At 46.8% G+C, this 72,089-nt stretch overlaps 2 protein-coding genes and 2 pseudogenes across 3 annotated transcripts; 1 reads left to right on the top strand and 3 right to left on the bottom strand.

The window, feature by feature from the left end:
* Window positions 1-31,500: 31,500 nt before the first annotated feature.
* LOC125510493 (histidine--tRNA ligase, chloroplastic/mitochondrial pseudogene) lies at window positions 31,501-33,158 on the bottom strand (annotated as a pseudogene).
* Window positions 33,121-37,422, top strand: LOC125510494 (5'-nucleotidase / magnesium ion binding protein). Its single transcript, XM_048675694.2, has 9 exons — window positions 33,121-33,477; window positions 33,560-33,620; window positions 33,721-33,853; window positions 34,426-34,549; window positions 35,342-35,398; window positions 35,473-35,569; window positions 35,965-36,172; window positions 37,028-37,088; window positions 37,197-37,422. Exons 1-9 carry the CDS (start codon window positions 33,121-33,123, stop codon window positions 37,248-37,250), a joined length of 1,152 nt encoding a protein of 383 aa, XP_048531651.1. The 3' UTR covers window positions 37,251-37,422.
* Window positions 37,423-38,239: 817 nt separating this feature from the next.
* LOC125510492 (uncharacterized) lies at window positions 38,240-41,797 on the bottom strand. Its single transcript, XM_048675691.2, has 4 exons — window positions 41,123-41,797; window positions 40,485-40,637; window positions 39,733-40,374; window positions 38,240-39,589 (listed from the first exon to the last, which is right to left on the bottom strand). Exons 1-4 carry the CDS (start codon window positions 41,465-41,467, stop codon window positions 38,504-38,506), a joined length of 2,226 nt encoding a protein of 741 aa, XP_048531648.1. The 5' UTR covers window positions 41,468-41,797; the 3' UTR covers window positions 38,240-38,503.
* A 9,496-nt stretch (window positions 41,798-51,293) lies between these two features.
* LOC125507329 (uncharacterized) lies at window positions 51,294-63,000 on the bottom strand (annotated as a pseudogene). Its single transcript, XR_015603565.1, has 3 exons — window positions 62,518-63,000; window positions 51,875-52,224; window positions 51,294-51,797 (listed from the first exon to the last, which is right to left on the bottom strand). The product of XR_015603565.1 is annotated as an uncharacterized LOC125507329 (transcript).
* Between the last annotated feature and the right edge of the window lie 9,089 nt (window positions 63,001-72,089).

The following is a 72,089-nucleotide window of genomic DNA, read 5'->3' as shown; positions in this document are numbered from 1 at the left end:
CAACAAATATAGCATCATTGCCACGCTTGGACTTTGGAAACCCAGTCACGAAGTCCATCTCAATGTGGTCAAACTTCCATTCTGGAATGGCAAGAGGTTGGAGGAGACCAGCTGGCCTTTGGTGTTCTGCCTTCACTCTTCTGCAGACATCACATTCATTCACGAATTGAGCGATCTCGCGCTTCATTCGAGTCCACCAATAAGCTTGCTTAAGGTCCTGATACATCTTCGTGCTCCCAGGGTGGATGGAGAGGAGAGAATTGTGAGCCTCGTTCATGATCACTTTACGAAGGTCACCTTTGGGCACAACAATACGATCCTCGAAGAAAAGAGTGTCCTTGTCATCAAGGCGGTAGCACTTGTACTTGGACTGGCTCTTGGCAATCCCAATCTTCACCTTTTTCTCCATAGCATCAAGAAGCTGGGCTTGGCGAATCTGGTCTTCTAAGGTAGGAGAGACTTGAAGGTTGGCAAGGAAACCTTGAGGAACAACTTGCAGATTAAGTTTGTGGAAAGCTTCACAAAGCTCAGGTTGATAAGGCTTGAGAATCAGACTGTTGCAGTAAGCTTTCCTGCTCAATGCGTCAGCAATCACATTCGCCTTGCCTGGAGTATACTCGATACTCGGATTATACTCTTGAATCATTTCGACCCATCGAGTTTGCCTGAGGTTGAGATTAGGCTGAGTGAAGATGTACTTGAGATTTTTGTGATCAGTGAAAATGTCCACTTTTCTTCCCAATAGAAGATGTCTCCAAGTCAAAAGAGCATGCACAACTGCCGCCAACTCGAGATCATGAGTGGGGTAGTTCTTCTCATTCGGCTTTAACTGGCGAGATGTATAAGCAACAACTTTCTTCTCTTGCATCAAAACTGCGCCAAGACCTTGGAGAGAGGCATCACAAAAGACCTCGTACAGTTTGGATTCATCAGGCGGAGTCAGAACTGGAGCAGTGATCAATTTCTCTTTCAAAGTGTTGAAAGCAATATCACACTCCGGAGACCAAACGTACTTGACGTGCTTCTGGAGAAGATTTGAGAGAGGCTTCGCGATCTTAGAAAAGTTTTCAACGAATCTTTGGCAATAGCTTGCGAGACCGAGAAAACTGCGGAGTTGCTTCACGTTCTGAGGAGGTTCCCAATTCACAATTGCAGACACCTTCTCAGAATTCACAGCAATGCCCTTGGCAGAGATGATATGACCAAGATAAAGAACCTCATCAAGCCAAAATTCACACTTGGAGAACTTGGCGTAGAACTTGTGTTCTCTGATCTTCCTTGTTCTTCGAGAAAACCAGAATGTCGTCGAGATAGACCAAAACGAAGTCGTTGGTGTAGGCGTTGAAGATGAAGTTCATCATTCGAGAGAACGTCGGAGGAGCGTTGGCGAGGCCAAAAGACATGACAGTGTATTCATATGAACCAAAGCTTGTCCTGAAAGCCGTCTTGGGAATATCTTCTTCACGAATGTGAATCTGGTGATAACCCATACGGAGATCAAGCTTGGAGAATACTTGGGCACCTTTGAGTTGTTCGAACAGCTCATTGATGTTGGGAAGTGGGTATTTGTTCTTGATGGTCTTCTTGTTCACTGGACGGTAATCAACACAAAGTCGGTCCGTTCCATCCTTCTTCTTCACAAAAAGAACACCACAACCCCACGGAGAAGAACTAGGCCGGATGAGACCCATTTTCTCTTGAATATCGAGTTGCTTCTTCAGCTCCTTCAACTCTTCAGGTCCGAGCTTGTAAGGACGTTTGCACACAGGTTCCGTGCCGGGCTCAAGATCAATAACGAATTCAACTGGCCGGTGCGGAGGCATTCCTGGGAGCTCTTCTGGAAAGACGTCTTGATATTCGCAAACGACTGGAATTTGAGAGATGGCATCCAATTCACCCTTCTCATTGAGAGAGAACAGACGGATAGTATCATCACGAGCAGCAAAGACAATTACATCCTCAGACGAATGAGTCAATTGAATCTGCCTGGCTGCACAATCAAGATGTGCCTTGTGCTTAGAAAGCCAATCCATTTCGAGAATAAGATCAATATCCGAGTTGCCAAGAACCACCGGAGAAGAGAGAAACTTGTAATCGCCCAACGTGATAGAGACATCCGGGACGCAATTGTTAGAAGTCATTTGCTTGCCCAGAGACACAATCTTCAATGGAACAGGAATCCTTTCGGTCACAAAATCATGCTTGGCCACAAATGGAGTTGAAATAAAATAAAGCGATGCACCAGTGTCAAAAAGAACTTTTGCAGGAACATCGTTAACAGGAAGGTTACCCATGATCACATCTGGTGAGTCCTCTGCCTGAGCTACATTCCGCAAATTGACCTTGGCGTGCTTGGGGTTATGTTTGACCACAGCTGTACTTGCCGATCTGACAGGAGGAGGAGGAAGACGCCTCTGATTGAAACACTTGTTGGCATAGTGACCCTTCTGTTGGCACTTGTTGCACGTGACCTCTGAAAGCGGACGGTGGTACGGAGCACTCGATCTTGGAGCTTGAGACGAAGTCTTGTTCTGAAAGCCAGGGTTGGGTGGGTGGGAAGAACCGATGCCACCTTTGCACTTGTTCTTTATATCTTTATCTAAAGCTTTGATGTATGTTGCCATCAATTACCAAAAAGGGGGAGATTGAAAGCACAAGTGCTCCCTAGGTGGTTTTGATAACTGATGACAACATATCTCTTGTTGGACTAACATTTCTATCTAGCATGTTTCAGATAAGTTCAACAATGGAGTGGCATGGACTAAAGGTTGTGGGAACTCCTTCAAGATGCTAAGGACAAAGGATTGGCTAAAGCTTAAAGCTCAAGACTCTTCATTTTACATTTTAGTGATCCAAGATCACATTGAGTCCATAGGAAAAGCCAATACTATCAAGGAGGGATGAGGTGTTGCTTAATGAGCCTCTTGCTTCATGTGCTTAATGATATGCTCCAAAATCCTCAGCTACTTTCCCACTTCCACATATGACCTAAACCCTAAGCCAAACTCGGTCCTACCGATTCTTCCTATCCGGCACCATCGAGTTTCACTTGTCATAAGCCACTGCCAAACCCTAATCAGTTCGGTCTCACCGATGGGATCTCGGTCTCACCGAGATGGGCTTGCAAACTCTCTGTTACCCATTGCAATATTCTCGGTCCCATCGAGAAAAGCAATCGGTCCCACCGAGTTTGCTTGGCCAAATCTCAGTTTCACTTATTACCCAAATCGGTCCCACCGAGTTTGAGTAATCCGTCAAACCGAGTTTTGGATTTACCCTAACCCTAGCACATCGGTCCCACCGAGTTGATCCAGTCGGTCCCACCAAAATCTCTAATGGTCACTAGGTTTACCTTTTCGGTCTGACCGAGTTTGTTGATTCGGTCCCACCGAGATTGGAAAACTGTGTGTAACGGTTGGATTTTGTGTGGAGGCTATATATACCCCTCCACCTCCTCTTCATTCGTGGAGAGAGCCATCAGAACACATACACAATTCCTACTCATATGTTCTGAGAGAGAACCACCTACTCATGTGTTGAGACCAAGATATTCCATTCCTACCATATGAATCTTGATCTCTAGCCTTCCCAAGTTGCTTTCCACTCAAATCTTCTTTCCACCAAATCCAAATCCTATGAGAGAGAGTTGAGTGTTGGGGAGACTATCATTTGAAGCATAAGAGCAAGGAGTTCATTACCTACACACCATTTGTTACTTCTTGGAGAGTGGTGTCTCCTAGATTGGCTAGGTGTCACTTGGGAGCCTCCGACAAAATTGTGGAGTTGAACCAAGGAGTTTGTAAGGGCAAGGAGATCGCCTACTTCGTGAAGATCTACCGCTAGTGAGGCAAGTCCTGTGTGGGCGATGGCCATGGTGGGATAGACAAGGTTGCTTCTTCGTGGACCCTTTGTGGGTGGTTGCTTCTTCGTGGACCCTTTGTGGGTGGAGCCCTTTGTGGACTCGCGCAACCGTCATCCTTTGTGGGTGGAGCCCTTTGTGGACTCACGCAACCGTTACCCTTTGTGGGTTGAAGTCTCCATCAACATGGATGTAGGATAGCACCACCTATCCGAACCATGGGAAAAACATCCGTTTCTCCAATTGCGTTTGAATTCTCCAAACCCTTCCCTTTACATTATTGCAAGTTGCATGCTCTACATTCCGCTGCTCATATACTCTTTGCATGCTTGCTCAATATGTATTGTGTATGTTGAAATTGTGCCTAAACTCCACTTAAACCGAAAAAGCTTAAAAATTGCAACTTTAGCATTAAGTGTCTAATCCCCCCCTCTAGACACATCTACTTCTAGATCCCACAAGTGGTATCAGAGCCTTGGTCTCCATTGCCTTGGTTTAATCACCATTGGAGGAAGATGGATGTGTCTACCTTAGGGAGTCTTAGACATAGAGTGCCTATTCTTGATGGAGAGTATTTTCATGAGTGGAAAAATGAGATGCTTGTAATCTTCAATCAATATCATTTGAACAAGTATATTTCTAGCCCTTGTGCACCTCATATTGATCCTTTGCATCCTACCCTAGATGAAGATATTGACATGATTCGCAATCTTAGAACTATTGAGCTCATCATTAGAGGATTGCCCAAAAATTTGATTGCTAGTTTGCCTACTCTAAATTGTGACTATACTATATGGAAATTTCTTGAGGAACGATTTCCCGATCATTCCTTGAAAACTTTGGATGAAATTCTCCATAAATCTATTGCCTTGAGTAAGATGAACTCTAGTGATCCTAGTTTTGGTAATTGTCTATTTGAACTTACCAATCTTAAGCATGCTAAAGGAGATGTTGGAATCATTAATGATATCATACTCAAAGCTATAAGAATTCATAAAAATGACCACTTTGATGATCATTTATCGAATGAATTACCCTCTCTAGGAAATGATGAGTCACAAGATCATGATGAACATGGATACTATGATGATGATGATGATGATAGTGACTTCGATCTTGATGATGCAATGAGACATTTTGGTCTTATGGCAAATCTTCGGGGATATGAATCAGGAGGAAAGGAATGGGTTCTTGATAGTGGATGTACCGATCATATGACCGGAGATGAAGAGATGTTTCGTGAGCTTGCTGAAAATGACAGCCCTCGAAAATATGTCACCTTTGGTGATAATTCAAAGGGTAAAGTGGTTGGCCTTGGTAAGGTGGCCATCTCACATGATAGTTCCATTCAAAATGTCATGCTCGTTGAATCTCTTGGCTACAACTTACTTTCAGTATCTAGACTTGCTAATTTCGGTTTGAATGTCCTATTTACTGAGGTAGATTGCCAAGTATTTCGTCGAGACAATCATAAAATGGTATTTACGGGTATGCGTAGAGGTGATCTTTACATTGTCGATTTCTCTAAAAAGGCACAACCTAAAACTTGCTTTGTTGCTAAATCCTCAAAAGGTTGGTTGTGGCATAGACGACTAGGTCACGTTGGCATGAGAAACCTTGACAAGCTTATTAAAGGAAATCATATCCTTGGAGTTAACGATGTCATATTTGATAAGGATAGACTTTTCAGTGCTTGTCAAGCAGGTAAACAGGTTGGAGGAAGACATCCCGTGAAGAACATCATGACCACAAGGAGGCCACTCGAGCTACTTCACATGGATCTTTTTGGTCCCAACGCCTACAAGAGTCTCGGTGGAAATTCTTTTGGTCTAGTTATAGTTGATGATTTTTCAAGATTTACGTGGGTGTTCTTTCTTAATGACAAGTCGCAGGTCCAGAAGATCTTCAGAAACTTCGCTAGGAAGGCCCAGAATCAGTTTGATGTGAAGATCAAGAAGGTTCGGAGTGACAACGGAACGGAGTTCAAGAACGCAAATGTGGACACCTTTCATGATGAAGAAGGGATTTCACACGAGTTCTCGGCTACGTACACACCTCAACAAAATGGAGTTGTTGAGAGGAAGAACCGGACGCTGATCGAAATGGCAAGAACGATGCTTGATGAATACAAGACGCCAAAGCACTTTTGGGCAGAAGCAGTTGAGACAGCTTGTCACGCAACAAATCGCTTATATCTTCACAAGCTACTCGGCAAGACGGCATACGAGCTTCTCACCGGTAACAAACCCCAAGTTGGATACTTTCGAGTATTCGGATCAAAGTGCTACATTCTTGATAAGCATCGTCGTTCAAAGTTTGCTCCTAAATCTCATGAAGGTTTTCTACTTGGTTATGGCTCAAACTCTCACACTTACCGTGTCTACAACAATTTCACCCGAAAGGTTGAAGAGACGGTAGATGTGAAGTTTGATGAATCTAATGGCTCGCAAGTAGAGCAATTGCCAATTGATGTAGGAGACAAAGACCCTTCAGAAGCAATCCAAGACTTGTCCATTGGCAAAGTTCGTCCAACGGAGGTGAAGGAGAGTACTTCATCCGTCCAAGTGGAAGCTTCTACTTCACGACAAGGTGAACCAAGAATCGACACGGAAGCATCCACAAGTGGGACACACCAAGATGAAGAAAACGAGGAAATACATCAAGACGAACATCAACAACCTCCTTCTCCACCACGACAGGAGAATGACAACGTCAACAATGAAGAAGGCCAAGAAGAAGAACAAGATGAAGAAGATGTTCAACGAAGACCCAAGAAAAAGCTCTCACGAGTTCGAGCAAGAATTGCCAAAGATCATCCCGTCGAGCAAATCCTCAATGATATACAAACCGGGAGAATCACTCGCTCAAAAACTCGTTTAGCTAACTTTTGTGAAAACTATTCATTCATCTCTAGCATTGAACCTATGAAGGTTGAAGAAGCATTGGAAGATCCGGATTGGATAAACGCTATGCATGAAGAGCTACACAATTTTGAGAGAAACCAAGTTTGGACATTGGTTGAGAAGCCCGACAACAACCACAACATCATTGGTACCAAATGGGTGTTTCGCAACAAGCAAGATGAAGATGGACAAGTGGTTCGCAACAAAGCACGTCTCGTCGCCCAAGGGTACACACAAGTCGAAGGTATGGACTATGGTGAGACATATGCTCCCGTTGCTAGACTTGAGTCCATTCGCATCTTACTTGCCTATGCTAATCACCATAATATCACCTTGTACCAAATGGACATTAAAAGTGCTTTTCTAAATGGTGAAATAGAGGAGGAAGTTTATGTCAAACAACCTCCCGGCTTTATCAATCCTAAGAAACCAAATCATGTTTACAAACTTCACAAAGCTCTCTATGGTCTTAAACAAGCTCCTAGAGCATGGTATAAATGCTTGACCAAGTTCCTTACTACAAGTGGTTTTGAAATTGGTAAAATTGATTCTACTCTTTTTACTAAAAGGGTTAATGGAGAACTATTTGTATGCCAAATTTATGTTGATGATATCATATTTGGTTCAACTAACCCTCTCTTTAGTGAAAAGTTTGGAAAGCTAATGTCAGAGAAGTTTGAGATGTCTATGATGAGTGAACTCAAATTCTTTCTCGGGTTGCAAATCAAGCAAACTAAGGAAGGTACATTTGTCTCTCAAACAAAGTACACCAAGGACTTATTCAAGAAGTTCAATATGCAAGAGCAAAGGTATGTCTACACCCATGCCTACTAGTGGACATAATGATTTAACCAAAGATGGTGAACCGGTTGATCAAAAGGTTTATCGCTCTATGATTGGTTCATTGTTATACCTATGTGCTTCACGTCCCGATATTATGCTAAGTGTGTGCATGTGTGCACGATATCAAGCTGCTCCTAAAGATTGTCATCTTAAGGCTGTGAAAAGGATAGTGAGATATTTAATCCATACACCAAAGTTTGGCATTTGGTATCCTAAGAGGTCTTCTTTTGATCTTGTTGGCTATTCCGACTCGGATTATGCCGGAGATAAGGTTGATAGAAAGTCCACTTCGGGTACTTGTCAATTTCTTGGTAGATCTCTTGTGTCTTGGTCTTCCAAGAAACAAAACTCGGTATCCTTATCCACCGCCGAAGCGGAATACATTGCCGCTGGTTCATGTTGTGCTCAATTACTTTGGATGACCCAAACTCTTAAAGATTATGGGATTTATGTGAAACATGTTCCACTGCTTTGTGACAATGAAAGTGCTATCAAAATTGGTCATAATCCTGTACAACATTCTCGAACTAAGCATATTGAAGTTCGTCATCATTTCATTCGAGATCATGTTGCTAAGGGTGACATCAATCTTAAGCATGTTCGCACCGATAAGCAATTAGCGGATATATTCACTAAACCACTTGATGAGAAAGTGTTTTGCAGGTTGAGAGGAGAATTGAACATCATTGATGCTTCGAACTTGGAGTAGAAACTCCATTAGACACATGCAAGACATGAGCTTATGACTAATCCATGATATATCTCTTATGATAACTATCTTATGTCTTGGATATATTTGCACCTTGCATGTTGTCTAACCCATGTGGTGCTTGGTTGAATCTAATTCCATGAGATTGCGACTCACTCACATCTTGAGCAATCTCTACATCACCAAGACTCTACACAATAGTGGTTGAAGACAAGGAAGCACAAAACTATTCAAACATATCCTTTGACAAATTCTATGTTAAGCTTCATGATTGTCATTTTTGGATACACAAGTGCTCTTCCTTGCAAGAACTAACCCATGTAGGTAGGTGAACTCAAACTCCAAGTGGTGCTCCCAACTCTTGATGAGCTACATCAACCTTGAGCACCCACACAAGTTCAACTACATGAGCAAGAACCACACCACCACCCAAGGTATGTTATTCCATCTTAGAAAAGCTTTACTCCAAGACATGAGTCAAAGCAACTCAACAAGATGTGAATAAATCAAGATGCTTAAACGAAAAACGGTAACCCCATTTTGAGCTTAAACGATGAGTATGACCTATGATCAAGTGTTCTCACTTGACTCCTAAGTCAATATACTCTAACATAGGTGACTATGTCACCGCCCAACTCTAGATGAAGCTCTCTTGTGTTCTTTCTTTGTGTTTTTGCAGTTGTATCATGCATGCTTATTTTCTCTCTCCTTTTTTTTCAAAAACAAAAAAAACTTCATCTAGATCTTTCAGTTTCTTCTCTTGTCTCTTTGTTTTTGTTCTGCATTTTCTGCACTTAATTCCTTGCAAATCCTTCAGGAAATTCATTGCAAATCTTTGTGAGATCCTACATGTCTAGTGAGCTGAGGTGATAAGTGTTTTTCTCTGTGTAAACTCGGTTTCACCGACTTGCAATTTTCGGTCCAACCGAATCTTTTCGGTACCACCAAAATGTGCCACTCGGTGCCACCGACTTTGCAATCAGAAAAACAGTTTGCCACTTGTTCTACATTTCTTCTGATCCAGCTCCACTCAATAAATCTTGTCCTCTACAAGCATCACAATTTTATCCTCTGCTTTGTGCTGAATCTCAAGGACCAAACCTATTCGACGGATTCCAGGAAAAACCTTCTTGGAAATTGATGTCAAAGGGGGAGAAAGAGATCACATCAAAGCTCAAGGGGGAGAGAAAATACTCAAGGATCCCAGATGCTTGATGTTCAAGAGGAGAGATGTCACATGTCTTTTTGGGGGAAAGACATGTATTTGCATTAAGTTCTATCCATTTGTATCTTTCAGCTCTGATTTTCTGTTCCCTATCTTCTCCCAATATCCCATGTAAGATTCAGGGGGAGCAAGACACCTAAGGGAAAGAAATCAGTCAAATTCATTGCATATCTTTATTCTTGGGGACATGTTGAATTCAATGTGGTACCTTGTACTCACTCTCTACATGTCATCCCAGTCTTGGTATTCTTGTGGTTTCTTTTGTTTGCTCTGGCTTGTGGATGTACCTGTGTTATCTAACCTTGTTTGTGCAGGTTCATTCCATCCTAAGCCAACTCAAGACCACAAGGTAAGTATATGCATCAAAATCATGAGTATGAGGAGTTCTTGCTTATGTACATACTGTTTGCAAGAAGGACTCATGAGTATGAAGGTATTTTCCTTGATAATCTTTTGCTCTGATGCATATGGCCAATATGCATGTAACACATTGCCTACTCTGTCATGGTTATGCTCTCACATGTCTCTATATTTCATATTTACATGAGTGCATACATGTAGGGGGAGCCTATGCTTGTTACATGTCCTTCCAAAGCTTTACTTGCTGTTCTTTATATCTTTATCTAAAGCTTTGATGTATGTTGCCATCAATTACCAAAAAGGGGGAGATTGAAAGCACAAGTGCTCCCTAGGTGGTTTTGATAACTGATGACAACATATCTCTTGTTAGACTAACATTTCTATCTAGCATGTTTCAGATAAGTTCAACAATGGAGTGGCATGGACTAAAGGTTGTGGGAACTCCTTCAAGATGCTAAGGACAAAGGATTGGCTAAAGCTTAAAGCTCAAGACTCTTCATTTTACATTTTAGTGATCCAAGATCACATTGAGTCCATAGGAAAAGCCAATACTATCAAGGAGGGATGAGGTGTTGCTTAATGAGCCTCTTGCTTCATGTGCTTAATGATATGCTCCAAAATCCTCAAATACTTTCCCACTTCCACATATGACCTAAACCCTAAGCCAAACTCGGTCCTACCGATTCTTCCTATCCGGCACCACCGAGTTTCACTTGTCATAAGCCACTGCCAAACCCTAATCAGTTCGGTCTCACCGATGGGATCTCGGTCTCACCGAGATGGGCTTGCAAACTCTCTGTTACCCATTGCAATATTCTCGGTCCCACCGAGATAAGCAATCGGTCCCACCGAGTTTGCTTGGCCAAATCTCAGTTTCACTTATTACCCAAATCGGTCCCACCGAGTCTGAGTAATCCGTCAAACCGAGTTTTGGATTTACCCTAACCCTAGCACATCGGTCCCACCGAGTTGATCCAGTCGGTCCCACCGAAATCTCTAACGGTCACTAGGTTTACCTTTTCGGTCTGACCGAGTTTGTTGATTCGGTCCCACCGAGATTGGAAAACTGTGTGTAACGGTTGGATTTTGTGTGGAGGCTATATATACCCCTCCACCTCCTCTTCATTCGTGGAGAGAGCCATCAGAACACATACACAATTCCTACTCACATGTTCTGAGAGAGAACCACCTACTCATGTGTTGAGACCAAGATATTCCATTCCTACCATATGAATCTTGATCTCTAGCCTTCCCAAGTTGCTTTCCACTCAAATCTTCTTTCCACCAAATCCAAATCCTATGAGAGAGAGTTGAGTGTTGGGGAGACTATCATTTGAAGCACAAGAGCAAGGAGTTCATTACCTACACACCATTTGTTACTTCTTGGAGAGTGGTGTCTCCTAGATTGGCTAGGTGTCACTTGGGAGCCTCCGACAAAATTGTGGAGTTGAACCAAGGAGTTTGTAAGGGCAAGGAGATCGCCTACTTCGTGAAGATCTACCGCTAGTGAGGCAAGTCCTGTGTGGGCGATGGCCATGGTGGGATAGACAAGGTTGCTTCTTCGTGGACCCTTTGTGGGTGGTTGCTTCTTTGTGGACCCTTTGTGGGTGGAGCCCTTTGTGGACTCGCGCAACCGTCATCCTTTGTGGGTGGAGCCCTTTGTGGACTCGCGCAACCGTTACCCTTTGTGGGTTGAAGTCTCCATCAACGTGGATGTAGGATAGCACCACCTATCCGAACCACGGGAAAAACATCCGTGTCTCCAATTGCGTTTGAATTCTTCAAACCCTTCCCTTTACATTCTTGCAAGTTGCATGCTCTACATTCCGCTGCTCATATACTCTTTGCATGCTTGCTCGATATGTATTGTGTATGTTGAAATTGTGCCTAAACTCCACTTAAACCGAAAAAGCTTAAAAATTGCAACTTTAGCATTAAGTGTCTAATCCCCCCCTCTAGACACATCTACTTCTAGATCCCACACTCTTGCTTCAGTGCCATGTTGTAGAACTCATCGTACCTCAAGGGCTCAAAGAGGACAAGAGCTAGCTGAATCTCTTCTGTGAGACCACCCCTGAACTGATATATCATGCTCTTCTCATCAGGGACGTCCTGCTTGGCAAAGCGGGCAAGTTTCTGAAACAACTTGTTGTAGTCATAGACAGACAAAGAGCCTTGCTTCAGATTGTGGAATTCCTCACGCTTGCTTTCAACCACGCTCTGGGGAATATGATGAGCCCTGAAATCTCGATGAAAATCATCCCAAGTGATAACACGTCCACCTCTGGAATCCTTGTACTGCTGGAACCATTCTGCAGCTTGATCTTTGAGTTGGAAGGAAGCGAACTTAACAAAGTCCTCAGGCCTGACGTTACTGCACTCGAAATGCTTACACAGATCCACAAGCCAATCGTCAGCATCGGTTGCCTCAACACAATTGCTGAAAGTCTTTGGCCCGTTAGTAAGGAACCGGTTGAGTGTAGCAAAGTGACTCTGATTGCTGCCTTGATTCCCTTGACGGCCTTGATTGCGCTCTTGAAGAATTTGCATGATCAACTGTGTGTTTGCATTGGTTGCGGCCATCATAGCTTGCCATGCCTCCGGAGGAGGTGGAGGTGGTGGCGGATCAGGATTCGGAGTCGTGCGCGTTGGAGGAGCCATCCTGAAGAGGTTGACCACCATTAGCACATAGACAGATAAATATTGAAGCTGAATCCAACGGAATGAAAATTGCAACATATAGTCTTCACATCCGAACAAAATGAACGAATGCATTCCTCTTGAAATGGTCACATATCCATAAGTTGAGAAGCCACGTAGAATTAAGGTAGAGAAATAAATCAACAAGGTACGGATCAAGAACGAATAATCGGTAAGAAATCCCAATCTCAAACTAATATCCGTGGAAGAAGAACTAGAGCTACTAGAATTCCCACCTATGAAACTTCCGAACCTTTCCGGTTATGCAATCAGGTGTTGGGGATACTGGGGAAGCATAATATCTCACCCAAACTAGCAATTCCTACATCCAGCTGTATCCATCCTTCAACACATAACCAAGAAACCTTCGGAAACCATCTACCTCAACCTTCGAAAAGCATCCGTTATACAAGTTATGGTGATACTCCCGAACTCCCGCCCCAGTACTGGGTGGCGTCGAGGTTATCTCACCAACGAACTGCATAAAAGAGATTTTCGATGTCGGCGTACTAAAGTCAGGTATTCCAGAACTGCAACGATAAAATTATGATGACAACACCTCAGAGCTCAACTCCCCGGGACACTTCCACTAAACCCCTGACAGGAGGCACCAAGACAATGTTCTCATCATAAAACCATCGGAACGATTCCAAGATACCCGCGTGATCCTAAAAAATTTTTAGTGAAATTTGAGAAGAGAAGAGTCAAAACTCTACGTCAGGATGCCTTACCAGAGCGATGAGGAGACTGGGAAGTAAAAAGAATTCCTAAACTCTCCGATATATAATTCCTAAAAGACTCAAAACATTTTTCTAGACACAACTCGGCCACTAATAACGATTAAGCAATGGGGCTCCTAAGGTCGGGGAAGGCTCTGATTACCAACTTATTACACCCTCGATGCGACTATAGCTCCCACGTGTCGAGGCACGACTTAGAGACATAATCGCATTGAAGGCATATGTCGCAATTTAGGCAATCTTCACAACACCCCATGTAATATGAATAATAAAGGGGAGATAACAATAGTTGGCTTACACTCGCCACGTCAATCAAGTACATAAATAACATTACATCATCCAAAAACTCATGGCCCGACTATGGCGCCAAAATAAAAGATAACCCAACATGCGACACGGTCCCAATAACCCCAACTGGGTACCACTACTGATCATCGGGAAAGGAAACATAGTAACGTTGAGAGTCTTCGTCGAACTCCCACTTGAGCTCATACACGTCACCTGGAGCGGAATCATCAGGCCCTGCATCTGGTGTAATAGTAATCTGTGAGCCACAGGGACTCAGCAATCTCGCACCCTCGCGATCAAGACTATTTAAGCTTATAGGTAAGGCAAGGTAAAATATGAGTGGAGCTGCAGCAAGCGACTAGCAAGTATGGTGGCTAACTTATTCGCAAAGGAGAGCGAGAAGAGGAGGCAAGCGCGAGCGAGAAACTAGAGAGCAACCTGCGCAAACATTACTCCAACACCGTGTCCACTTCCCGGACTCCGCCGAGAAGAGGCCATCACGGTAACACACTCGGTTGATTCATTTTAATTAAGTTAAGGTTCAAGTTATCTACAACCGGACATTAACAAATTCCCATCTGCCCATAACCGCGGGCACGGCTTTCGAAAGTTCAAATCCCTGCAGGGGAGTCCCAACTTAGCCCATGACAAGCTCTCACGGTCAACGAAGGAATAGACCTCCTCCCAAGACGTTCTGAACAGACTCGGTATCTCGGTTACTCAAGACACTTCGACAGGTTAAAACAAATCCAGCAACAACGCCCAAATGTGCCGACAAATCCCGATAGGAGCTGCACATATCTCTTTCTCAGGGCACACTCAGATGAACACTACGTACAACTAAAACCAACCCTCAAGTTGCCCCGAGCTGGCGCTGCAAGTGGCTCTATTTGGACCAACACTCAGAGGAGCACTGGCCCGGGGGGGTTTAAAATAAGATGACCCTCGGGCTCTGGAAACCCAAGGGAAAAAGAGGGTAGGTGGCAAATGGTAAGACCAATGTTGGGCATTGCTGGAAAAGCTTTAATCAAGGCGAAATATCAAGGGGTTCCCATTATAACCCAACCGCGTAAGGAACGCAAAATCCGGGAACATAACACCGATATGACGGAAACTAGGGCGGCAAGAGTGGAACAAAACACTAGGCGAGAGGCCGAGCCTTCCACCCTTTACCAAGTATATAGATGCATTAAGATAACATGGCAATATAATGATATCCCAACAAGTAAATAAATGATGTTCCAACAAGGAATGACCTCCAATCTTCACCTGCAACTAGCAACGCTATAAGAGGGGCTGAGCAAAGCAGTAACATCGCCAATCAACGGTTTGCTAGGACAATGGTGGGTTAGAGGTTTGACATGGCAATTTGGGAGGCTTGAAAGCAAGTGGTAGGCATCGTAGCAATGGCAGAGCAAAAGAGCGAGCAAACTAGCATAGCAAAGATAGTAGTGATTTCGAGGGTATGATCATCTTGCCTGCACAGTTGTCAGAGTTGACTGGATCCTCGAAAGCAAACTCAACGGGCTCCTCGTTAGCGAACTCGTCTCCCGGATCTACCCAAACAAGACAAACAAGCAACAAGGATACAATCAACCACGTGCAAACTCAAACAACACGATGCAAAGATGATATGCTACGCGGGATGCGATGCGGGATGCAAAATGCAAGATATGACAGGAAATGCATGAACCTGGCCTCAACTTGGAAAACCAAGTGTGCCACTGGAAAGATGAGATGAAATCGCTTGAAAACGATATAAAGAACGCCGGAATCGGAGTTATGGTTTGGAAATGGCAAGCGATTCAAAAATGACACCCGTCTGCGATATACAGCAAGTAGGCATCTAAATGCAATGAAATGAACATGCTACAACACCCAAACATGACAACAAAATACATGGCAGGGATGCACACAAGATGCTTAACAAAATTCTAGCACCGAGCTATGGCCAATTCATCCATTAACAGGTTCAAACAAGCATGGCAAAAATGCTTAAGACAAACAGATCTCAGACTTAGTGAAATTAACACTTGTCTGGAATTTCAGATCAGGTAGCCCTCTTCGGAGCAACAAAACTACATGCTACAGGGCCTGAACATGGCAAAGTAAAGCATGGCATGGAGCTACTCAAAGTGCTTAACAAAAGTCCCTTAATGAACTTGAGCCAAAAGGGATCAAAAAATACAATTGCAAGCATGTGAACATAGCAAAAACATAATCAGTTACAGACTTAGTGAAAAACTAACACATGCTGAAATATAACTCAAGTAGGCATGTTTACGAGCTCGATGCATTCACTACGGTGCAAGTCATGGCAAGACAAACATACACCCATAAAGAAGGCACAAAATGCAAGCTAGACATGGCAAGAACAATAGCATAGCATGCACGGATCAACTACAACATCACCGGCAAAATTGCAAACAAGTTGACAATCTGCCCAGATTCACAAAGTAGCAAAAGTAGAGCTCGATTGACTCAAGCTAGGGTACTCCATATTTGCAAACAAAGACATGTATGGATAGATCACTACAAGATTAACAAAACTCCCTTACTTATCATCCTCAAAAGAGGCACGGATCACTAGGAAACAACAATAACATATGGCATCATGAGATAAACAGCTCCAGGACTTAGTGAAATTACTAAGTCCCTGAAAACAGAATTAGCAAGTGCACCACTTTGCAAGATTGCACAAGTCACCACACACATCCTAAAAATACATGGGTTGCACCTATGGAAAGATGAAAAAACCCTTAACAAAACACATGTAGAACTCACGGGCATATCATGCACACAATAATCATGGAAAAAATGACAAAAGTGCTAAACGGAGTAGCAGATCTAACAATTATCTCAAGTAGCCCTCTTCTAACAGCATTTCGGGCATCAAGATGAACCCAAATGAAAATGATGCAATGTAATGAAATAATGTACTCTCTGCGATGAACATTTTGATATGCTATATGCATGAATCGGAGCTACGGATGCAAAGTTATGGAGCCGCGAACATGGCAACTTGGATCTGGAATTCTGGGACTTAGACGAAATTTTTACCCCTAGGGTTTACTGTTCATCCGCAATCCAGATCTGGGCACGGAATTCGAGGAACGTCGGGGCTGCACTGTTCACCGGAGTAGGGGGCCGCGGTGGCCGGAGGAAGGCGGAGGCCGGCCCGGGTGGTCGCCGGCGCGGGCTACGGGCGCGGCGGGGCGGCGTGGCCGGTGGCGGAGTCGGGCGGCGTGGGCGAGCTCGGCCGGCGAGGAGGCGGTGGCCGGCGCGGGCTCCGGCTCGCCGACGAGGAGGAGCAAGGCGGCGGGGTCGGGCTTCCGGGGCGGCGGGGCGGAGGCGATGTCCCGGGCAGCGGCGGTGGAGGACTGGGCCTCGGGGGCCGGCCTTGGGCCTCCCGGGCCCGGCGCGGGAGTGGCGGCGGCGGGCGAAGTGGGCGCCCGGGCGGACGAATCCCGGGGCGCCACGTGGCGGCGGACGGCGGTAACGGACACGTCCGTCGGTGGCAAGTCTTGTCCGGCGGGCGCGAGGACGATTTCTAGGGTTTCGGAGGTAGGAGGAGATCCGAAAATCGGGGGGGCCTTTAAATAGGCATAGAGGGAGCTAGGAGAGTCCAAATGAGGTGTGGTTTTCGGCCACGCGATCGTGATCGAACGCTCTAGATGACGGAGCAGAGTTTGGTGGGTTTTGGGCCAAATTGGAGGGGTGTTGGGCTGCAACACACACGAGGCCTTTTCGGTCCCTCGGTTAACCGTTGGAGTATCAAACGAAGTCCAAATGGTACGAAACTTGACAGGCGGTCTACCGGTAGTAAACCAAGGCCGCTTGGCAAGTCTCGGTCCTATCCGGAAATGTTTAATCCCCACACACGAAAGAAAGCTGGAAATGACCACCGGAGGAGAACGGGGAGCCGGAATGCAAAATGGACAACGGGGAAAATGCTCGAATGCATGAGACGAACACGTATGCAAATGCAATGCACATGATGACATGATATGAGATGCATGACAACGACAACAACACACGGAGACAAAAACCCGAACCTGAGAAAATAAATATAACTTAACGCCGGAAACGGCAAGAGTTGGAGTGCAAATAGGGAAAGTTATATCCGGGGTGTTACACCGGCGTCCCCAGCAGGGAGTTAAAATGATAATAGATCAGTGCTTCCTTATCCTCCTGAGATGTGGTCACACCTGTAGGTCCATGTAGGGTGTGGATGAACTTCTTCCTATTTCTAGAGTTGATCTTTGCCTGAAAGAAGGCGGCCGGGGCATCTCTGACGCGCAGCCATGTAACTCGGGAGGCTTGTCGTTTTCTAGCCCTCTCGATTGCGGCTAGCCCTAGAATGCGCAGCTTGAGGGATTTGCGAAGGTGGAATTCCATATCTGAGAGCGCCCTTTTTTCTTGTGCTACATCAAGGCGCAGTACGATTTCGGTGGCGAGGTGTAGTTGCATCTTGGCATCGCTGAAAAGTGATTTACTCCAGATCTTTAAGTCTTTGGCCACCCGAGCCATCTTGATGTTCAGCCTGGCGAAAGCGCAGCGCGCCGGTGTGGGGCGATTCCATGCCCACTCTAGGTTTCATGGAAATGTGGATGCTTGGGCCAGGACACTTCAAATCTGAACCGGGCTGGCTGTCGAGGGGATGCAGTTGGTGCCAGGAGTAGGGGGCAATGATCGGAGCAAGATGTGGAGGCTGCGTGGAGGAGGTAGATCGGGAACAGGCTCTCCCGGGCGATGGTGCAGTAGAATTTATCTATGCTAACTAGTGTCGGGACTCGTCGCTCGTTACTCCAAGTGAAATGACGATTTTTGCATTTGATTTCACGCAAACCAGCTGCATCTATGGCTGCTCTGAACTTTCCCATGATCCGACGATTTATGTTACTGTTGCTTTTATCCCTAGCCTCGTAGATGATATTGAAATCGCCATTGATCAACCACGCTTCGCCAGGTGGGGGCGCAACGCTTGCAAGCTCGGCGAGGAAGTCATCCTTCCGTACTTCATCAGCAGGCCCATAGACCGTGGTCAGCCAGTAGGAAGTCACGGAATTTGCAAGCGTTACTCTGGCGGTGATTGAGAATTGCCCTATAGCTTAAGATTGGACGGAGACAAGAGTGGAGTTCCAGAAGATTGCAATCCCTCCACGCGTCCCCATCGCTGGGAGGATGACACAATCGTCAAGCCTTGCACCTCCTACCTCTCTAGCTAGGGCCGCCGACCAACAATCTATCTTAGTCTCCTGAAGGCACATGATTGCAAGCTTGTGTGTGTTGGCAGTGTCGCAAATGACTGCACGGCGCGCCGGTGTGTTTAGGCCTCGGACATTCCAGCTCATGACGGGGCAGTTAGTGTCAATCATGGGTAAACCAATAGACACTCATCATGCTAACTACAGAGAGGCGGAACTGGCCATTTTGTCGACGACTGTCACTTGTTGAAAGGAAATACAGGTACACATCTGGACTGTCCTGGGGTTGCCGGCGGCCACCAATAGGCCCAAAACCCCGCCGGCAAACAACTATCCTCCTACCCACTCTACGGTTACAGCAATCTTGACACATGAAGGAACCTACGCTACTCCAGCACCATGCTGGTCGTCGTCGACGGGGAGAGCTGCGGGAGGCAACTAACATGGGGTAACAGAGGGCCCCGGGGCCTCATCTACGTGGTCGTTGACGCCGGCGATTGCCTTGAGCGCTCTGGGGTCGAGGCAGGTGAGCTTCGCTATGGCAGCAATGTCGGAGTCCGTCAGTGGTTCGTCGAAGCGGTGAATGAGGGCCTCCGCTGCCTGGGCCGTCATCTTCTCCTTTGGGCCAAGGATCCCAAGCCCGTGCACCTGACGCAGCGTCGCCCTCTGGGAGACTGGCACTGGTGATGGATTGCTGGCTTGCCTGAGGCTCTGTCGAGTTGGCTTGGGCACTACCCTGGTCTTGAGGGGTGTCTTGTCTCTGACCGGCTGCCAGCCGATCACTGTTTGGGGCAAGGGCGCGAAGAGGGGCGGCTCTGCGTCTGCGGCATCGCCCTGGAGCTGCATCTCTATGACCTTCTGGGTGACTTTCTCCTAACTGCATCGCATGCGTGGCCGCCGCCTGGGGGTGTGGCATGCTAGGGAGAGAGCAGGCCCCAGGTCCAGGGAGCCGTTGCTGTCCCCCCTTCATCAGCGTCGAAGGCGAGCGGCTTGGCCAGCTTGGCGGCTATCATCTGGTCGATCACCGGAGCCTGGGCGTCGGCGTGGGGAGAAGGGGGAGGCAGGGTGTCTTGGGCGCCCTCGAAGAACTCGGCCACCGGGTCTGCGTCAGGGGCCGGTGCAGTGCGCTTGGCGAGCTGGCGAGGCGGGGCGAGGAGGGAGACGCCGCTGCTCGTGCCTTCACCGTCGTGGAGTCGCCTGCTCGGCGCGGTCTCCTTTCCCTTTGGCTTTGATGGGCGCGTCAAAGCCGCGCGCATTGCCGGTTCCTTGCTCTTGCCGGGGACGTGGGGCAGAGTCTTGTCGCTGCACATGTGTCTTCCGCGTGACGCACCTTGCTGATGGCGGGAGATCGGGGTCCAGCTGCGCTGCCGTTCCTTGGCCGGGGGGAGCAGTTGCCCGTCCCAGGCCGAGGAGGGTGTCCTTCCAGGTGCGTCGCTGGTATCTTTGGTCGTCGCCGTCGCGGTCGCGCCCCCCACCGCCCGAGGGCATGCCCCGGCAGCCCGTGGAGGCCACGCAGGGCCGCGGGCGCATGGTAGGCGCAGGCGCCATCGCCGGCCTGCCGTCCTCCACCCGCACAGTCCACACGCCCGGCTCGGTGCGGGGGTAGGGGCGCTCGTCGGGCTCGTCATCTTCCGAGGGGATGCCACTCTACGGGGAGCACGAGGATCGCGGCGAGAGCGGTGTCCAGTCCTCGACACGGTCCAGATGAAGGAGCAAGTCGAACTGCAGCAGCTCAGGCGGAGGAGCCACCGCGCGGCTCGGAGGGGAGTGGCCCATCATCTCGTCGATGCGGCCCGCCCCCTGGCGTGCTTCCAAATGGTGCGTCTAGTGGGGATATGGGCAGTGTCCCAGCACCAGACCCAACATGCGAAGAGCTTGGTGTCGACGCGTTCGTGCGTCCGGCTGTCCAAGCGATCGACGATCACCTTGTCACCAATGGCTTCCCCCGCCCCCTCGAGCGTCCAGAGGTTCATGGGGAGCTTCTCGATAACCACACGCACATGCAGCATCCACTTGAGGCGGACAGCATGTGCGTCCTCTCGCCAGGGCTCAAGCAGGAAGGGCACGCCATCCACCGACAGCGAGCCCTGCCGCATAGCGAGATCCTTGTGCGCCGGCATGGTGAAGAAGACGAAGAAGTCCTCGGGGTCTTGGTTGGTGACGCGTAGAAGGTGCGGTGGGATCTTGAACTCCTTCTCAAGCGCGCGGCCGATGGACAGCGGACTGGCGGCATGCGCCATGGTGCCCACCGCTGTGAGGACCACGGCATGCTGGAGGAGCAGGAACGTCTGGTGCTCGATGGCTGGCGAGGACGCGATGACCTTGTGGCTGTTGCGGGGGCGACGGTTGTGGTCGATGAGGGGTGCAGGCTCCATGGCGAGGCGCTCGTCGACCGGACAGGCCGGGCGTAGGGTCGGGGACGGCGGGAAGATCAGGCGCTCGCGGACCGGCCGGTGCTGGGTGCACGGACGCACGCCCTGCTTGCACGCAGCCTTGTTGCGGGGATTTTCAGGGCAGTCACTGTTGGGTTTCGTAGTAATTTCAAAAAAATTCCTACGCTCACGCAAGATCATGGTGATGCATAGTAACGAGAGGGGAGAGTATGATCTACGTACCCTTGTAGATCGACAATGGAAGCGTTTGGTTGATGTAGTCGTACGTCTCCACGGCCCGACCGATCAAGCACCGAAACTACGGCACCTCCGAGTTCTAGCACACGTTCAGCTCGATGACGATCCCCGGACTCTGATCCAGCAAAGTGTCGGGGAAGAGTTCCGTCAGCACGACAGCGTGGTGACGATCTTGATGTACTACCGTCGTAGGGCTTTGCCTAAGCACCGCTACAATATTATCGAGGACTATGGTGGAAGGGGGCACCGCACACGGCTAAGAATATGATCACGTGGATCAACTTGTGTCTCTAGGGGTGCCCCTTGCCTCCGTATATAAACGTTCAAGGGAGGGGGGCCGGCCGGCCAAGGTGTGGCGCGCCAGGAGGAGTCCTACTCCTTCTGGGAGTAGGACTCCCCCCCTTTCCTAGTTGGAATAGGATTCGTGGAGGGGGGAAAAGAGGAGAGAGAGGAGGAAGGGGGGCCGGCCCCCTCTCCTTGTCCAATTCGGACCAAGGGGGGGAGGGGCGCGCGGCCCATCTCTGGCCACCTCTCCTCTCTTCCACTAAGGCCCACTAAGGCCCATATACCTCCCGGGGGGTTCCGGTAACCTCCCGGTACTCCGGTAAAATCCCAATTTCACCAGGAACACTTCTGATATCCAAACATAGGCTTCCAATATATCAATCTTTATGTCTCGACCATTTCGAGACTCCTCGTCATGTCCGTGATCACATCCGGGACTCCGAACAACCTTCGGTACATCAAAATGCATAAACTCATAATATAACTGTCATCGTAACCTTAAGCGTGCGGACCCTACGGGTTCGAGAACAATGTAGACATGACCGAGACACGTCTCCGGTCAATAACCAATAGCGGAACCTGGATGCTCATATTGGCTCCTACATATTCTACGAAGATCTTTTATCGGTCAGACCGCATGACAACATACGTTGTTCCCTTTGTCATCGGTATGTTACTTGCCCGACATTCGATCGTCGGTATCCTATACCTAGTTCAATCTCGTTACCGGCAAGTCTCTTTACTCGTTCTGTAATACATCATCCCGCAACTAACTCATTAGTTGCAATGCTTGCAAGGCTTAAGTGATGTGCATTACCGAGAGGGACCAGAGATACCTCTCCGACAATCGGAGTGACAAATCCTAATCTCGAAATACGCCAACCCAACATGTACCTTTGGAGACACCTGTAGAGCTCCTTTATAATCACCCAGTTACGTTGTGACGTTTGGTAGCACACAAAGTGTTCCTCTGGCAAACGGGAGTTGCATAATCTCATAGTCATAGGAACATGTATAAGTCATGAAGAAAGCAATAGCAACATACTAAACGATCGAGTGCTAAGCTAATGGAATGGGTCATGTCAATCAGATCATTCAACTAATGATGTGATCCCGTTAATCAAATAACAACTCTTTGTCCATGGTTAGGAAACATAACCATCTTTGATTAACAAGCTAGTCAAGTAGAGGCATACTAGTGACACTCTTTTTGTCTATGTATTCACACATGTATTATGTTTCCGGTTAATACAATTCTAGCATGAATAATAAACTTTTATCATGATATAAGGAAATAAATAATAACTTTATTATTGCCTCTAGGGCATATTTCCTTCAGTCTCCCACTTGCACTAGAGTCAATAATCTAGATTACACAGTAATGATTCTAACACCCATGGAGCCTTGGTGCTGATCATGTTTTGCTCGTGGAAGAGGCTTAGTCAACGGGTCTGCAACATTCAGATCCGTATGTATCTTGCAAATCTCTATGTCTCCCACCTGGACTAGATCCCGGATGGAATTGAAGCGTCTCTTGATGTGCTTGGTTCTCTTGTGAAATCTGGATTCCTTCGCCAAGGCAATTGCACCAGTATTGTCACAAAAGATTTTCATTGGACCCGATGCACTAGGTATGACACCTAGATCGGATATGAACTCCTTCATCCAGACTCCTTCATTCGCTGCTTCCGAAGCAGCTATGTATTCCGCTTCACACGTAGATCCCGCCACAACGCTCTGTTTAGAACTGCACCAACTGACAGCTCCACCGTTTAATGTAAACACGTATCCGGTTTGCGATTTAGAATCATACGGATCAGTGTCAAAGCTTGCATCAACGTAACCGTTTACGATGAGCTCTTTGTCACCTCCATATACGAGAAACATATCCTTAGTCCTTTTCAGGTACTTCAGGATGTTCTTGACCGCTGTCCAGTGATCCACTCCTGGATTACTTTGGTACCTCCCTGCTAGACTTATAGCAAGGCACACATCAGGTCTGGTACACAGCATTGCATACATGATAGAGCCTATGGCTGAAGCATAGGGAACATCTTTCATCTTCTCTCTATCTTCTGCAGTGGTCGGGCATTGAGTCCGACTCAACTTCACACCTTGTAACACAGGCAAGAACCCTTTCTTTGCTTGATCCATTTTGAACTTCTTCAAAATCTTGTCAAGGAATGTGCTTTGTGAAAGTCCAATTAAACGTCTTGATCTATCTCTATAGATCTTTATGCCTAATATGTAAGCAGCTTCACCGAGGTCTTTCATTGAAAAACTCTTATTCAAGTATCCCTTTATGCTATCCAGAAATTCTATATCATTTCCAATCAGTAATATGTCATCCACATATAATATCAGAAATGCTACAGAGCTCCCACTCACTTTCTTGTAAATACAGGCTTCTCCAAAAGTCTGTATAAAACCAAATGCTTTGATCACACTATCAAAGCGTTTATTCCAACTCCGAGAGGCTTGCACCAGTCCATAAATGGATCGCTGGAGCTTGCACACTTTGTTAGCTCCCTTTGGATCGACAAATCCTTCCGGTTGCATCATATACAACTTTTCTTCCAGAAATCCATTCAGGAATGCAGTTTTGACATCCATCTGCCAAATTTCATAATCATAAAATGCGGCAATTGCTAACATGATTCGGACAGACTTAAGCATCGCTACAGGTGAGAAGGTCTCATCGTAGTCAATCCCTTTAACTTGCCGAAACCCTTTTGCGACAAGTCGAGCTTTGTAGACAGTAATATTACCGTCGGCGTCAGTCTTCTTCTTGAAGATCCATTTATTCTCAATTGCTTGCCGATCATTGGGCAAGTCAACCAAAGTCCATACTTTGTTCTCATACATGGATCCCATCTCAGATTTCATGGCTTCAAGCCATTTTGCGGAATCTGGGCTCACCATCGCTTCTTCATAGTTCGTAGGTTCATCATGATCTAGTAGCATGACTTCCAGAACAGGATTACCGTACCACTCTGGTGCGGATCTCACTCTGGTTGATCTACGAGGTTCAGTAGTATCTTGTTCTGAAGTTTCATGATCATTATCATTAGCTTCCTCACTAATTGGTGTAGGTGTCACAGAAACAGTTTTCTGTGATGCACTACTTTCCAATAAGGGAGCAGGTACAGTTACCTCGTCAAGTTCTACTTTCCTCCCACTCACTTCTTTCGAGAGAAACTCCTTCTCCAGAAAGTTTCCGAACTTAGCAACAAAAGTCTTGCCTTCGGATCTGTGATAGAAGGTGTATCCAATAGTCTCCTTTGGATATCCTATGAAGACACATTTCTCCGATTTGGGTTCGAGCTTATCAGATTGAAGCTTTTTCACATAAGCATCGCAGCCCCAAACTTTCAGAAACGACAACTTTGGTTTCTTGCCAAACCATAGTTCATAAGGCGTCGTCTCAACGGATTTTGATGGTGCCCTATTTAACGTGAATGCGGCCGTCTCCAAAGCATAACCCCAAAATGATAGCGGTAAATCAGTAAGAGACATCATAGATCGCACCATATCTAGTAAAGTACGATTACGACGTTCGGACACACCATTACGCTGTGGTGTTCCGGGTGGCGTGAGTTGCGAAACTATTCCGCATTGTTTCAAATGTACACCAAACTCGTAACTCAAATATTCTCCTCCACGATCAGATCGTAGAAACTTTATTTTCTTGTTACGATGATTTTCAACTTCACTCTGGAATTCTTTGAACTTTTCAAACATTTCAGACTTATGTTTCATTAAGTAGATATACCCATATCTGCTTAAATCATCTGTGAAGGTGAGAAAATAACGATATCCGCCACGAGCCTCAATATTCATCGGACCACATACATCTGTATGTATGATTTCCAACAAATCTATTGCTCTCTCCATAGTACCGGAGAACGGCGTTTTAGTCATCTTGCCCATGAGGCACGGTTCGCAAGTACCAAGTGATTCATAATCAAGTGGTTCCAAAAGTCCATCAGTGTGGAGTTTCTTCATGCGCTTTACACTGATATGACCTAAACGGCAGTGCCACAAATAAGTTGCACTATCATTATCAACTCTGCATCTTTTGGTTTCAACATTATGAATATGTGTGTTACTACTATCGAGATACAATAAGAATAGACCACTCTTCAAGGGTGCATGACCATAAAAGATATTACTCTTATAAATAGAACAACCATTATTCTCTGATTTAAATGAATAACCGTCTCGCATCAAACAAGATCCAGATATAATGTTCATGCTTAACGCTGGCACCAAATAACAATTATTTAGGTCTAATATTAATCCCGAAGGTATATGTAGAGGTAGCGTGCCGACCGCGATCACATCGACTTTGGAACCGTTTCCCACGCGCATCATCACCTCGTCCTTAGCCAATCTTCGCTTAATCCGTAGTCCCTGTTTCGAGTTGCAAATATTAGCAACAGAACCAGTATCAAATACCCAGGTGCTACTGCGAGCATTAGTAAGGTACACATCAATAACATGTATATCACATATACCTTTGTTCACCTTGTCATCCTTCTTATCCGCCAAATACTTGGGGCAGTTCCGCTTCCAGTGACCAGTCTGCTTGCAGTAGAAGCACTCAGTTTCAGGCTTAGGTCCAGACTTGGGTTTCTTCTCTTGAGCAGCAACTTGCTTGCTGTTCTTCTTAAAGTTCCCCTTCTTCTTCCCTTTGCCCTTTTTCTTGAAACTAGTGGTCTTGTTGACCATCAACACTTGATGCTCCTTTCTGATTTCTACCTCCGCAGCTTTCAGCATTGCGAAGAGCTCGGGAATAGTCTTATTCATCCCTTGCATATTATAGTTCATCACGAAGCTCTTGTAGCTTGGTGGCAGTGATTGGAGAATTCTGTCAATGACGCAATCATCTGGAAGATTAACTCCCATTTGAATCAAGTGATTATTATACCCAGACATTTTGAGTATATGCTCATTGACAGAACTGTTCTCCTCCATCTTGCAGCTATAGAACTTATTGGAGACTTCATATCTCTCAATCCGGGCATTTGCTTGAAATATTAACTTCAACTCCTGGAACATCTCATATGCTCCATGACGTTCAAAACGTCGTTGAAGTCCCGGTTCTAAGCCGTAAAGCATGGCACACTGAACTATCGAGTAGTCATCAGCTTTGCTCTGCCAGACGTTCACAACATCTGGTGTTGCTCCAGCAGCAGGCCTGGCACCCAGCGGTGCTTCCAGGACGTAATTCTTCTGTGCAGCAATGAGGATAATCCTCAAGTTACGGACCCAGTCCGTGTAATTGCTACCATCATCTTTCAACTTTGCTTTCTCAAGGAACGCATTAAAATTCAACGGAACAACAGCACGGGCCATTTATCTACAATCATACATAAACAAGCAAGATAGTATCAGGTACTAAGTTCACGATAAATTTAGGTTCAGTTAATCATATTACTTAAAGAACTCCCACTTAGATAGACATCCCTCTAATCATCTAAGTCATTACGTGATCCAAATCAACTAAACCATGTCCGATCATCACGTGAGATGGAGTAGTTTCATTGGTGAACATCACTATGTTGATCATATCTACTATATGATTCACGCTCGACCTTTCGGTCTCCGTGTTCCGAGGCCATATCTGTATGTGCTTGGCTCGTCAAGTATAACCTGAGTATTCCGCGTGTGCAACTGTTTTGCACCCATTGTATTTGAACGTAGAGCCTATCACACCCGATCATCACGTGGTGTCTCAGCACGAAGAACTTTCGCAACGGTGCATACTCAGGGAGAACACTTCTTGATAATTTAGTGAGAGATCATCTTATAATGCTACCATCAATCAAAGCAAGACAAGATGCATAAAAGATAAACATCACATGCAATCAATATAAGTGATATGATATGGCCATCATCATCTTGTGCTTGTGATCTCCATCTCCGAAGCACCATCATGATCACCATCGTCACCGGCGCGACACCTTGATCTCCATCGTAGCATCGTTGTCGTCTCGCCAATCTTATGCTTCCACGACTATCGCTACCGCTTAGTGATAAAGTAAAGCATTACAGCGCGATTGCATTGCATACAATAAAGCGACAACCATATGACTCCTGCCAGTTGCCGATAACTCGGTTACAAAACATGATCATCTCATACAATAAAATTTAGCATCATGTCTTGACCATATCACATCACAACATGCCCTGCAAAAACAAGTTAGACGTCCTCTACTTTGTTGTTGCATGTTTTACGTGGCTGCTACGGGCTTAAGCAAGAACCAATCTTACCTACGCATCAAAACCACAACGATAGTTTGTCAAGTTGGTGCTGTTTTAACCTTCGCAAGGACCGGGCGTAGCCACACTCGGTTCAACTAAAGTTGGAGAAACTGTCACCCGCAAGCCACCTATGTGCAAAGCACGTCGGGAGAACCGGTCTCGCGTAAGCGTACGCGTAATGTCGGTCCGGGCCGCTTCGTCCAACAATACCGCCGAACCAAAGTATGACATGCTGGTAAGCAGTATGACTTATATCGCCCACAACTCACTTGTGTTCTACTCGTGCATATAACATCAACATATAAAAACTAGGCTCTGATGCCACTGTTGGGTTTCGTAGTAATTTCAAAAAAATTCGTACGCTCACGCAAGATCATGGTGATGCATAGCAACGAGAGGGGAGAGTATGATCTACGTACCCTTGTAGATCGACAACGGAAGCGTTTGGTTGATGTAGTCGTACGTCTCCACGGCCCGACCGATCAAGCACCGAAACTACGGCACCTCCGAGTTCTAGCACACGTTCAGCTCGATGACGATCCCCGGACTCTGATCCAGCAAAGTGTCGGGGAAGAGTTCCGTCAGCACGACAGCGTGGTGACGATCTTGATGTACTACCGTCGTAGGGCTTTGCCTAAGCACCGCTACAATATTATCGAGGACTATGGTGGAAGGGGGCACCGCACACGGCTAAGAATATGATCACGTGGATCAACTTGTGTCTCTAGGGGTGCCCCTTGCCTCCGTATATAAACGTTCAAGGGAGGGGGGCCGGCCGGCCAAGGTGTGGCGCGCCAGGAGGAGTCCTACTCCTTCTGGGAGTAGGACTCCCCCCCTTTCCTAGTTGGAATAGGATTCGTGGAGGGGGGAAAAGAGGAGAGAGAGGAGGAAGGGGGGCCGGCCCCCTCTCCTTGTCCAATTCGGACCAAGGGGGGGAGGGGCGCGCGGCCCATCTCTGGCCACCTCTCCTCTCTTCCACTAAGGCCCACTAAGGCCCATATACCTCCCGGGGGGTTCCGGTAACCTCCCGGTACTCCGGTAAAATCCCAATTTCACCAGGAACACTTCTGATATCCAAACATAGGCTTCCAATATATCAATCTTTATGTCTCGACCATTTCGAGACTCCTCGTCATGTCCGTGATCACATCCGGGACTCCGAACAACCTTCGGTACATCAAAATGCATAAACTCATAATATAACTGTCATCGTAACCTTAAGCGTGCGGACCCTACGGGTTCGAGAACAATGTAGACATGACCGAGACACGTCTCCGGTCAATAACCAATAGCGGAACCTGGATGCTCATATTGGCTCCTACATATTCTACGAAGATCTTTTATCGGTCAGACCGCATGACAACATACGTTGTTCCCTTTGTCATCGGTATGTTACTTGCCCGAGATTCGATCGTCGGTATCCTATACCTAGTTCAATCTCGTTACCGGCAAGTCTCTTTACTCGTTCTGTAATACATCATCCCGCAACTAACTCATTAGTTGCAATGCTTGCAAGGCTTAAGTGATGTGCATTACCGAGAGGGCCCAGAGATACCTCTCCGACAATCGGAGTGACAAATCCTAATCTCGAAATATGCCAACCCAACATGTACCTTTGGAGACACCTGTAGAGCTCCTTTATAATCACCCAGTTACGTTGTGACGTTTGGTAGCACACAAAGTGTTCCTCTGGCAAACAGGAGTTGCATAATCTCATAGTCATAGGAACATGTATAAGTCATGAAGAAAGCAATAGCAACATACTAAACGATCGGGTGCTAAGCTAATGGAATGGGTCATGTCAATCAAATCATTCAACTAATGATGTGACCCCGTTAATCAAATAACAACTCTTTGTCCATGGTTAGGAAACATAACCATCTTTGATTAACGAGCTAGTCAAGTAGAGGCATACTAGTGACACTCTGTTTGTCTATGTATTCACACATGTATTATGTTTTCGGTTAATACAATTCTAGCATGAATAATAAACTTTTATCATGATATAAGGAAATAAATAATAACTTTATTATTGCCTCTAGGGCATATTTCCTTCAGTCACGGCCGTAGTGGCCTTGGAGTTTGCAGATAATGTAGCGCAGTGGGTCGCGGCAGTCGATTCTACGATGTTCAGAACTAAGGCAGCGGAAGCAGAGGCCTTTGAATCTACTAAAGAAGGCCTCCCTGCCCTTTGAGGAGAGCCGACCGGGGATGGAGCGTCAGCGTCGGTGGCTCTGGAGCTGGCTGGAGCCCATCAGATCTCTACTGGCCCTCCTGTTTTTGCGGGATTGATGGAGCGTCCAGCCCTCTTCAATATCGTCGCTGGCCGGAAATGGCAAGGAGGAATCACGTACCACAATGGACTTGAGACGGGGGCGCTCGGGCGGGGGTGGCGCGTCCTCGTCCTCCGGTCCGAAGCCAGCCTCGGGGTCGCAGGCGCAAGATCCGTGAGGGGAGCGGGGAGGGCTCCTCGGACCGCGCGGCGAAGGGGGGGACGGGGTCGCCGGCACCTGGGACGGACCGCTGGTCGGGGAATGGATCTCCCCCTTTTCTGGAGAGCTCCATTCAAAGCTTCCCACAGGCGAAGCTGGATCCCGCACCGGGGTGGAGCAGCGCGGCATGGCCTCCGCGGAGACCCGGGTGGGCAGCAAGCGCAGTAATGGCGCCTCGGATTTTCTATTTGGGTCATGTGATCAAGGTTGCGAGTTCCAGAGTATAGACATTATAAACAGGGTAATAACTTGAGTACTGGTTGTTAGATCTGAAGTCCTTTTTTTTGTTCCAGTGATGGTGCTTGCACATTGGTCATTCTTTAGAGCTTGCTTTCTTGTGACGGACATAGTTCATCAGGCATATTAGTCTTGTATTAGTAAGCTTATTTTGTATTGCTAACTGCTAGTAGTTAGCAGAAGCCAATTCATGTGCCATCAATTTTACAAACAATTATCTAAAAATGCACAATAGTTAATAAATGTTTATATTTACATATCCAAAACATGATAAATGGGATAATAACTTGGATACATGATTGATTAGTTCTGAAGTTTCTTTTGTGAGGTGATGGTGAATGTACGTTGGTCGTCCTTTAGAGCCTACCTTTCTTATGACCCACATAGTTCGTCAGGCATATTAGCTCACTGTATCAGTGTTCTGAATTATTTTGTATTCTGCTACTCCCTCCGTTCCGAATTACTTGTCGCATGTATGGATGTATCTAGATGTATTTTAGTTCTAAATACATCCATTTCTGCGACGAGTAATTTGGAATGGAGGGAGTACTTACTACTACTCCCTCCGTACCAAAATATATGACGTTAAAATATATATTTTGGTACGGAGGGAGTAGTAGTTAGCAGAAGGCAGTTCAATCAATTTCACAAATAATTCTCTGAATTCATGTGTTTATATTTATATATACAAAACTGTTCACAACTGACAAAAAAATGTTTATCATGGTAGTATTCTTGATGCACTCGTGATGTTTCCATGCCATTGATCAGTTGTCCGGTATACAATTCAACTTACGAATATAATATTCATCTCAATTAGATTACAATTTCTTGGAGTTGCGCTTATCTTAACATAAGCCTCAACTATAATGGTTCCATGATATTTACTCTATAATATGGCATTGAAGGCACAGCTTAAAATGTTGCAAAGGGAGGACTAACAGAGGTAGACAACAAAAACGAAGAAAATATGGGCAAGGTTTGGAAGGAAAACCTCCAGATTGGCTAGCAATTACTGTAATTCGCCTGCCTTGACCTCAAATTCCTCTTTGGTAGACAGAATCTTCACACGAACCATGCCTCGCTCCCACTCAGATTTCCCCACCAAAACCAGCCTGCTGGCATTTAACCTCTCTGCATGTTTGAACACCCATTTCAGACGCTTATCTTGCACAAGGTCTACAGATCTGCCATTCTTGCGCAGAGAGGATGCAACACAGGATGCAGGTCCCTGAAGCTCATCATCCAACGGGAAGACAATGTCGTCTATCTGGCGCGACAGATGAGGCAGAAGGCCCTTCTCCTTCAGCAGCTCGACGATAACAGCATCCCCAAACCCAAACCCACAGGCCGGCACATCTTCGCTACCAAATGTTGAAAGCAGCCTATCATACCTCCCGCCACCGCAGATCGCCCTCAGCTCCCCTTGCCTATCAAAAGCCTCGAAAACAATCCCCGTGTAGTATGCAAGACCTCGAACAACCGATGCATCGAAACATAGCCAATCGGCATAGCCATACTGCTCGGCGAAGGAGAAGAGCTTCTTCAGGTCAGCAACAGCCTCAGCACCACCAGAGCCCAGCACCTCTTCGAGCTCAGGCAGTGACTTCAGAGAAAGCACATCGATGATGCCCTGCACAGCTTCAGATGGCAGTCCAGTGGAGATCAATTCCTTCTCAATCTCCTCTCTGCTCATCTTCCCCAGCTTGTCAACAATCACACAGACCGGAGTGAACAGGTGCTGCGGCACGGAGTACATGTCGAGCACCACCTGGAGAACCTTCCGGCTGGACAGCCGGATCCCCACGTCGGAGGACACGACCCCGAGACGCTCGAAGAGGAGCACAATGGCCTGGAGAAGCTCGGCCTCGGCGCGGACGCCGGGCACGCCGAAGACGTCCATGTTCCACTGGTAGTGCTCGCGGCGCCTCCCTCTGGTCATGCGCTCGTAGCGCCAGCACTGGCCGATGGTGAACCACTTGAGCGGGAGGGGCGCCGAGGTGCCTCGCCTGATGACCAGGCGCGCGAGGGACGGGGTGATCTCCGGCCGGAGGACCACGCGGCGGCCGCCCTTGTCCTCGAAGCTGTAGAGCTGCTCCGTGATCTCCTCCCCAGCCTTGCGGACGAAGAGCGCCTCGGACTCGAGCACCGGGAAGTCCACCTCCTCGAACGCCATCAGCCGGGACACCTCCCTGAAGTGGTCGAAGAGCCAGGTGCGCAGGCGCATCTCCTCCGGCGGGAAGTCCCTCGTGCCGCGCGGCGGGTTCAGCTCCACCACCCCCGCCCCCGCCGCCGCGGAGCCATGGCAGCCGTTGGTCGGCTTCGAGGGAGAGGAGGAGGAGGAGGCGCAGAGGAGGCGGCGGCGGCGGGCGGGAATGCGGAGGAGGTGGCGGCGGAGCGCCGCCGACGACATTCTCTCCCAAGGGAAACAAACACAAACGCCCTACAGTAAGAGAGAGGGAGGGATTCGTCTTGCTCCGGCCCACCATTTCGGAATGAGGCCCATGACGAGCCCACTGCTCCTCTCCCCATCCCCTTGCCGTCTCCTCCGCCGCCTCTTCTCCCGCGCCCCTCGCCGCCGGAACCCTACGACACCGCGGCCCCTCGGCCGCCGCCTCCCAGCCTCCATGTCCTCCTCCAGCGCCAGGGCCCCCGACTCCGTCGTCGCAGACGCCGACGCGCTCGCTCGCAAGGTCGCCGCCATCCGCGCCGCCGGCCCAGCTAAGCTGCAGGTTCGCTCCCTCGCCAGTCTCACCGCCTATGTGGCCTCTGTCTATGGATTTGCAATCTGAATAGGTTCTTCCATTGGTTTAGGTGATTGCCGACTTCGACGGCACGCTCACTCGGTACTGGTACGACGGCTCCCGCGGCCAGAGTACGCCCCTCGTTTCTGCTGATTTCTCGTCAGACTTGGGAGCTTAGGACTTCAGAGATTGAATTGTCCTGAGGGCATGTGTGTGTATGTGTGGTCGTAGGTAGCCATGGGCTGCTCAGACAGGGGAATGAAGAGTTCGACGCCAAGAGGGAGGCGTTGTTCGAGCATTACCACCCCATCGAGATCAACCCCGACATCCCGCTGCTGGAGAAGGCCAAGCTCATGGAAGAATGGTGAGTAGCAGTAGTTGGAAGTCTTCCACAGCAAAATGTGGAGCGTGTAAAGTGAACACTGAAAGTGTCTGTTCTGCTTGTCCAATGACATGTTGGATACATGATTGTTTAGTTCTGAAGTCTTTTTTGTCAAGAGGTGGTGCTTGTACATTGGTCGTTCTTTAAAGATAGTTTTCTTGTGACCCACATGGTTTGTCAGTCTAATAGCTTTTTATGTCAGCATTGCATATTATTCTATTTAAAGGCGCTGTTCTGAAGTCTTTTTAAAGATAGTTTGTATTCTGCTGCCTCCTCGTAGTTAGCAGACGCCAATTCAAGTGTGATCAGTTTCACAAACAGTTCTCTCAAAGGAAAATGCACATTAATAAATATGTACTTGTGTTTATATATGTGAAACCCATTATAACAGAAATAGTAATGTTTCTTATGGTAGTTTTCTTGATTCGCTTTTGATGTTTTCATTCCATTGATCCTGTTATCCAGTATATGATTTCACTTTCGAATAAAATATGCATTTCAATTAAAGATTCTGTGTATTGTACCTTGGCCCCTGATTTCATTACTTGCTACAGGTGGGGGAAGACTCATGGTCTCCTTATTGAAGGGGGGCTTACACAAAATGCTATAAAGAAATCGGTGGCTGATGCTGCAATTGCTTTTCGAGATGGAGTGGTGGAGCTGTTTGAATTTTTGGAGGTTTTATTTCCTTTCTAATGTTTGCTTAGTGTTCCAGTTTTAGTGACCAAGGGTTTGATGGTGTACTCATTCGGAACATGCATATTTACTTTTGTCCCTGGTTATTTTGGTATGGTTAAGTCCATCGGTAGTTATTTTGTTGTGTTAAGAGAGAGAAAAAATCCCCGTGATGAATTTGTCGAATAGGAAGGCAACAAACATCACTCCCTTTTATAAACCATTTGGATAGCTATTTTGGATTCTTTTGTTGAGTGATTACTTGTATCCACAAGAATGCATGTGCTGAGTGAAAAAAGAACCATAGGCTGCTTTTGGCTGTGCATATGAGCGTGGAATTCATCTTCTCGCGTTTCAGCAAGTTTGACTTCGGATTTGAGAAGTAAAGTAGTCATCCTGCTGAAGCTATTAGACACATTCATACAAGCATAAGAGAGCCTAAATTGCGGTTATGTAATTTTCCCTTGGTCTGTTTCTTATCTTTCCCGTCTTCTGTTTATATCATTGGATGGAATCTTTCATATTCTAGGCACACGTTATTTTAGGCAACAAAGAATATGTTGTTTCCTGGAGTTTTCTGGCGCTTATTTCTTTTTTTTTCTTTCTTGCATATATGTTGGTAATGAAGTGATATTATTGGTAGATCAAGTTGGCTTGCCTGAGATCACAACATTTTCGGGAGATATGAAGAATGAACCTCTGTTATGGCTAGTTTAATAAAACCCTGCAACTGTTGCTGTTATGGCTACAATTAAGACATAAGTGTTTGATAAAGCCTTTAAATATAATTTTCAGGCTAGAGATATTCCAGTGCTAGTATTTTCGGCTGGACTTGCAGACATCATTGAGGAGGTAACTTCTAAAAGGAACGAAACCAAATGTTGAACGAACTTCGTTGCAGATGACACGCCTGCTCTACCTTTTAGGTCTTCCGGCAGAAACTCCACCGATCATTCAAGAACATCAAGATTGTGTCCAATAGAATGGTCTTTAATGAAGAGGGTTCTCTTGTAGCATTTAAAGGTGATTTTTAATCCTCAACAAGTGTCTATGATTCGTGGATTGTTTCTACCAAATGTGAATGCAGGATATATGTTCATAATATCCAACTCGTAAAAAATAGTAGTTTCATGCAGTTGTCCTACATTGAACAAATTCTATTTTATGAAAATATGTGACATGTGAAATCTCTAAGATCCAAAAGTACGGTTGTTGGTTTGCTGTTACCTGACTGTCTCATTGGACCTTTGTCTAAAGACCACTCTATATTTGTATTGTGTATCTCCGTTGATATGGATACCCTTTATCACTTTTCCATAAACAATCTTTTCAAACTGATGATAACACTTGTTTACGCCAAGTATGCATTTTTCTTACCTTCTCATTACCTCATAGAATCTAAATAACGTCTAATGCAGGGAAGACAATTCATGTTCTAAACAAAAATGAGCATTCCTTGGACATGGCAGCTCCAGTGCATGACAGTCTGGGGGATCCAAATGGTTCTATTGATGACTATTCATTGGTGAAAAAGAGGACCAACGTGCTGCTACTTGGAGATCACATTGGAGACCTGGGAATGTCTGATGGTTTAAACTACGAGAACAGGATTGCTGCTGGATTCCTGTATGTGAATTTCCATTTTGCTTGCCTTTTGCTTGATTCATTCAAAGAAATTACAATTAAACATATTGAGAATAATCACATAATATTTTTTATTCTGGTTAAGTCTATATTCGATGGATTTGGTCATTTGCAATATATAGAATTTACGTAGAAAATGTGGGGACAACTCCTGCTGATACTGAAATTGATTAGTTATTGCGATGAACCGAGTAAATTACTAAACAATCCAATGGGTCATATACATTTTTTTTCTACTGTATACTCTAGGGGGGGGGGGGGGGGGGGGGGTATTCTAAGCTTATATAGTCCTGACTTTGCTCTGCCCATGACGTATTCTAAGCTTATATAATCCTGACTTTGCTCTACCCATGACGTACTTTCCAAAATTCAAGCTGAACTTCTCCCCATTTGTCTTTTGACTCTTGTCATATAATATAAGTAGCTTATTTTGTTGGCAGAAGTGTGAGTTAGACGTGTCATCTTCATTAATTTTTTGCAGATTTATATACTTAACAAGCTCTGGACATAAATTGCTGTCTTTTCTTTAAAGTAAAGTTTCTTTGCAGTTGCATCAAAGCTTAGCAATCACAAGAACGCTGATGTTTGTGCTGTACTAGTTTCCTTTTAACCAATGCAAGCCAAAATTTCATCGCGTCACATGGAACTCCATGTGACTAATCAACATTAAATAAAGCATTTTAACCAAGGAAACCGTATATTCTTCTTATCAAACTTTGACTGCTAATTTTTGGAAAGCAAGTGCTTTGTTCAAATCTTGTTTAATAACAGGTGTGAGTGACAGGATTCACTTTCCTACAGATTTATGCATCAATTGACAAACGACCGGTTTTGCAGGAATACCAACATTGAGAAATCTCTGAAAGATTACTCCAAGGCATTTGACATTGTTTATCTGGTGAGATATGGTTTAGTACACTGCAATCACTTTAATTATCATGGTTATACACCTTGTTTAGTTCCCAGTTCTCACATCATATGTCTATGGTGATTCAACTCTATGCAGAATGATGTGTCGATGCGGGGAGTTGTTGAGCTTGTGTCTGATCTGTGTCCTTAACCGAGTCATCTTTAGCCGAACCTAGACCCTGAAATCTGGGTTATCTATCTATGCCCGAAACTTGCTAACTTGGTAAACTTGCTTCATGAGAAGCACTTGTACAGCTAGGCAGCAGCCTGTATCAAATGATTATGATGTACCCAATTCCTAGGCATGCCATGGTTTTCTTGTGTGCTCTCTTCTTAGAAATTTGTCACAGGACAAAAGGTCGAAGTCGCTCACAAAATAGTAAATACTACTATGCCAGCTTAACTACAGAAAGATTGTGATTGTGAAGGGGACATTCACATAGTATAAAACTAGGAGAAAAATAACATTATATTCCTTGTCCAAAACATGCATTGTGAGCACTAATTGGCCGCCCAGCTCGGTTATGCGTGTCCTGGCTGTTACATCACTCCTGAGCTAATCATATTCTGACCAAGTATGAACGACTATGACAATTTTTCAAATGCACCATTATATTCAGACAAATCAATGGTTTTTCTAGCGGCAAAATTATATTAAAGTCAGCATGTGACGAAATGAGTTACTACAAATTAAAAACTCAGGCCCGCGATACCGATGTTCTCTACCGAAAATTCCAAACCTGCCCTGCAAATTAAGAAAACAAAGCCAGTATTCATCAAAAGGTATGTAGAAGAATCAACTGCCATTTAACAGTATCACGAGCTGGCGAGATCACATGACGATCCAGAAAAAGATTGGAGGATGCTTTTGATCCGCATTTTGCAGCAGCTCGTGCGTCGCATTCACTGAAGATGTACTTCACGCTGGTGACAGCTTTGGTTCCGGTAACCCGGCACGTCTGGACGATGCCTCACCGTCAAGAAGCCACAGCCAACAGCACCAGCACGAGCCAAAAAGTTTCAGCAACAGCATTACATCAAGAACGGGCAGTCATTTTCAGGCAGCATCGACAGACGGCTCAGAGTTTCAGCAATCTCTGCTCCTCACACCAAGTTTGCATACAGAAACAAGGTCAAAACTTCAGTAAGATGATGGGATTCCTCATCGATTAGTACAAGGGTTATGCGTGATTACAAAGATCATCCGGTTAATACAAGATAGGCAGGAGCAATCGCCTCTTTGTACAAAATGCAGGCGGCTGGCTCCGATGCCTGTGATGACGGGAAACCTATACTAGTCAGGTCATATTAGACATGGAACGAGCACATACAGGGGGGAAAAGGCAGCAAAATCTTCGAGTAGGTTCCCCTCCATGGAAAAAACTCAGCCAGCGCAGTGGCAAGCTATGCCACGGCAACCGCCGGTGCTAGGGCGAGCTCCATCCCCGGCGGCGGCTCGGGCCATGAGAACTCAAACGGAGCTTCGATGGTGAGGGCTTGTGGCGGCTGGGCAACCTCTGCCGGGACCGCCTCGGTGTAGTGGAACTCGATCTGGAGGCGGTGGTGCAGCGGCGTCGATGCCACCGTTCCCCTCTTGATGTCCCCCTGTAGCTCCCTGATCGGTATGGCCGCCAGGAAGCTCTTGATGTACTCTTTGCACGACTCCTTGCCCTTCGACACGAGTACGTTCTCTTCGATGTCGTCGTCTTCGCTGTCCTGCCCGGACGAGGAGCTCCTTGAAGAACCCTTCAGCGGCCCGCTTGAGTCGGGGCTAGGTTGCGCCTTCTTCTCGTCGGACACCTTGTGAATCATGGTGGTGTCGTCGAATTTCAAAATGTAGGCCTGGCTGCATCCTTCGTAGAACCTTTCTCCAAGGGTGTCGATGATGTAATATGCATCACGCTCAACCTTGAGGAGAAAAAAGTGGTCATTCCAGCTCACTATATATAGGTTAGGGTTGTCACTGGATGAGGCCTCTGCTGCCTGGCTGATCTCATCCCAGATGTTATCAAAGGACATGGCATCATTGAGGAAGTCAAGTCCTCCCATGTCATCAGCTCCTTCGGGTACGAAGAATCCGATAAATGACTTGCTGGGGGAGACTGTAAGTGGCCGGGTCTTGGCATCAAGGACAGTTTCAAGATCAAAGTGCTTGTCAGGAAAACGCTCTCGGTATGTCTTGTTCTCACAAAGGTTTCTCCACTCTAGTGATCCTTCTCGGATCAGGTTATCAAATTGCGACTGAATAGGCATCAGATTCTGATTTGCCTGGAACCAGTCTGCAATGACAGCCACAAGTGACGTGCATGCACTTGCCCCAGCAGCCCGCTCACTTCTCTGGTCTATTGACGCAAAGAACACCTGGGAAGAAAGCCTCATATGACCATCACGGCTAAGTACCTCCTTTGATTCCCAGTTCCCCACAACAAAATTGTCATCGCCAAATTCTGACATCATACCATGAACTGACCCATCTTCGCTTCTTGATCGCTGCAATTGAAAGAAATATTGTTCAGCGCAAGTTATGGACATTCAAAAACAGTTCTGTGGTATACAACAAGGCCTCTGGGCCAAAGAACAGGATGCTGACTATTTTTTCACAATGCAATGAAAAGAAAAAGAGGAAATTTTACCTGTGATCCATCGGAAGAGGTTAGCAGCCGACGATCGTGGTCAATATCATCACCTCCCTCTTCTCCATTTGCTCTCTTCAACAGAGGTTCACCCTTAGCCTTTAGTGACCGTAAACCCAGTTTCCTCTTTCTCCAAGGAAGGATACTCCGTTTGGCAGTTGGCAACACAGTTCCCACAGCAGTTGATGACTGTGGTTCATCTACATGGTAACCGGCATCGGATTTCCGGTGACTGTAATAGACCCAGTCCTCATGGTCACCAACATGGTTGACAGACTGCAGTGAACCATAACTGAACGACTTCCTGATAGTTGAATCCGCAACTTCATCTTCATGTGTTCTATCATCAAGATCTTCATCCACAGGCTCGGTACCATATGGATATTCGGTACCATCACTGTGAATATAGCAATTATCTTCACTGCCTTCATCGCTTTGGAATGTCTTCTTGGACCTTCGAGCTGACACTATATGCCTGAGGATTTTTACCTTTCTTAGCCCCGCTTTAATGACTGAAACCTCATCTTTTCCTCCAGGGACAGAATCACAAGACGACGGGGATAACGGAGCGGCCACAGCAGACCGTTGTGAAGCATCAGAGGCTTCTTGATGAGCTCTCAGTTCCACCATGCTCAGAGTGAGCTGCAATGAAAAAGAGGATGTCAGTCACACAGGCGGCAATTAAAACGAGTTTTTCTTTTTTACGCCGAGAATCATTAGCTAGAAGCTTGTTGTTCACAACAAAAACTCACATGAAGCGACGGAGCAGACTCAGGCGCACCACAGGGCACGGACAAAGGGAGAATTATCTCAATATCCTCTTCGGCTGCTGATGCATAATCTGCTAGGCTAAGAGAAGCAGTTCCCAGAATTGTTGGTTTAGTCTTTGGGCCTTTGTTCACATCCTGCCACGAGGAAAAGAAGAACAAGGCATATCAGATTCCCTGCTGAAGTCACTCAAAACAAACTGACTGGAAGAAATCACTGAAAACAAAATATGCCAACTTGCTAAGGGATGATTTGCAATTGTTCATGGCGCAATTGAACTCGGTCGCAAGGCTATAAATTCATTCTGGAAGGGGTTATTTGAGAGCAGGAAACATGATACCATGGCCACATAGAAAAGCAACTGTAGCTATCGTTACTGGTAAACATAATAAGGAGTCCATATATTTCATAAGGTGTGATGTTACTATCAGATTTTGCTCCATATTAACAGGAATACAGTTGCCCGCCATGATTGATCCATTGACATCCACCAACTACACATATTCGTTCAAGCAACTGAAAAATAATAATTTTACTCCTCTAAGGATGATATAATTAACAATCAAGAGAAGGCAATGGAATCCAGTTCCAGCAAGGAGAGGAGAGGGGAGGAGATGCTCACGGTGAAGACGGTGAAGGCGAGCTCCCACGGCTGGAACGCGGCGGCCTCCCGGTGGGACGCGGCCGCGAGCGTGACGGCGCTGTCGAACCCCTCCTCCCACGCCACGGCGCCGCCGGCCAGCTCCTCGCCCCTGGTGCGGTTGCGCCGCACCGCGCGCCGCAGCGAGCCGAGGCCGGACGCCCTCGGCCCCTTCCACCTGACCTCCGCCGCGACCCTCTGCTCCTGCTCCGCGGGCTCCACGGACGGCGGGGGCGGCGGCAGCCCCTCCGCCCGCCGCACCACCAGCCGGACGCGGAACTTGCGCGCCTGGGGCGGCCGCGGCCACCGCATCATCCTCGCCACCATCTAGGCCGGGAAGGAACCCCCTCGACGAGGCCCGGCCGAATCGCGCGGAGGAGGAAAGGAAAAGGCTCGGCTCGGCCACCAAGAACCGACCGAAATGTCGCAAGAACACCCGCACACACCCCGCGTGCCTCTGCTCCAAGAAGACGAACCGGGGAACCCTCGGGCTTGAGCGACGGCCGGATCGGTAGAGAACGCGTCGATCTCGTCGCGGCACGGCCGGATTTTGCCGGGTGTTTGGCTCGATTTGTTGAGAGTCGGGGGAGGAGACGGTGGAGAGAGAGAGGGAGAGAGGTTGTGGGGGAGGAGAGTGGAGGGAGGCACGAGGAGAGAGAGGGGTGCAGGTCTCGGGCATAAATAGGGGCAGAAAAACGTTGCGGAGGGGAGGCGCGGGTGGGGCCCCCCTTTGTTTTTCTCTGCTTGTTTAGATCGCGGAGTGGGGCCCCGTGGCCGGCTTTTCCATGCTGTCTCTGTACCGGCAGCATAAATTTCGTTTTTCTTTTGTTATTATTACTTTCTCGTCTCGGTTTTACAGGACATATTTTTGCTTGTCAAAGTACAGTATAAGATTTGGGGCTTTGTTGATCAAATGAGAAATATTAATGTTTTTACAGTCCCCGAGTTTTTCTTTGTGTGTGTAACAGGACCTGGATCTATTATAAAGCTTCACCGGAAGTACAAAGCTCTCCAACATAATAAATCATAGGTCAAAACCCCAAACATAATAACTCATATAGGGTTTTTTTAGCAGATAATAGAGGGGGAGGCAAGGCAAAGCTGTCACACCGCCGAGTGGAGGTTCCTCCTAGCAAGACAAGCTAATCCATGAGGGTCATTCATATTTACTTTATGTGATGCTGAATCACAACCGCAATAATAGGAAATATTTTCTGAACATAAATGAGTAAATGACAGTAATATATGTGGAATAAGGCACATGCGTGTAAAATTAAGTGTTGATCAAAGCCTTTGTCTTGATGGGTCGAAATGCCTCTTATATATCCGGATGAAAGGACTTTCTTTTAGATAGGTGGGACTACTATTATTTAGTAAACTGGAGAATGTTTGAGCTGCGACCTTTTGTGAACACTAATGGTGGCTCTTTTGCATCTTCTTTAGTAGGGTTAACCATGCACAATGTTTTCTTTTTTCCTTACAACACAAGGGAGACTATCTGTGCTGCTATAAATCGGTTAGAAGCATTCCATGAACTGCCCTGATTCACAAGAGGAAGTGAACTCAAGGAGAAGGTACGTCAAAAGGAACTATGCTTAGGGATCCTTCGCAAATTAGCGAGGACAACACGGCGAAGGAGTTTCACCATAAGATTGACTATCGCATGAGTAGTAGCCAATGTATGTGCTCTCCCTACCAACAACAGGCGGAGTCATGATAGCACATCGTGTACCTTGCATGAAGTCATTGCATTATCATGGAATTCATTGACGTCGACGACATGGAAAAGAGATAAATGTGTTTGTAGTGTGAGGGGAAGAATATAGATCAAGCGAGGAACTATTTATTTGAATATATGAAGAAGTAATCGTGGAGAGAACCATAGCATGGGAGAAGATGTGAGTCAAAGTGGAGGGCAAAGTTAGGACAAAGAACAAGAGGGGGTCATTTTTTTGGCCCAAACCGTAGAGCAATAGTTCTAAGGTATTTTCCATCAATAAAAGTAAATATGGTACATATATACAAACAAAACAAAAGAAAGAATAACTAAAAAAGAAGAGCAGTTATCCTATTTCCTTTTTGGATGATATTCTCCTGGCAGAGATGAATTATCGAATCATATTGTAGTTGTGAATCATATTGCCGGTGAGGAGGTGAAAATTGGTTGGACTAGAACCCATTTTAGGGTTAGTGATGGCCTTATTCTTAGGGTTCCGACGTTACAAAGAGGTGGCCACAAGGGGGGGGGGGGTCACTAGAATTACCTTACAAAGATGTCAAGTGGTGTGCAGGACAAAGCATAAGAGACGAGGACAAAACGGTGTCGGACAAACTAGTAGTGGGGGGGGGGGGGTGATACAGCATGATCTAAGGTTCTAGTGAAGATCATATGTCGGGTCGGGCTGGGTTTCAGGTCGAGCTTGCAAAAGCCCGATCCTGAAACTATAAGCCCGAGTTCGAGGCCTAAAATAGCACTTTTCTCAAGCCTGAGCCCGGTCTGAATGCTGTTTGTTGGTCTATGCACGTGCAAGTCCACCCCGAAGCCCAACCAGAGTGATCTTTTGGGCTATAAAATGAAGCCCAACCCGGCCTGGCCCAGCCTAGTTTTTTTCAGGCTGGGCTGTGGCAGGTCTGTCCATGATCAGGTTTAGTTGTACGTATTCAACACATAATTTTGGTATTTGTTGTCAAGAAATAAAGCCAAAAATTTCAACCGACACAAACAACACCAGTTCAATTGGATGAGCTACCTCCACATCTAAATACTACCTCCGTCAAATGGATAAAAATGAATGTATCTAGATTTAAAATCATCTAGGTACATCTATTTCTATGACAAGTAATTCTGGACGGAGGGAGTATAAGTTTAGCTTGCTATATGATTCAATATGATATTCTAATTGCTCTAGTTCCAGCAAACAAGAGATGATGTGACAATAATTTGCTGGAACAAAACACTCCTACAAGAACAATTCATAGAATAACCTGCTGGAACGACTTTTTTTAGAAAGGAAGGACTATTATTAGTAAATTGGGAAATGTTTGAGCTGCCACATTTTTGGTGGTTCTTTTGCATCTTCTTCATTAGGGTTAACCATTCACAGTGTTTTATTTTTCCTTACAGTACAAGAGAGACCATCTGTGTTGCTCCAAATCGGTTTAGAAGCATTCCTTGAACCAGTCCAATGCATGGGAGGAAGTGAACTCAGAAAGAAGATACCTTCAAAAGAATAATGCTTAAGGATCCTCCGCAAAGCAGAAGGAATGACGCGCGGAAGGAGTGTCACCATGAGATGAACCGCTACATGAGTAGCATCCAAAATATGTGATCTCACTACCAACAACAGCCGGAGTCTGATGGCACATCGTGTATTACCTTGCTTGAAGCTATTGCCTGGCTATCATGGAAGTCACCGGCAAACATGGAAAAGAGATAAAATGGGTTCGTGGCGTGAGAGGAAGAATCAAGATTAATCGAGGAAATTTGTAATTGAATATACGAAGAAGTAATCGTGGAGAAAACCGTAGCATGGGAGAAGATGTGTGTCAAAGTGGAGGGCAGAGTTAGGACAACAAACAAGAGGTGGGTAAAAGAGATGGGATTTTTGTTCTTAAGCATGTCCAACAACTGCAACAAAATTGGTTTGACATGAAACCGGCTTAGGATTGCCTATGGCCATATTGTTAGGGTTCGATGTTCAAAAGAGAAGAGGGGGGGGTCACTAGTGTGCTAGGATGCAGCATAAGAGATGGGGATAAAGGGCCAGTTCTTTTGGCAGCTTAAAAAAAGTTGTCTTGTCCCCAACTTTTTTCATAGGCCGCCTCTCTTATTTATTGATGCTTCTAAACTAGTTATGAGATAACTAATTTAGAAGTCTCAACAAATTTAGGGTGCGGCAGATTAATTTTTAAGCCGCCCAAATGAATAAACTAGTTATGAGGTAACTAATTTAGAAGTCTCAACAAATTTAGGGTGCAGCAGCTTAATTTTTAAGCCGCCCAAATGAACTGACCCAAAGGGTGTCGCCCGGACTGGGGGGGGGGGGGGTTGCAATATGATGTAAGGTTCCACATATTTATGTAATACTCCCTCCGTTCCGAATTACTTGTCGCATGTATGGATGTATCTAGATGTATATTAGTTCTAAATACATCCATTTCTGCGACGAATAATTTGGAACGGAGGGAGTAACTAGCAAGAGGCCCATGCGTTGCACGGAACATCAAGATGCATTTATACGAGCTGTTTGTCTCGTGGGAGACGAAGATGAATGAGGGAAGGCCTTATCTGCAAATGTGGAGAGAGGTACGAGTATCTTTTTGCAAAATTGACATAGTTTGCTTTCTATCCGTCAGATACAGATCAGACGGTCTATATTGCAGGATGACAGGCACACCATCATCACCAACTCAGTTTTTTATAAGAGTAGAGATAAATATTTTTTGTCGAGAAACCAGAAAGACATTCCAATCTACGCAACACGCACCACTTTTAATTGGATGAGCTAGCTCCACGTCTAAAACACAACTGTAGCATAAACGTATGATTCGATATGATATTCTCATTGCTCTAGTTCTAGCAAACAAGAGACAATGTGACAATAACCTCCATGAATAAAGCACTCTTACAAGAACAATTCACAGAACAACCCATTTTCACCATTCGTTCCCTTTCCCTTCCCTCTTGGCCTACAGAGACGTTGCTGAGCACATCCTCGCCAATGCATTCTACACTACCTGCCCCCTATAATTGAGCGTGCGAGCCAGCGCTAGCTGATGCCAAAAAGGATTTTACTGCTCGGCCTGTTCGCAGAATATACTGCTACGTAGATTATGCGGCTTGATAAGGCTAAGGCAGCCTATGAGCTTGCAAATTAACCGCACATAGATATAGTTGTATCCGTCTGCCGCTCCCCCGACCTCGGCTGGGAAGGAGGATGACAGCCTTGTGGCCTCCCTCGTGGTGTTATTCCCTCGGAATAGATGCCTTTGCTCGATGCTCGAATTTTATTTTATCAAGGAAGAACGATTCTGCCCCCAAGCTGAACCAATCACCACATAACGCTCCACTTGTCGCGATCCTAACTGCAAAACTCCAGTATTATTTTCCTAGGCGCCATCCGCAAACGGTTCATCGATTTTAGGCACCCCGTTACCACGACAAGAGGACCTGCAGTTTGAAAGGAAACAACGGGAAGATGGGGAGACAAACGGGACAAAATGGAAAGGGAGGCTGCAGTCGGGTTGGCTGGCTACATGTATGCATCAAACAAGATCATGTGGCTGATCTTCCTGTCCTGGCTACGATGGTGATCATGGGTTCCAACGGTGACCGACCGCACACTGACCGAGAGGTTCCGTGTGTGTGTGATGGCCCTCTGTGGGCTCCATGTGCGCATGTTTGTTTGACCTCACTTTGTGTCTCTGGTCAGAGTACCCCAGATCCTCTCTCGTGTCGTGAGATCCACAATCTTCGTTCCTACAGTAGAGTATCTACAACTGAAATCTGCTCAAACAGAAAACAACCATCCAATTGGACATCCCAATCCAGTCCATTTTATCCGGACTATAGTGCGCCCCTCAAACTCAGTCCATAGTCCACCATGTCTGACTGATGGGCGGGGCGCGCAACTCAAAAAAAATACGAGCAGGACTTGCGGTGGAACCCATTAGTCTGCCCCAGAGCTCACAGGTTTGCTGTCCACATTCATGTTGCCGCTCTGGCGCATCGTTTGAGGGGTCAAATTCCGGCTATTTAAGCCGGTCGACGAGCCAAACCCCGGCCTTCCTTCACAATTCCTCCATCCTCTTGGGTTCACGTTGTCACTGTGTCCACGGGCTTGTGTCGTCCGGGTCCAAGCTCGCCGTTCGCCATCCAACACGTTGCGCACGACGGTCATATGGTATAAGCAATTGGCGCTGGAGCGTTGTGCCCATATCGTGATGGAGGCTTGCCCAACCCGCATTGTGGTCAATCTTCCCTCGACATCGAACAAAGAGGAGGGGGAAGCGCTCGGAGAAGGCGGTCCTGATAGTTGACCCCGTCACCTCCGGGTTGGAAATGGCGGGCACTGCCTTAGGTGAGGGCCACGACATCCCCCACCTCTCGATGGAGGATGTGCGGGAGCAATTCCCCTTGGCCATGTAGGCGAGCACCTCATGACAGAGGAGCAGCTCACTACCGAGCAAAGCGGACGCTGCTGCCCTCGCTAAGCTCTACATCGACCCTGCCTTCATTGCGGAAAACCGCGCCATCCTCAGAGTCAATGCGGGATGAGCGGGGTGGTAATGGTGAACCGTTACACGCTCTTCATCCACGATGCTGAATGAAGAAGACTTTTGCGGACGACTATGAGTAAGACGAGATGCATTCGCCCGTCAATGACAAGAAGGCTGGTGACTTCCGCAATCCCGATCTCCTCAGACTCGGAGTAGCTTTTAGTTTGCATTTTTTTAATGTAATTGTATCTCTGTTTTATCTTAAGATAAATGTAGCTTTAATGTATAAAACCTTCTCTACATGACTTCTGCATTGCATGCTTTTGTATGTTTTCTTTTGTGAAATATTCTTTTGTATGGTTTTGAGGGTTTGTAAATAAGGAGAATGGTTGCTCGAAGGGACAAACGCATCCATGGACATATCTTAGGAGGTCATATTTACCCAGTCAAGTCTGGTTGAAGATGCTTTTACACTGGTGGCACACCTATCTGTTCTAGTTGGACCCGTCGGTAAAAGACTAAAAGTATAGGCCTCTTGATACGCCACGTACAGATACGGTGCTCGGTTGTTCACCCCCGGCGGCGAAGTGCGAATCCCATTCGGTACATGTCGATCGCACCGTGTGCTCCAGAACCTTGAAAAATCCTACTGTACACAGGGTTTGAGGCGTATGTATCTCTACCTCCATCTCAAAGATGTGTTGTCCCATTCCATGTGCAGTGCAGATAATAATATAGCAGCAAAACAGGGACACCCACCGAACCCAAGTGCGGAGGGAGACCTGAACCAATATGGAGACAACTCAGATAGTGTGGTGGATATGTCAACGGGGAGTGTGCGTGCGTGCGTGCTTTTCTTCGTTTCTTTTTGGCCAATGTGCGTGCCTACTTGGTGCCTTGTCAAAAAAGTCAACTCAGCACCACTGCCGTATGCTCATTGTCACTGTATATCTCTCTGTGTCTGTTCAATGTCAATTTCCATGTCCACTTTGAGCACTTACCTGTTGCCGCCCTGCGCAGTAAGCACCGGCCCTGGATCATCACTCTATGCAAGATATTTGTCTGATACTCTCACAAAGAAGACAACCGTTTTTGGCCAACCCGAGGGCCCGTATCTAGCTCAGTTCCTTGTTAGGTCCGACCAGGCCTATAGATGTATGAATCAACGTCCTTCTAGACGAGCAATATCTTGTTGTTGGTGTCTTGCGTGTCACCAACAATGGCCGGCATCTACCTGCTGATGGCACATATTAGGCCATCTCCAGTCGCGCCCTCAAGAAGACCCGCTAAGCGTTTTTTCGTCCGCCGACGTTAAAAAATCGGTTCAGTCGCACCCCCAAGAGCCCAATTTTCACCGACTCGGGCCGAAATTGGCGCCGGCGGACCCAACCCGAACCCGGCGCGCTGGGGGTCGCTCGGGGGCGCCGGACGAATCGTTTTTGCCGCGAAGAGCCGCGGGCCCGCCGCGTCAGCGACTCTACTCTCTTCTCGCCCCTTCGTCATCCTCATCGTCTCGTTTCCCGCGGCGAATCAATGCCAAAGCTGCCGCGCGCTGCCGCGCCGGTCAGCCTCCATTGATGCCTCACGGGCGGCGCAGTGAAGGCTGGGCGACGCGTCCCTCGGCCGCCACGCAATCACGCCACGCGTAACGCGCCGGCCAAGCCTACCACGCGGCGTCTCCGCCTATAAAAGCCGGCTGCAAGCGCGCCGGAGAGACTCACCCCGATCATCCACCGACGACGCGCTCATTTCTCCCCCTTTCCTCCTCTCGCCGTCACCAGTTGAGAAAGCATGGCCGAGCGTTTCCCAGGCGACGGCGCGGCGGCGAACGGATTCGGACGCCGTCATCTGCATGAGGACGAGGCTCGCCTCCTTTTCGAGGCCGAGTACCCGGTTCCGCCGGACATGCGGGTGCCCGGGGCATGAAGGATCAGCGTCGGCGGCGTGCCGGTGCCCCCGGTACCCACCGGCGCGGCGCGACGTGCGGAGATCGCACGCATCCGCTCGTCCTTGCCGCGTGCGGCGAGGGAGGGGCCCCGGTACGTCCCTGACAGCCCAATCTGGGAGCCGTACTTCCGCCGCCGGCACGGCGAGCAGCTCGAGGCCACCAACGGCGTTGTGCCCTCCGACAGGTTCAACGCCGCCAGCCGGCATCGGTGGTGGGGCGTGCCCGGGCGCACGTTGGAGTCCGTCCTCGAGTACATCGAGGGCGGCAACACGCCGCGCCTCGAGTACCCCGCTCCCCCGTCCTTCTCACGCCGCCGCCGGGGAAGCTCCTGGACGCCGAGGCGCATGGAGACCGGGGTGTCCTCCTCCTCGTCCGGCGGCTCTCCCTGCCTCCACCTCCGCCCCGTCAAGCCGGAGCCCCAGGACACGCCTGTCAGCGCGCGTACCCGCAGCTCCTGCGGCTCTCCCTGCCTCCACCTCCGCCCCGTCAAGCCGGAGCCCCAGGACACGCCTGTCAGCGCGCGTACCCGCAGCTCCGGCGCCCTCGTCGAGCCCAAGGTGGAGTCCAGCCTCCCCCCGGAGTACGAGGAGATAGCCCGGCGCGGCTTCTCCGACGAGGACGCCATGCGGTGGTCGCGCGACGACTACCTGCGCGAGGAGATGATCCGGCCGCGCCGGGCCCTGGAGGAGATCGCCGCCCGCAAACGTGGGCGCGAGGACGAGGACGGTGTCGTCGTCCTCGATAGCGACGACGACGACGCCTCCGGACCGTCCAACCCGCCGCGCCAACCGGGGGAGGGATGCAGCAGGGACGGCGGAGGCATAGGCGGGGGCGATGACGACGACGACGGCGGCGGTGACTACACGCGGTTCTACAGCCTCCTCGGCATGTAGAACCGCGTGGGCGGGCGGCGAGGGAGACGGCGGGGTAGCCCGCGATAGTTTTTTTTTTGTAAAATATGTTTAAATTTGAACGAACTCGCCAGTATTTGCGTTGTGTTTGCGCCGAATTTAAACATTTTAAAAATCCGTGGGGGCCGCGACTGGGGGGCATCACGCCCTCAATGCGCAGTTTAGCGCCGGTGCGTTCCCAGAGGTGATTTTTTGCCCCTCCTGAAAATCCAACGGCTGAAGATGCCCTTATGCACACCAACATGGGTGACCTAGGCCTAGGCCTAGCTTAGCCACCATTGCTAGCCGGCACCGGCACATCTCTTTTCCTGGTTTCCATCTCCATCGTGTAGAAAGATGCAAGCGCGGCATAACCCAACAACAATCATGATGGGTGATATACGAAAAGGCAGAATTCTCAATTGAAATTAGCACGCACGCACACGCCCTCAGCGTCTCGTGCATCAACCAGTTAATCAATTACACACAACATTCGTGCAGTAAACTCGAAACGATATTAGATAGACTCCTGCAATCGTGTTCTAGACGTTGTTATGGCATCTCCGAGGCGGATCAGTAAGGGTGTGTTTGGTTGAGGAACCAACTGTCACGAAATGGAATGGTTCCATTCCAGAGGAACGGGTCGGTTCCGTTCTTGTGTTTGATAGGTGCAAAAAAGTAGAACGGGTTGGTTCCATTCCAGTGTTTGGTTTGGAAGAATGAAAGAACAAAAATTCAAATTTTCGGCAGCATTTCGTTTGTATTTTCAAGAAAAAAACAACATAACTATATATATTGACAAAGAACACAATTTCCAGCAATATCATAAGATGACAATCATGTAGTAAGTTCATTTGGTATATCCAAAAGCAATCAGCACGTACATGTCTTTTACATACAAATAGGCAGTACATGTCTTTCACATACAAATAACCAAGGAAAGTGCACTACACTCATACATGTTCACACACCAAACATCCAAAAGCAACCCAATGGTACTACAGCCATACATGTTCACATACCAAACATCCAAAAGCAACCCAATGGCACTACAGCCATACATGTCAAGTTCACATACTTGACAACCATATCAAATTTAGACGTTCTTCTTCACATACCTACTCACCTAAACGGATTTGTTGGTTTTGGAAAGCTTCATGAAGGCCCTTGCAGTCTTGGGATTGTCAACAAGATGAGCATAGTAATGGGCAAGGTGCTCTTCATCAAATTATTTCAAACAAGAGATTACATCCCAAAGGTCATCGGATATATCATCATCATCTCCACCAGATTTCACAAGAGCTTCAGCCACAAGTTTAAATCCATCTTTGAGAATGGCACCTAGTGGATCCTCTAGAACTTTCACCACCTTGGCCTTCTTTTTTGGTGGTCCTTTGGGGTCAGAAGACTCACCAACTTGCGGTGACGTGTTGATCTCACCATTCACCTCACCATTCTCCTTATCATCGACGCCAATAGAAAGGAGATCATTTCCAGACCTTGCATTCATCCCTTTAGCCCCGGTTGTTCCAAAAATGGTCGCCATAGCATGATAGTGTTCAATTGGGTTATTCAAGAAGGGAGCATCAGGTTTGTGGGTCTACAAAAAATTTGCAAGTCATTAGCATAATGAAGGCAGAAAATGAGATGATATCGTTCATACTATAAGAAGCTTACCATACAATGACCTGCATAGTGCTCATCGCTGAGCCTAATTGTGCAAGTATCTTCATCCCATAGAGCTCCACTTAAATTCTTCAAATTGACAACCCTGACCCAAATCTTCCTCCACTTCTTGAGATGGTTTCTAACTTGATCAGAGGTGATAGTTAGCTTGAATTGCTTGTTCAAAACAGCAGCACATTGTTTGAGATGTGTCTCCCTGAATCCACTAGAAGTTCTCTTCCCTTTAGCAACAAGGTCAGCCAAAAAACCTAGCATACTGTTGGTCATGGAAGTGGTCCATACAATGACCCCACTTTTCCCGGAGTTTCCACTTGCAGCGGTAACTTCAACATTGTCCATTTCTGTCCAGTCATCAAAAAATTGCAAAAGAATGGATGAAATCATCACAAATATATGGTTTGACATAATAAATACCACAGTCAGTCCAGCCATCAAAATGTTGCAATAAAAAGGATGAAATCATCACAAATATATGATTTGACATAATAAATACCACAATCTGTCCAGCCATCAAAATGTTGCAATAAAAATGATGAAATCATCACAAATACATGGTTTGACATAACAAATACCACAATCTGTCCAGCCATCAAATGAATGCAAAGGTAGTTGCATAAACATTACAAATACATAGTGCACTGCACTCATAAATTGGCATACATAAGTTGCCTATCTTCCCACATTTGGGCAGCAATTTGTAGCCTATGGTCTACCAAGGCCCTATTGTCACTTAATTGTTGCCTTGATGTTCGAATTGGTTGGGTGGTCCATGTCACTTCCGGTATAATGAATTCATCAATCCCTTGTGATAGTGCATAATTATGAAGAACACAACAAGCTATAACAATGTCAACTTGGACCGGAAAAGTGAAGAATGGTTTGGCATCATCTAAAATTTTGAAACGCCTCTTGAGAGATCCAAAAGCCCTCTCTACCGTCACCCGTAGAGATGAGTGCCTAAGGTTGAATAGCTCCTTGTCATTTTGGACCGGATTGTTGCCCCACTCATTCAAATGATACCTCATGCCACGAAAAGGTGGTAAGAACCCAGGCTTGGCTCCATAACCGGCATCAACTAGGTAGTACTTTCCTAAAAAATAAAAATAAATATTGGTTACAATGGTTTCGTAAGGCAGTAACAAATGGACAATTTCTATCTAGGTCAACGTCTTACCAGGTGGTACTTGTAAGCCTCTCTCACGAGTTAATGCATCAGCTAAGACGGTCGCGTCGTGTGCGGACCCTTCCCAACCAGCCAACACATATGTGAAGCAGAGGTCAAAATCTACTGCTGCCATCACATTTTGAGTGGTAAAGGCCTTCCTACCACGAAAAGAAGGCTCCACATCTTTGGTAACCCCTGCTCGCACCTGTGTACCATCGATAGCTCCAATACAATCCTATATAGAGACCAGTATTAAATGGTATATCATATAGCCTAGATAGCTAAGGAATAGTCTCTGAAATTACCTTAAAATATGGGTCAAATCGATGATTTCCTATAATTTTTGCGGGGGTTTCCTGAAGGAAATATGCCCTAGAGGCAATAATAAAGTTATTATTTATTTCCTTATATCATGATAAATGTTTATTATTCATGCTAGAATTGTATTAACCGGAAACATAATACATGTGTGAATACATAGACAAACAGAGTGTCACTAGTATGCCTCTACTTGACTAGCTCATTAATCAAAGATGGTTATGTTTCCTAACCATGGACAAAGAGTTGTTATTTGATTAACGGGATCACATCATTAGTTGAATGATCTGATTGACATGACTCATTCCATTAGCTTAACACCCGATCGTTTAGTATGTTGCTATTGCTTTATTCATGACTTATACATGTTCCTATGAATATGAGATTATGCAACTCCCGTTTGCCGGAGGAACACTTTGTGTGCTACCAAACGTCACAACGTAACTGGGTGATTATAAAGGAGCTCTACAGGTGTCTCCAAAGGTACGTGTTGGGTTGGCGTATTTCGAGATTAGGATTTGTCACTCCGAATGTCGGAGAGGTATCTCTGGGCCCTCTCGGTAATGCACATCACTTAAGCCTTGCAAGCATTGCAACTAATGAGTTAGTTGCGGGATGATGTATTACGGAAAGAGTAAAGAGACTTGCCGGTAACGAGATTGAACTAGGTATTGGATACCGATGATCGAATCTCGGACAAGTAACATACCGATGACAAAGGGAACACCGTATGTTGTTATGCGGTCTGACCGATAAAGATCTTCGTAGAAAATGTAGGAGCCAATATGAGCATCCAGGTTCCGCTATTGGTTATTGACCGGAGACGTGTCTCGGTCATGTCTACATTGTTCTCGAACCCGTAGGGTCCGCACGCTTAAGGTTTCGATGACAATTATATTATGAGTTTTTGCGTTTTGATGTACCGAAGGTTGTTCGGAGTCCCGGATGTGTTCACGGACATGACGAGGAGTCTCGAAATGGTTGAGACATAAAGATTGATATATTGGAAGCCTATGTTTGGATATCGGAAGTGTTCCGGGTGAAATCGGGATTTTACCGGAGTACCGGGAGGTTACCGAAACCCCCCGGGAGGTATATGGGCCTTAGTGGGCCTTAGTGGAAGAGAAGAGAGATGGCCAGAGATGGGCCGCGCGCCTCTCCCCCCCTTGGTCCGAATAGGACAAGGAGAGGGGGCCGGCCCCCCTTCCTCCTCTCTCCTGGCGCGCCTCCTCTTGGCCGCCCCCCCTTTTGAGCCTTTATATACGGAGGTAGGGGCACCCCCTAGAGACACAAGTTGATCTTCGTGATCGTTCCTTAGCCGTGTGCGGTGCTCCCCTCCACCATATTCCACCTCGGTCATATTGTTGCAGTGCTTAGGCGAAGCACTGCGACGGTAGAACATCAAGATCGTCACCACGCCGTCGTGCTGACGGAACTCCTCCCCGACGCTTTGCTGGATCGGAGCCCGGGGATAGTCATCGAGCTGAACGTGTGCCAAGAACTCGGAGGTGCCGGAGTAACGGTGCTGGGATCGGTCGGATTGGAAAGACGTACGACTACTTCCTCTATGTTGCGTCAACGCTTCCGCTTCGGTCTACGAGGGTACGTAGACAACACTCTCCCCTCTCGTTGCTATGCATCACCATGATCTTGCGTGTGCGTAGGAATTTTTTTTAAATTACTACGTTCCCCAACAGTGGTATCAGAGCCTAGGTTTTTATGGTTTGATGTTATATGCACGAGTAGAACACAAGTGAGTTGTGGGAGATATAAGTCATACTGCTTACCAGCATGTCATACTTTGGTTCGGCGGTATTGTTGGACGAAGCGGCCCGGACCGACATTACACGTACGCTTACACGAGACCGGTTCTCCCGACGTGCTTTGCACATAGGTGGCTTGCGGGTGACAGTTTCTCCAACTTTAGTTGAACTGAGTGTGGCTACGCCCGGTCCTTGCGAAGGTTAAAACAGCACCAACTTGACAAACTATCGTTGTGGTTTTGATGCGTAGGTAAGATTGGTTCTTGCTTAAGCCCGTAGCAGCCACGTAAAAATTGCAACAACAAAGTAGAGGACGTCTAACTTGTTTTTGCAGGGCATGTTGTGATGTGATATGGTCAAGACATGATGCTAAATTTTATTGTATGAGATGATCATGTTTTGTAACCGAGTTATCGGCAACTGGCAGGAGCCATATGGTTGTCGCTTTATTGTATGCAATGCAATCGCACTGTAATGCTTTACTTTATCACTAAGCGGTAGCGATAGTCGTGGAAGCATAAGATTGGCGAGACGACAACGATACTACGATGGAGATCAAGGTGTCGCGCCGGTAACGATGGTGATCACGATGGTGCTTCGGAGATGGAGATCACAAGCACAAGATGATGATGGCCATATCATATCACTTATATTGATTGCATGTGGTGTTTATCTTTTATGCATCTTATCTTGCTTTGATTGACGGTAGCATTATAAGATGATCTCTCACTAAATTATCAAGAAGTGTTCTCCCTGAGTATGCACCGTTGCGAAAGTTCTTCGTGCTGAGACACCACGTGATGATCGGGTGTGATAGGCTCTACGTTCAAATACAACGGGTGCAAAACAGTTGCACACGCGGAATACTCAGGTTATACTTGACGAGCCAAGCATATACAGATATGGCCTCGGAACACGGAGACCGAAAGGTCGAGCGTGAATCATATAGTAGATATGATCAACATAGTGATGTTCACCAATGAAACTACTCCATCTCACGTGATGATCGGACATGGTTTAGTTAATTTGGATCACGTAATCACTTAGAGGATTAGAGGGATATCTATCTAAGTGGGAGTTCTTAAGTAATATGATTAATTGAACTTTAATTTATCATGAACTTAGTCCTGGTAGTATTAGCATATCTATGTTGTAGATCAATAGCTCGCGTTATTTCTTTCATATGTTTATTTTGATATGTTCCTAGAGAAAAATTGTGTTGAAAGATGTTAGTAGCAATGATGCGGATTGGATCCGTGATCTGAGGTTTATCCTCATTGCTGCACAGAAAAATTATGTTCTTGATGCACCGCTAGGTGACAGACCTATTGCAGGAGCAGATACACACGTTATGAACGTTTGGCTAGCTCAATATGATGACTACTTGATAGTTTAGTGCACCATGCTTAATGGCTTAGAATCGGGACTTCAAAGACGTTTTGAACGTCATGGACCATATGAGATGTTCCAGGAGTTGAAGTTAATATTTCAAGCAAATACCCGAGTTGAGAGATATGAAGTCTCCAACAAGTTCTATAGCTAAAAGATGGAGGAGAATCACTCAACTAGTGAGCATGTGCTCAGATTGTCTAGGTACTACAATCACTTGAATCAAGTGGGAGTTAATCTTCCAGATAAGATAGTGATTGACAGAATTCTTTAGTCACCATCACCAAGTTAGTAGAACTCCGTGATGAACTATAGTATGCAAGGGATGACGAAAATGATTCCTGAGCTTTTCATGATGATGAAATCGATGAAGGTAGAAATCAAGAAAAATATCAAGTGTTGATGGTTGACAAGACTACTAGTTTCAAGAAAAGGGCAAAGGGAAGAAGGGGAACTTCAATAAGAACGGCAAGCGAGTTGCTGCTCAAGTAAAGAAGCCCAAGTCTGGACCTAAGCCTGAGACTGAGTGCTTCTACTGCAAAGGGATTGGTCACTGGAAGCGGAACTGCCCCAAGTATTTAGCGGATAAGAAGGATGGCAAAGTGAACAAAATTATATTTGATATACAGATTATTGATATGTATTTTACCAGTGTTCGTAGCAACCCCTCGGTATTTGGTACTGGTTCAGTTGCTAAGAGTAGTAACTCGAAACGGGAGTTGCAGAATGAACAGAGACTAGTTAAGGGTGAAGTGACGATGAGAGTTGGAAGTGGTTCCAAGATTGATATGATCATCATCGCACACTCCCTATACTTTCGGGATTAGTGTGGAACCTAAATAAGTGTTATTTGGTGTTGAGCATGAATATGATTTGATCATGTTTATTGCAATACAGTTATTCATTTAAGTAAGAGAATAAATTGTTGTTCTGTTTACATGAATAAAACCTTATATGGTTACACACCCAATGAAAATGGTTCGTTGGATCTCGATCGTAGTGATACACATATTCATAATATTGAAACCAAAAGGTGCAAAGTTAATAATGATAGTGCAACTTATTTGTGGCACTGCCGTTTAGGTCATATTGATGTAAAGCGCATGAAAAACTCCATGCTGATGGGCTTTTGGAATCACTTAATGCTTGCGAACCATGCCTCATGGGCAAGATGACTAAAACTCCATTCTCCGGAACAATGGAGCGAGCAACTGACTTATTGGAAATAATACATACTGATGTATGCGATCCGATGAGTGTTAAGGCTCGCGGCGGGTATCGTTATTTTCTGACCTTCACAGATGATTTGAGCAAATATGGGTATATCTACTTGATGAAACATAAGTCTGAAACATTTGAAAAGATCAAAGAATTTCAGAGTGAAGTGGAAAATCATCGTGACAAGAAAATAAGGTTTCTACGATCTGATCGCGGAGACAAATATTTGAGTTACGAGTTTGGTCTTCATTTAAAACAATGTGAAATAGTTTCACAAATTCATGCCACCTGGAACATCACAGCATAATGGTGTGTCCGAACGTCATAACTGTACTTCATTGGATATAGTACAATCTATGATGTCTCTTACCGATCTACCACTATCGTTTTGGGGTTATGCATTAGAGACAACTGCATTCACGTTAAAAAGGGCACCATCTAAGTCCGTTGAGACGACACAATCTGAACTGTGTTTTGGCAAGAAACTAAAGTTGTCGTTTCTTAAAGTTTGGGACTATGATGCTTATATGAAAAAGTTTCATCCCGATAAGCTCAAACCCAAATCAGAGAAATATGTCTTCATAGGATACCCAAAGGAGACTGTTGGGTACACCTTCTATCACAGATCCGAAGGCAATAACATTCGTTGCTAAGAATGGATCCTTTCTAGAGAAGGATTTTCTCTCGAAAGAAGTGAGTGGGAGGAAAGTAGAACTTGATGAGGTAACTGTACCTGCTCCCTTGTTGGAAAGTAGTACATCACAGAAACCAGTTTCTGTGACACCTACACCAATTAGCGAGGAAGCTAATGATGATGATCATGTAACTTCAGATCAAGTTACTACCGAATCTCGTAGGTAAACCAGAGTGAGATCCGCACCAGAGTGGTACGGTAATCCTATTCTGGAGGTCATGTTACTTGACCATGACGAACCTACGAACTATGAGGAAGCGATGATGAGCCCAGATTCTGATAAATGGCTTGAGACCATGAAATCTGAGATAGGATCCATGTATGAGAACAAAGTGTGGACTTTGGTGGACTTGCCCGAGGATCGGCAAGCCATTGATAATAAATGGATCTTCAAGAGGAAGACGGACACGGATAGTAGTGTTGCTATCTACAAAGCTAGAATTGTCGCAAAAGGTTTTCGACAAGTTCAAGGTGTTGACTACAATGAGAGTTTCTCACTCGTATCTATGCTTAAGTCCGTCCGAATCATGTTAGTAATTGCCGCATTTTATGAAATCTGGCAAATGGATAAACAAAACTGCATTCCTTAATGAATTTATTAAAGAAGAGTTGTATGTGATGCAACAAGATGGTTTTGTCAATCCTAAAGGTGCTAACAAAATATGCAAACTCCAGCGATCCATTTATGGACTGGTGCAAGCATATCGGAGTTGGAATATACGCTTTGATAAGTTGATCAAAGCATATAGTTTTATACAGACTTGCGATGAAGTCTGTATTTACAAGAAAGTGAGTGGGAGCACTACAACATTTCTGATAAGTATATGTGAATGACATATTGTTGATCGAAAATAATGTAGAATTATTCTGCAGAGCATAAAGGAGTGTTTGAAAGGAGTTTTTCAAAGAAAGACCTCGGTGAAGCTGCTTACATATTGAGTATCAAGATCTATAGAGATAGATTAAGACGCTTGATAAGTTTTTTCAATGAGTACATACCTTGACAAGATTTTGAAGTAGTTCAAAATGGAACAGTCAAAGAAAAAGTTTCTTGCCTGTGTTACAAGGTGTGAACTTGAGTAAGACTCAAAGCCCGACCACGGCAGAAGATAGAAAGAGAATGAAAGTCATTCCCTATGCCTCAGTCATAGGTTCTATAAAGTATGCCATGCTGTGTACCAGATCTATTGTATACCATACACTGTGTTAAGAGAGGGAGTACAATAGTGATCTAGGAGTAGATCAATGGACAGCGGTCAAAATTATCCTTACTGGAATAAGGATATGTTTCTCGATTACGGAGGTGACAAAAGGTTCGTCGTAAAGGGTTACGTCGATGCAAGTTTTGACACTGATCCAGATGACTCTAAGTCTCAATCTGGATACATATTGAAAGTGGGAGCAATTAGCTAGAGTAGCTCCATGCAGAGCATTGTTGACATAGAAATTTGCAAAATACATGCGGATCTGAATGTGGCAGACCCGTTGACTAAACTTCTCTCACAAGAAAAACATGATCACTTTTGGGGTCTTAATCATATAGCGATGTGAACTAGATTATTGAATCTAGTAAACCCTTTGGGTGTTAGTCACATGGAGATGTGAACCAATCACATAAAGATGTGAACTATTGATGTTAAATCACATGGCGATGTGATCTAGATTATTGACTCTAGTGGAAGTGGGAGACTGAAGGAAATATGCCCTAGAGGCAATAATAAAGTTATTATTTATTTCTTTATATCATGACAAATGTTTATTATTCATGCTAGAATTGTATTAACCGGAAACATAATACATGTGTGAATACATAGACAAACAGAGTGTCACTAGTATGCCTCTACTTGACTAGCTCGTTAATCAAATATGGTTATGTTTCCTAACCATGGACAAAGAGTTGTTATTTGATTAACGGGATCACATCATTAGTTGAATGATCTGATTGACATGACCCATTCCATTAGCTTAGCACCCAATCGTTTAGTATGTTGCTATTGCTTTCTTCATGACTTATACATGTTCCTATGAATATGAGATTATGCAACTCCCGTTTGCCGGAGGAACACTTTGTGTGCTACCAAACGTCACAACGTAACTGGGTGATTATAAAGGAGCTCTACAGGTGTCTCCAAAGGTACATGTTGGGTTGGCGTATTTCAAGATTAGGATTTGTCACTCCGAATGTCGGAGAGGTATCTCTGGGCCCTCTCGGTAATGCACATCACATAAGCCTTGCAAGCATTTCAACTAATGAGTTGGTTGCGAGATGATGTATTATGAAACGAGTAAAGAGACTTGCCGGTAATGAGATTGAACTAGGTATTGAGATACCGACGATCGAATCTCGGGCAAGTAACATACCGATGACAAAGGGAACAACGTATGTTGTTATGCGGTCTGACCGATAAAGATCTTCGTAGAAAATGTAGGAGCCAATATGAGCATCCAGGTTCCGCTATTGGTTATTGATCGGAGACGTGTCTCGGTCATGTCTACATTGTTCTCGAACCCGTAGGGTCCGCACGCTTAAGGTTTCGATGACAATTATATTATGAGTTTATGCGTTTTGATGTACCGAAGGTTGTTCGGAGTCCCGGATGTGTTCACGGACATGACGAGGAGTCTCGAAATGGTCGAGACATAAAGATTGATATATTGGAAGCCTATGTTTGGATATCGGAAGTGTTCCGGGTGAAATCGGGATTTTACCGGAGTACCGGGAGGTTACTGGAACCCCCTGGGAGGTATATGGGCCTTAGTGGGCCTTAGTGGAAGAGAAGAGAGATGGCCAGAGATGGGCCGCGTGCCTCTCCCCCCTTGGTCCAAATAGGACAAGGAGAGGGGGCCGGCCCCCCTTCCTCCTCTCTCCCCCCTCCACGAATCCTATTCCAACTAGGAAAGGGGGGGAGTCCTACTCGCCTCCTCTTGGCCGCCCCCCCCTTTTGAGCCTTTATATACAGAGGCAGGGGCACCCCCTAGAGACACAAGTTGATCTTCGTGATCGTTCCTTAGCCGTGTGCGGTGCTCCCCTCCACCATATTCCACCTCGGTCATATTGTTGCAGTGCTTAGGCGAAGCCCTGCAACGATAGAACATCAAGATCGTCACCACGCCGTCGTGCTGACGGAACTCCTCCCCGACGCTTTGCTGGATCGGAGCCCGGGGATCGTCATCGAGCTGAACGTGTGCCAAGAACTCGGAGGTGCCGAAGTAACGGTGCTTGGATCGGTCGGATCGGGAAGACGTACGACTACTTCCTCTACGTTGCGTCAACGCTTCCGCTTCGGTCTACGAGGGTACGTAGACAACACTCTCCCCTCTTGTTGCTATGCATCACCATGATCTTGCGTGTGCATAGGAATTTTTTTGAAATTACTACGTTCCCCAACATTTCCAATGATGGTGGCCTTATATAATCATTACGAAGCTCGCCTATGGCATGAAGAGCCTTTCTAAAATAGATGCTTGTTGTGCCATATGATCTACCAAAATTGGCAGAAACAACCCTATTCCGAAGGTTATGCACAATTGTGTGCAAAAACATTGCCAATTGTTGCTCCACACTAAGATGTGGACTATCTTGTAGCAAGTTGCGATCCCTCAACATGCCACACAAGCAAAAGAACGCTGCTCTTTCAAACCTTAGCATGTTTTTGCATAACACATCGCTTTGCCAAATTTTCTGGTTTAGATAGTCATATCTGATTCGATCTCTTTCATGCATTGGGCCATAGGTAATACGTGGTCTCATCTTCCTTATAATTGCCCGAACAATGACTGCCATTGCAGCTAGTGCAACAAAAACAGCTGCTCCCCTAGCCATCCTTTTTCTTTTGTTCATCTTGCTGACCATCTACAAGTGATGCATACAGTCAAAAATATATGACTACTAATTACTTGTAACCATGGATCTGGTGAGTACACAACATCACTTATTAAATTTTTTTGGGTAATCATAGATCTACACAGTAGGCGCATCACATATATATGGAACAAATAGAGGAGGAACATGGCACACACAGGAAATAAAAATCTGCCATCAATCCATTGTACCCATCAAGCGTATACAAAGGAGTAGGAACCATACCTTGGCTTCATTGCTAGCCGCCAATCCAGATCTGTAGGCACACCTCCGGCCGCTCCTTCCTCTCCTGCCGCTGCCAGGTAGGTCTCCACCCGGTCCTAGGTCGCCGCCGAGCTGCAGATGTGCGCCATCTGGGGAGAGACGACGGGGAGGAGAGGGAATCGGCGTTGGAGAGGGAAGAGACGACGGGGAGGAGAGGGAATCGGCGCTGGAGAGGGAGGAGTGGCAGATCGAGAGAGGGAGAGATGTGGGAGGTTGGCGGCGCTGAGATGCGGGAGGGGGGCTGCGTGCGAGGGGAACGGGGGCTCGAGGGCTCGTTCTCTGTCGTCCGGCCAATTTGGAGGTATGCGTCGGTTCCACATAATCACCGAATATTCGGTTTTCTGGGACTGGTGGGTTCTGGGCCCTTCGGCTAACTGAACACGGGAATGGGCTTTTGGAATGGGTCGGACCCATGACATTCTATCCCATGACAGCAACCGAACACACCCTAAACTTCCTGCAACTGTTCGGACCACGTTGATTGAATCGTGAAAGCCATCCAATGCGGTTATGTATCAGTCTGCGGAGCGATCTGGACACGATTTTTCCCGCAAACCAAAGACAAAAGCAGGGGAGGCTTGTGGGAGTCCGGACTGCTCCCAGACCCACTCCCGACCGCCCTGTCGCACCAAAAAACAACATCTGCTCGTCGCGCGCTTTCCATCCCACACCTTGCGCCGCTTGCAGCGCCGTATTTATGCCGTCCCAGAGTATGCAGACATTGATACCGCGATTTGACTGGGCGGGAAGGCGGCGCAGACAGAAGCAACTTCTCAGGCGTTGTCGCCGCTTTAATGCGGCTGCTGCGTCCCGAGAAACCAACTCCGGTCGCTGCCCCACATTGAAGCGGGCTGACCGCCCCTCCGCCGTGGCTATTTAAGCCACATTGAAGCAAGAGCCGACGTCCCTCTAGCGCCTCCGCCGTGTGAAGGAGGAGCCGCACAGCCGCTACGCACGGATCGACGGGTCATCATCGCCACCACGGCGGCAACGCCGCGTGAAGGAGGAGCTACCGCCCGCGATCGCCAAGACGCGTGGCCGCATCCTCCACTATCTCGGAGGCGGCGGTTACAGCGGTGCCTCCGGCTCTTGGGCCGTGGTATCCGAAGAAAAGCGCGTTGCGCAGCGGCAAGCGAGGTTAAACCGGCGCAATGTCGGTCGCCGCTCAAAGTTTGTCAAGACGGGCGTGGCGCCGGAGTAGGTCCACAACGACCCCGATCTCACTGCCGCGTGGGCGCTCGACCGCTCTGTCACCACTGCGGAGACGGCTGCTAGGCGCCGCCGCCGCCTTGACGGCGAGCTTGCCAAGATCATCACCGCAGCCGCCGGGCAAAGTTGCCGCGGCCCTCAGGCGCTGTTTTGCCGCTGGAGGGACGACGATAACGGCACCGACGGAGACGGCGGTTCGGCAGGGCAAGGCGGCCACGCGTATGGGGTGGTCATCCAGTATAAGGTTTAGGTTTTTTTTAAGTTAAACGGTCGAAATATCGATCTTTTTATGTAAATTATATCCGAATTTGAATGAAAACCATCCGGTTTGCATGAATTACGTTCGGTTGGTTTGAGTTGTCGTGAAAATATATGCGGCTAGCGTTGAATGACTGCTTTCTGCACTCGTGTCCATAGACTGGTCCCCTGTATGTGTACGGGTGCGAAAGGTTTTTTGTGGGTTACTGGGTTACCGACTTACCGTTGGAGATGCCCTTATCGCAGTTTTCGGACAAACGGAAACGGTTGCCACGGTTTGAAACGGATCCCACGAACGGCGACTTGACGGACGCCCATGACCACTGGGTGGAGCGCAAACAAGACGTCGCAGTCTCTTCTTCGACACATCAGACGTCGGACGGACACCGATCGTTGATGCCATTGCTGCGCCTCACTCTTGAGTGTAGAGTGCAGAGTCATGAACATGATTAGAGTGGAAGACAGAGGCCGGTGTGAAACTGCCAACGGAAAAACAGAGAGAGCAGCCGAGGACGGACGGATAGTGCACGCCCGGTCAGAGGCGCCAGTGGCCCAGGCTGCCGAGATCGACATGCGCGCGCACGAGCGCCAGGACGCGTGGTGGCACGGTCGCCAAGGGATCTCACGAGTGAGTGGAGACGACCGCCGGAGGCCACGCACGGGGACGGCGACCGGTGGCCAAGCAAATCCACTCCCGCGCCGGAGCGAGCGATGGCCGATGGGCCGCGGCCGGTTGCCGCAAAGGCTAGCATGCGTCCACAAGGCTAAAGTGCCGGGGCGTACAGTGACCCCTCCCATAAAGGCGGCTCAACTGCGGTGGCATGAAAGAGACGAGCATTATCTTGGTGCATGCGTATTCAGGCTTGATCACGAACTCTGGCCACCAGATTTTCCAATGGCTCTCGTCACATATGCGCCGCATTATTTAGGTCGGAAAGCTGGATGAGGATTCATTAATCCTGTCATCATGTCATGTTGGATGATATTGCCTACGGGGATAAATTAAAGCGTGGCTAGGCCGGCTCGCAGCGAGCACTGCGAATTACTAGTGGGTTCAGCCGCGACGCGTGTCACCACAACCTTTCTCTCGCCTAACATCCGTTCGCGTATTCTGTTCCGGTATCGGAGGTGAGATAACCCACCAAAACTTTTGTTGGTTTGGCTCATCATCCTTCTGCTCCGACTTTGTGCCCGAATTCCAAGCAGAACTTTGTCTCGTTTGCAAATGGTTCCAGGTCCACAAGTGCTTCTTGGCCACCCCAGTATCAGAATTGTCTAGTCCTGCTCACTTTTCGTATTTCAAAAACAAATTCAGCAATGCTGGAGGTTCATATTTTTACGAAACTACTGCCGAATTTTTTTTTGCGGGAAATAGAAATTCTCATTACTCAAGGTGGCAATTCAGCCATCACCAAGTTTACAACGGCATCCGTTCCTGAATGGAACATACAGCAGTACGGGGGGTGCGACGACCATAAGACGCAAGTTCATAACTCACTTTATTCTGAGAACGACTACAATGGGAAAAAAGGACCTTCCGTCCCTCCGTCGTCGCCAGTCTTTTGATATCCTGCACGAGGTTGCGATGAACAGAGCGATCAATCGAAGCGGCCGTGCACATGGCCACCGCCTCCAAAGAGTCCATCTCGAGACGATCGACCGGTCGGTCCTGTGCAGCGCCAAGTCCAGCCTCTCCTTACACGCCTCAAGTTCAGCTGCAAGGGCGTTATCACATGCTCGGAACTCCCTGCATGCCGTGAAGATGATCTGCCCAAGATCATCACGGAGGATCATCCCTCCACCTGCTGCGCCTGTCGCCGGGACATAGCTCCCGTCGGTGTTCAGTTTGATGCTCGCCCTCCCAGGTGGTATCCATCTCCTGTCCTCCTTCGGAGCCGCACAAGCAGCGGATCGCTGCTGAGGCCCTAGGACGACCATCTTCCCCTTCTCCATGTCAGCTTTAGGGTGTTGCTTGATGCACATCAAGGAGTTGATGTAGCCCTGGAGGAATCGCCTGGATGCTTCGGTTGGTGGAGGCTTCTTCTCGTGGGTGATCTCGTTGCGGACGTGCCATACACGCCACAACGTCATCAGGACAATCATGCGTGTGTCCTCATCAAGCGGCTCCAGGAGTGAGAAGAGCCACTCCGGCCCCGTGTTCACCACCTCCTCCACTCTTGGGATATTCCAGTCCCTAGCCATGGCATGCCACAGCTCCTTCGCCAGGGTGCACCTACACAGAGCATGGAAGCAATCCTCTCATTCCATACCACATAGGGGACAAATATCAGTCACCTCAAGTCGTCTAGAGCACTTGTTGGCCCAAGTGGCAAGGGAGTTGGTAACAATTCTCCACGCAAACACACGTACCTTCGGGGGAGCAGGGCACCCCCATATGGTCTTCCAGATGGCGTGACGACCATCCGGTGCCCTGCTCATGGCGGTCGCTGATGGGCGCTCGCGCTCGTCCATGGCGAACCGGTAGGCAGATTGAACGGTAAAGATGTCGTTCTTCTCCGGAGCCCAGGCAATGACATCTTCAGTCTCCCGGGTCGTCGTGCAGATGGTGGTGATGGCCTGTACATCCGCCGGAAGGTCCGCAGAAGATCCATGCGCCAGGAACCATCCTCAGCGATGAGGTCCGCCACTCTCCGGAGACGGCATGTCCCCTGTTGGGTGATCGGCTGGCAAGACAGTGGCCGGGGTATCCACCTGTCCCGCCAGATGCGAATTTGGCTACCATCTCCCACACTCCAGATGATACCCTTCTTTAGGAGCTCCAGACCATGTTGAATGGCCTGCCATGTTGGGGACGCATTTCCGGTGAACACCGTATCCTCCAATCTGCCATCATGATAGTATCGAGCTTTCAACACCTGCGCACATAAACTGTCCGGTTTCGTTAGGAGTCGCCAAGCCTGCCTCGCGAGGAGGGCTTGGTTGAAGGTGCGAAAATCTCTAAAGCCCAGCCCGCCCTTGGATTTCTGCTCTAAAATCTTGGACCACGCCAACCAGTGAGTCTTCCTCTTCCCCTTCGCGGATCCCCACCAAAAGTTCCGGACCATTCGGTTCAGATCATCACAAACAGACATGGGGAGCTTGAACACCCCCATAATGTATGTGGGAATGGCCTGTGCAATCGCTTTGATCATCGTTTCCTTGCCAGCAAGGGATAGAGTGTCTCCCCATGCTATGATGCGCTTCAATAACCTGGACTGTAGATTTTGAAACTTGCCTCGTCCCATCCTTCCCTCCGGCGTGGGGAGGCCGAGGTACTTGTCCTCAAAGATGTCCGTGACCACCTGCAGGACCGCACGGATCCTTTCTTGCTCGACCTCGGGGCAAGAGGGGCCGGACATAATACTGCACTTGGCCGGGTTAACACTCTACCCCGTGGCCCTCTCATAAGTATGCAGAATGTGTTGGACCCTTCTCGCTTGCTCCTCCTCCGCTTTGAAAAACAATAGCGTGTCATCCGCAAAGAGGAGGTGAGATATGCCTGGCACTCGACGGCATACTTTCAGAGGTGTGAAAACTCCACTTGCTTCACCATCTTTCAACAAAGCAGAGAGACCGTCAGCGATTAAGAGAAACAAAAACGGGGAGAGCGGGTCACCTTGCCGAAGCCCACGCGACGGTGCAAACGAATCCAAGAGGGTTCCATTAAATTTCACTGTATATCTCACCGAGGTGACACAAGCCATAATCCAGTCCACCCACCGGCGAGCAAAACCCATCTTTTGCATCATTCGCTCCAAGAAGATCCAATCAACCCTATTATAAGCTTTAGACTTAAGTATTACCCAAATGATAAGTATCACGCGTGTGGCACGAAGCAAATCCGGCCCTGACGTTTTTTACAACTAAAGTTATCATCTGAAAAAAAAACTAAAAAAATGCCATTAGAAAAGAAAGTTGCCATGTGTGACAGCTAAAGTTGTCATCCTCGCGTCACTAAACTTGCTATAAAAACGTTCGAAGTTGTCATGTGTTCGTGTCACACGTGTGGCTATCAGGGTCCCAGTATTAAGCTGATCGAATGTTGATGTAGTTTCGGTTAGAGTTTGCCTGGAGGACAACTTCCACTAATAGAAAACTGGGCTTTGGTGTGGCTAGGAATAAATTAAAGTGTGGCTAGGCCGTCTCGCAGCGAGCACTGCGAATTACTAGTGGGTTTAGCCGCGACGCGTGTCACCACAACCTTTCTCTCGCCTAACATTCCTTCTGGTATTCCGTTTTGTTTTACGCTAATACCGATCGAAGGTGAAATAACTTTTGTTGGTTTGGCTCATCATCCTTCGGCTCCGACTTTGTGCCCGAATTCCAGGCCGACCTTGGTCTCGTTTGCAAATGGTTCCAGATCCACAAGTGCCTTTTGGCCACTCCCGTAGTATCAAAATTGTCTAGTCCCGCCCACTTTCCGCATTGGAAACAATGTCAGCACCGCTGGAGGTTCACCTTTTATGGTACTACTGCCGAATTTCAGGGTTAAGTATTACCCAAATGATAAATGTCACACGTGTGGCACGAAGCAATCCGGCTCTGACGTTTTTTATAACTAAAGTTATCATCCGAAAAGAAAAAACAAACAAAAAAACTGTAACTTGCTATCCGAAAAGAAAGTTGCCATGCGTGACAACTGAAGTTGTCATCCTCGCATCACTAAACTTGCTATAAAAACGTTCGGAGTTGTCATGTGCTCGTGTCACATGTGTGGCTATGAGGGTCCGAGTATTAAGCTAATCCAATGTTGATGTAGTTTCGGTTAGAGTTCGCATGGAGGAAAACTTTGGTTATTTTTTATTAGAGTTAGAATTGTTCTTTCATGATTACACAACAATTAAAATTTGACAAAAATGTAAAAATATATTTTTTTAAAACTCAATCACTTGGAAGAATGAATGGGTATAAAGAAACATAATAGAAATAGTAAGCAATTTTTTTTATATAAATAATTTTCAAAATGGATACTTATATGTAAAATTGAGGGGGGACCTATATATTAATCTGGGTGAAAAATAAAATATAACGACTTTTCAAAACATGGAAGTTGTTGAAAATAGGAAACTTATAAAGTATTATTTAAAAGGAACTTTATAGGCTACTACTTTTGTGAACCATTTTTAGTTGCTCGAACAATTGAATAGAAGGTGCTAGCACACAAGGGGCTAAAACCTCTCTGATTTTTTTGCTCTGAGGTGGAGATTTGGTTCGTGGATCACGTTCGCCAGCATCCTTTGATCGACGACTTCCCGGCGGCCGCTCCTACAAACTCATGGGTTTCAACCAGCTTATTTCTCCGCTGAGACAGAGGCCCAAAGAAATCATCGAGCTCTGCTCATTACGTGCTGCATGTGGATGGAAAAGAAGAAAATTTTGTTACCTCAAAGAATTAGATTTCTTAAAGAGTGTTCTTGTAAGAGTATGTCCTACTTAATATATGGCAGGACTTTCCGCAAACCAAAATAGACGAGAGGTTAAAGCCACCAAACTTTGAATTTGAGGGACTAAATTTAGGTTTTGACAGTAGTTAATGAACATTTGATGGAGTTGTTTATCATATAGACTCGTGTCTAAAAAACTTCCTCTCGTTTCTCTCCCCTAACCGTAAGTGGCTAGGGCAAACTCTCCCCTTCAAACTTCACCGGCGAGCTCGTGGATTCACCACCCCTCTGCCTACCGCTCCAGAGGCTGGTGGTGGGGAGGAGAATCCAAGCCTCCGCTCCAGCTAGTAGTTTAAGTTAGTGTTTTTTAGTCCTCGCAGGTGCGGCGCTCAGACGGACGACATCGCTTCTTCTTTTTCAGGCTTTTCTTTCGGGCTTCGATCCTCCTTGAATTCGTTTGTCTAAATGTAGTCGACAGAGCCCTAGCATGATTCATGTTGTTGGGTTGATGATGTTAGGTTTCTCGTCATGTAGCGAAATTTGGTGTCAGGTGTAAGGGTTGAACGGCGACGTCTGTGCCTCCAAGGTGCTGGTCCTTAGGGTCACGTGCATAAAGACTTCCCGCCTGTTATCGACAAGGTCAAACCGGTTCCTATAGGTGACATCGGCGTGTCCTTGGCTCGTTTTGGCGGCAGTAATGGTCGTTCCGTGGATCTCGGAATCTCGATGTAATTTTTTATTATTTTTGACCTGCCTTGTGCTTTCAATGAATTTTTATAACGGATCTGATCATTTTCGCAAAGAAAATATAGACTCGTGTCTAGCTAGACATAAACTTGAGTAGTTTCGCAATACCAATTTGTTTCTTTTCCCCCCTTTAGCAAACGTATACTAATAGCCTCTATGTATTTGTTTTTTTAACACAGTATAGACGTAAGTGTTTATATACACACACATACACTCACCCGTATGAACGCGCACACACACCTTACCCCTATGAGCACCTTCAAAATACTGAGTCGGTATATCATCTTGAAATATACGAAGTCACCATAGACACCTCGTCGTCGACGGAAACGTCTTCTCCCACTGAATGCACATCGCCGAAAATCCTGAAGTAATCCAAAAATAAATGCGAGCATCAAGACTTGAACCCTGATGGGCTAGGAGTATCACAATCCTTCTAACCATCTATTCACAGGTTGATTCGCCTCTACGTATCTGTTATTCTCACCGAGAATAACCGAGGAAAAATTGCAGCTAGTACGTGTACGTCTCGATGACAGCAGCAAGCACCAAGGTTCCAGGCATGCATGTATGAATAGGAAATTCCCATCTGGGCCCATGATAACAAAAGCTTGAAGCATCGTCGTCGAGCAGCACCCAAAGACAGACAGAGGATGGATGCCAAGGAATGATGCCTGCCTGCCTGCCTGAAAAGTAAAAGGGCGTGTACCTAAGTACCATGCCACGTCCATCCATCCAGCCTCGTCATAATTCAGGCCATATCGATCGTGGCATGATTAGCAATGAACGTGGCACCTGTGGCCACGGACGGATGGCAGCACGCATAGGCTTTGACGGCATGGACGGTATGGATGGACGCAGAGAGTGGTTGGCAAAGGAAGCAATGGAGTAGGGAGTGGTTGAGCCTGTGCTGGCCATGACGAACGAGAACCCTGCTTTAAGATAACGCCGCCCAGCCCATCCTGGTGACACGAGCATTTCGCTTTCGGAATCTCATCATGTGGCTCCCGGTTAGGATAGTAGTATTCGAATGTCAAACTGGTTTGTTTAGGTCGTGTGTTCGGCGTCGCGTTCGACGGGTCGGCGCTCCCGCTTAACCATGCATCTCTTCCGGTTATGGATGGACGTGGAATGAGTTCATCAACAATTGCAAAGTCAGCACTGCTCATGTGTTTGGTATGTCTCTCTCTCGATCGATCGGTCCATTAAGCACTCGACTTAACTTTTTGTGGGGAAAAAGCTGTCTATTCTTCTCGGGAAAATAGTGGCACCCAAAAGCAGAAACAAAGAATGCATTGGCTAGCCAGTGTGGGTTGAGTGAGTCCATGGGAAATACTCTAGTCAACTTGTGCTTTGGTTCAGAAAAAAAGAGAGCTTGTGCTTAAGGCTCTTTGCACAAAGCGAAAGCGTTCATTTTGTGGGATTAGGACAGGCACACGAGGCCGCGGCCACAAACGCAAAGGGTTGCAAAGGCACCCTGTTACGTCCACATAATCCATAACTTGTCATCATGTAGTGGCATGGTACTTAGGTACACGCCCTTTTACTTTTCATTCATGCCGGCAATTGCATTACTTAACCGCTTTCTTCTTGAAAAACTCGATCGAATAAAGATTACCTTATTTTTTTTGTTTCGAAACGAAAGCTTAAGATTGGAGTCCTGCTTCGGTACAAATTATGCCATCACTTTCGCATGTATACGGAGACCTCCTGTACGAGGCTCTTTGCGTCAGTTCTCGCCCACCTGGGCCGGCACATTAAGTCACATTCGTTAGTTTTGTGTACAAAAAATACTGCAAAAGGAGATCATAAGGACTCTAACTTGGGACCTCACACAGCTAGCAATCGCTGCTTGCCACTCGACCTAAAAATGGCTTGCGATTTCATATAGCACGAGTTATATAAGAACACACAACAACATTCATCCAAAAAAAC

Source organism: Triticum urartu, chromosome 5A (genome assembly GCF_056163025.1).
Source record: "Triticum urartu cultivar PI428250 chromosome 5A, HENAU_Tu73, whole genome shotgun sequence".
Lineage (NCBI taxonomy): Eukaryota > Viridiplantae > Streptophyta > Magnoliopsida > Poales > Poaceae > Triticum > Triticum urartu.
This window is presented reverse-complemented; position numbering and strand designations above follow the sequence as displayed.

What these genes read in the sequence shown, in the direction of transcription:
- LOC125510492 (XM_048675691.2), bottom strand. Translation starts at nt 41,467, where the DNA reads ATGGTGGCGAGGATGATGCGGTGGCCGCGGCCGCCCCAGGCGCGCAAG. An exon ending in TCGCCTTCACCGTCTTCACC is followed by an intron (nt 40,638 to 41,122) that starts GTGAGCATCTCC and finishes TCCTCGTGGCAG; the next exon opens with GATGTGAACAAAGGCCCAAA. An exon ending in CCTCTTCCGATGGATCACAG is followed by an intron (nt 39,590 to 39,732) that starts GTAAAATTTCCT and finishes TTTCAATTGCAG; the next exon opens with CGATCAAGAAGCGAAGATGG.
- LOC125510494 (XM_048675694.2), top strand. Translation starts at nt 33,121, where the DNA reads ATGCGGAGGAGGTGGCGGCGGAGCGCCGCCGACGACATTCTCTCCCAA. An exon ending in CCGGCCCAGCTAAGCTGCAG is followed by an intron (nt 33,478 to 33,559) that starts GTTCGCTCCCTC and finishes CCATTGGTTTAG; the next exon opens with GTGATTGCCGACTTCGACGG. An exon ending in AGCTGTTTGAATTTTTGGAG is followed by an intron (nt 34,550 to 35,341) that starts GTTTTATTTCCT and finishes TATAATTTTCAG; the next exon opens with GCTAGAGATATTCCAGTGCT.